Source organism: Mizuhopecten yessoensis, unplaced genomic scaffold, assembly GCF_002113885.1.
Source record: "Mizuhopecten yessoensis strain PY_sf001 unplaced genomic scaffold, ASM211388v2 scaffold9963, whole genome shotgun sequence".
In the NCBI taxonomy this organism is placed as follows: Eukaryota; Metazoa; Mollusca; class Bivalvia; order Pectinida; family Pectinidae; genus Mizuhopecten; species Mizuhopecten yessoensis.
Genome location: NW_018408310.1, coordinates 803,689 through 875,777, shown reverse-complemented (window position 1 = coordinate 875,777; position 72,089 = coordinate 803,689). Strand labels below are relative to the sequence as shown.

The 72,089-nt window shown below is 35.7% G+C and overlaps 1 protein-coding gene across 4 annotated transcripts; it reads right to left on the bottom strand.

Moving 5' to 3' along the window:
• Positions 1 to 14,927: 14,927 nt before the first annotated feature.
• Positions 14,928 to 66,046, bottom strand: LOC110459086 (tyrosine 3-monooxygenase-like). Of its 4 annotated transcripts, none has more exons than XM_021511176.1 (12): positions 65,692 to 66,046; positions 39,692 to 39,961; positions 34,835 to 35,021; positions 31,547 to 31,759; positions 29,958 to 30,046; positions 29,519 to 29,586; positions 27,731 to 27,781; positions 25,085 to 25,230; positions 24,379 to 24,514; positions 23,447 to 23,573; positions 21,515 to 21,744; positions 14,928 to 15,521 (listed from the first exon to the last, which is right to left on the bottom strand). In XM_021511176.1, exons 1-12 carry the CDS (start codon positions 65,788 to 65,790, stop codon positions 15,347 to 15,349), a joined length of 1,791 nt encoding a protein of 596 aa, XP_021366851.1. In that variant the 5' UTR covers positions 65,791 to 66,046; the 3' UTR covers positions 14,928 to 15,346. The 4 variants fall into 4 exon arrangements, with proteins under 4 accessions (XP_021366851.1, XP_021366852.1, XP_021366853.1 ...); XM_021511177.1 differs by lacking the exon at positions 65,692 to 66,046 and adding an exon at positions 55,504 to 55,619; XM_021511178.1 differs by lacking the exon at positions 65,692 to 66,046 and adding an exon at positions 54,818 to 54,903.
• Positions 66,047 to 72,089: the final 6,043 nt, after the last annotated feature.

The following is a 72,089-nucleotide window of genomic DNA, read 5'->3' as shown; positions in this document are numbered from 1 at the left end:
GCGTACCAGTAGCACATTTCTATGTTGTATGGTTTAGAAAGAGTCTACATTTAAATTAAATAATAAACTATTACCGAAAATCTTAAGAACACGTACGATTTCCTTTATTTTTCACAATTCTAAAACTAATGGTTCTTTACGAGAATTCTTTCTAATGCGCTAGTTTGACCCCTTCTTGGCCCTCACTCTACCCGATAAAGGCATCGACAGAATCTGTGAAAACGTTGACCTATTCTCAGAATATTTCGGTAAAATTTCCTAATTATGTCGACATATATTCGTATTCTCTGGGGTTTTTTCTCCGTGATCGTAAGAAGGTAACTATCGGTAACTCGGCTTTTTATCGTGTTGATGGTAAATGTGGACTCGACTTGTTTCTTACATATGTATAATAGACCGAAGGTAGTTTACCTAGAAGTTATTAAATCAACTACCACGTGAACCTTTACTTTTAGGTTAAGTATATATGCCGGCAATATTAACAAGAAGACAATGCCACATAAACACAGAAGAATTGGTATAAAAGAAATGAACGTCCGAAAAAAAATATCGGACATATTTCATAAACTATATTGATCGTGGCACGGGAGGTAGCTCGTATGCTGTATAACACCTTAACCTTTCCTAGTTTCGATAGTATATCAAGACAATATTTACTGTATTTAGTTGACAATATCTTCCTGTTAGCACAGAGTTGTATATAAAGACACTATTTACTGTATTTAATTGACAATATCTTCCTGTTAGCACAGAGTTGTATATCAAGACAATATTTACTGTATTTAATTGACAATATCTTCCTGTTAACACAGAGGTGTATATAAAGACACTATTTACTGTATTTAGTTGACAATATCTTCCTGTTAACACAGAGTTGTATATGAAGACACTATTTACTTTATTTAATTGACAATATCTTCCTGTTAGCACAGATTTGGATATAAAGACACTATTTACTGTATTTAATTGACAATATCTTCCTGTTAGCACAGATTTGTATATAAAGACACTATTTACTGTATTTAATTGACAATATCTTCCTGTTAACACAGAGTTGTATATGAAGACACTATTTACTATATTTAATTGACAATATCTTCCTGTTAGCACAGAGTTGTATATAAAGACACTATTTAATGTATTTAATTGACAATATCTTCCTGTTAGCACAGAGTTGTATATGAAGACGCTATTTACTGTATTTAATTGACAATATCTTCCTGATAGCACAGAGTTGTATATAAAAACACTATTTAATGTATTTAATTGACAATCTCTTCCTGTTAACACAGAGTTGTATATGAAGACACTATTTACTATATTTAATTGACAATATCTTCCTGTTAGCACAGAGTTGTATATGAAGACGCTATTTACTGTATTTAGTTGACAATATCCGCATGTTTACTCAGAGTTTATATAAAGACACTATTTACTGTATTTAATTGACAATATCCCCATGTTTACTCAGAGTTGTATATGAAGACACTATTTAATGTATTTAATTGACAATATCTTCCTGTTTACACAGAGTTGTATATAAAAACACTATTTACTGTATTTAATTGACAATATCTTCCTGTTAGCACAGAGTTGTATATAAAGACACTATTTATTGTATTTAATTGACAATATCTTCCTGTTAGCACAGAGTTGTATATGAAGACGCTATTTACTGTATTTAGTTGACAATATCCGCATGTTTACTCAGAGTTTATATAAAGACACTATTTACTGTATTTAATTGACAATATCCCCATGTTTACGCAGAGTTGTATATGAAGACACTATTTAATGTATTTAATTGACAATATCTTCCTGTTAACACAGAGTTGTATATAAAGACACTATTTATTGTATTTAATTGACAATATCTTCCTGTTAGCACAGCGTTGTATATGAAGACGCTATTTACTGTATTTAATTGACAATATCTTCCTGTTAACACCGAGTTGTATATAAAGACGCTATTTGCTGTATTTAATTGACAATATCCCCCTGTTTACACAGAGTTGTATATAAAGACACTATTTACTGTATTTAGTTGACATTATCTTCCTGTTAACACAGAGGTGTATATAAAGACACTATTTACTGTATTTAGTTGACATTATCTTCCTGTTAACACAGATTTGTAAATAAAGACACTATTTAATGTATTTAATTGACATTATCTTCCTGTTAACACAGAGGTGTATATAAAGACACTATTTACTGTATTTAGTTGACAATATCCCCATGTTTACTCAGAAAGATCAAATTTTATGAACATTTATAATAAGAACTTGGTTACATATAAAAACACGGAGAATTGTATTTCAGGCCTGTATGACGATATCCCGGTCGGCGACAGGCGATCGTTTCCTGTTTGCCTGATTGTATTTCACAAGTACATAGTCGTCAATCTTTAGTTTCCTCAATCTTCGCCGACCACAACAGACCAACAGGTTACATCTATATCTTCAAGTACGATAGCGGCTAGTATAGGTAAGGTGTTAATGTTTACATTAAAAGCTTATCTGGTTAATATTTACCAATTTTTGGAAATAAATAGTTCACTTTCAAAAAAAAATGTCAGGAGGAAAGATGCTTTAGTTTGATCATTTTAACATAACGAAAGATATAATCCTATTTAAAAAAAAATAGTTCATGCAAAGAAAAGTAGTAAAACTAGAGAAAAAACGTAAAACACCGACAGATAATTATAACGAGGAATTGTCGTTTCACTCCCTCCGAACAGGAACACCGTATTCCGTGCCTGTGACGTAATGACCATTATCGTTAAATGACAATATATGGTATTTATTTTTAATCCCTTGTAGTTAGTCATGTTAACATCATGCTAATTACCTTGAGAACGTTAACAAAAATCCAACACCTGAACTACACTTAATATTGGAGAGAGAGTTACAATGTAAAAAATTCCCGTATACACCGCTTTAGTTCCGGCTTTTTATATTGTACAATATACAGGTACCTAGGCTACGGCAAGCAAGATTGAAATTAATTTATAGGCAATTGCAGTTTTGTACTAAACAAGATTTTATAAAGAAATATCTATACCTTTAAAGTTTATGAAATCAATTTTGTTAATAAGAGCGAAGCTCTTTAATGGTAACGCATGCGTGCGTAAACGGAGTTGCTTTCCCTTGCTACCCATTGCTTTTAATTTTTTTCGTCCGGAAGTAACCGTCCAGTGGGAAACCGGAAGTGTATCTTTGAAGCAAAGACACTTATGTTTCAAGCATACGTTCTGAATGAAAAAAACTATATCACATAAGATGTAATACTAGCATGCATGAAACTTCTTTATCTTTTTTCGGTGCGTCAGAACTTTTTTATTTCTGGGTTTTTTTTCACAGGCCCAAAAATTAAAAATGCGGATATTTTCTGAAGAACCTTTTTGTCATCAACCATGTCCTGTTAATATTTCTTCCGGGAGATATCTTCTAGAAAATGCCGGCATTGAACCAATGGGTCTACGTGTACATTTATTTTTTCAAGAATATGAACGAAATAACTAACGCCAGAGGTTCGCAAACATCAAAAATCAAAAACTTGTATCATAAATCTAATATGAAGGGAAACGAATGACAGATCCTGGATATATATATATATATTTATACTACGAAAAGAATGTTCCCAATGGATCCTCATCGCGATCAATCATTGATACATCAATATGTAAACATATCTAATTATACTTTCATAATGTAAAATAAGATTGATTAGTATACAAACATTAAATCTGAAAGTCTGAAACAAATAAATGTTAATAATCTAATCCTATAATATAATTTAACGACATTGCTTTGCTCTATTTTCCGACATTTTCTGTAGGTTTCATTATTTTAAAGTAAAAATTCGTTCCTGGAAGATATATTATAAACACATTTATGCAAGATATCTGACGTAGAAACCTATGAATGATATATGTTCTAGTATTTTACAAGATATCGTACTGGATGTATATCTCAAAATGTTATACGAGATATCTGATATCTTTATGCAAGGCATTTCTGAAAAATAATCAACATATTGTATAAAGATATAAACAACTGTATTTTATATTATATCTTTTGTAATAAATATGATATCACATATAATTTGTATGAGAAATAGAAGCCACATAGCAAAATATTTTGCTTGCCTTATAAAGTAAACAAAGCAATGATTGAGAAACTGATTAAAAAGAAAAAGGCTTGTTTGTTACATCAGCATTTAGTAGCGTGGATATTTTAAAGTGTCAAAACCAGGACCTGTACAATAGGACATGTATTGTTTATAAAATCTGTCTCACTTCAGGATGTCGTGGAAGGATTACGTGGAAAAATCTCTCAGAGGGAATGATGGCGAAGATGGGTCGTACATGGCCGGGGTCTTCAGTCTCAATGGGGCACCTTTGGCCGTACATCCCTCTGAGTTTGTCCCTACCGATGTCCAAGTCAAGCGTTTAATTGACGTCATCGACGGAAAGGACTTAGAACAACTACAAACAAATGGATGCATATTTCATGGAATGAAATTTGCATTTCTTAAAACGGACGTGAACATGGTTTGTTTACAGCGAAAAAGAATGAAAGAGGGCGAGGAGCTCTTAGAAAACAGCAGGTGGCCTCTATGTGCGTATAAGACAAAACAATGTATTTTGATACGTATTTCCAAACTAGGTCCTGTCTCAGGAAGAGAAAATACAGGGAAAACAGGTCAAATTGGAGATTATCTTAATGCGAACTTATCTTAGGTCAAACGTTCCATTTAAAAAAAATTGAGCATCATGCATTGAACATATATCAATGGTTTTAATCATATTTAGCAGTTTTGGTGTGTAACAAATTCTTGGAAGAAGAAATACCTACTTGGGACCTTCCTAAAACGTGTTCTTGTGTAATGTGTAAGACATATTGAAACATGAAAGGTGAACTGGCGTTCTGCATTAGTATGGAGACAAATGACGTAACGTGTGTATTACGTCACAAATAGAAGAGTAATTTGTCACAAACGATATTGGAATGTATATGGAACCACTTGTACAGTTAACCACACGGATAACTCCTACTGTAAGAGGGTTAAAAACAAAATTCTTATTATTATAGTCTGTATCATATTTATAGTTTGTATAATAAGAAATGGTGTATCACATTGTGTATCATAATTGATCTATATATAGTCCGTATCATAATTTCTTCCATTTGAGAAAGTTTACTTTTAATGAAAGAAAAACTTAGTTATATTATCTTTTTAAAATGAAATGAATTATGAAATAAATTATTTCATTTTGATGTTTACTCTTCTACGAATGTGTATGAGTTGTTTTTATTGTGAACTAGATGAGGCTCTATTTTTTCTATGGATGAGCTCTGTCGCATTGGAGGTAGAACTAGAGAATCCCGTTGGAGCATACTCAAAATCTACCGTAGTCTAACGGACTGATGGACATACTATTAACAACTACAAGAATCAGAATGCACCAATATTTAACAAACGGGGATAGTAAAATTCCAAAACTTGACTTGTCAAGATTAAACCATACCATTTTGCACTCAAAATGCCAATTGATTTCTACGATGCTATATATATTGGCTTCTTTCAAAGGTTTGTGTTAGACCAAATATTGGTTAGCTATATGTACTAGCCTCTACCTCAAATGTACTGTTAGAGCGAACATTGAGACTAATGGTATACACTGTTCACATTTACCTTTTGGATGTCTGTCTAATATTTGCTGACTTAGATATAATCATTAGAAGGTCAGCCTAACTAACATGAATGGGTTCTTTTTATCAAATAATAATTTCTGTGTAATTATGAGGGTGGTCGGGTGGCGCAGTGGATAGCGCACTCGCCTTTCAACAAGACTGCCGGGGTTCGATTCCACGATCGGGCGTGAAAAGGTATGGGGTCACCTGTCCCATCACATGGGTTTTCTACAGGTACTCCGGTTTCCAAACTGTCGTAAGATAAATTAAGTTTACATTTATATATATGTTACTTCTGTAGGGAGGGGTCTAGAGAATGTGATACATCTGAAAGTTGCAATCAATGTAAAGATAAGAAAACAAAACCTAACAAATATATTTTTTAACTTTGACAGATATACTTCTGTTCTTTGTTTTAGTCTCCCTGTACCATAACGTTACCGAGCACATATAGTTTTATCATTTCAAATAAAATATCAAATGAATCAGCTAATCTTCGCCAAGATACGTGTATATAACCATCGTGATATTTATAAACGCCTTGTTTCCGTCTAATTGTTATTGTCCATTTGCCCGACCCTATCCGGTAAAGGTCTATATTTCCGTATGGACTTAAAAACAAAGTCATAGTCATCATTAATCCAAGTCTTTCCTTTCTACTTCCTGGCATTCAGTTGAGATATAAACATGTACATATAATTGTATATCTTTGACGATATACCTTCATGATTAACCCAAGTAAAGCAACAGTTATCGCTGGTTATATCCAGCCATGGGCATAGCTGTCATTTATAACTCTCCTTGTTATGAGAGTTAAATTTTATCACAAAATGAATTTGTTTTGTGAACATAATGTAGTTCTATCGTGTTGACTTAATCTTTAAATACTTTAATCTGACTGTTTTTTAAAAAAATATTTATTTCTCTGGTACGGCATTCATAAACAGACCAAAACTCCTGTCAACTTTTAATACAATATGTTTGACCTATATATTTGAAGACAACTGCCGGGATAGAATTATTTTTTCCGGGTCATAAAATCAATGATAAGTTTTCTGTGATGGGATTCAAGGAGGAAAAAAAGTGACTCGAACCCGTAGCCCTTCGGTCACGAGCTCGGCGTCCTAACACTGGACTACCGTGCCTCAGTTGATGTTTTTGGCCTGTTAACTCTAGATCTAATGATGTAACATGTCGAAACGTTGAAGGACATTCCCCATGTTTTAGCCCATATTTCCAATGCTTGAAGGTCCGAGCTGACTCCATCATTAAATCTTATCCATGACAGGTTGGCATATGTAGCATGTATTTATTCTTAACCAACTACAAAACATTCTCTCTTTTTGAAATTGTTAGGAGACACATCCTCTGTTTTTAGTTTTGAAAATGTTAATGAAACTACAAATACTAGTAATACAGGCTGTCGTTGTGCGCCAGTTTGATCTGTGACATTTAGCCAACCAGCCAGCCCCCCACCCCCACCCACTAAATTCTCTAAAGAAAGCAATGATATCAGCAAAATAATTAAGCAAACAAGTTGATGTTTGAGTTAAATTTATATTAATTTATAAGTTACTTTTCATACTAGTTCACTTCTCTATTTAGTCATTTTTGTTGTCTTTTTTTTCCGAACAAAATACACGTAAAATGTCAATTTCAAAAAGCAAGTGGAATCGATTGTACAAACACGACAGTTGCGATTTATTGCGAAAATCCTGTAATCCTGGGAATTAATTTTACGATCCCATCTCTCAATAGCCATCGGTTCCTGACATGTCTCTTTACTCCTAGGCGTTATCACGAGGTCGAATTGATGTTCAGCGTTATCACTTTTTGACTTGAAACATGTTAATGTCCGATAGATTGTCCAATATTTGTTGTTCGCCATCCTTTTATGCCCCAACTACCAATCAGTGATCTCCTCCCACTTTACTGGAATTTGGTCCTTCGGGATTACATAAGATGGTTTTACTGATGTGATGTTACATTGGTTATCGTCACAATTTAGAGAGTTCAAAGCACGTCGAGCATAAAATCGACGCCAGACCGATATAAAAAAATGTGTGCGACAATATCAACAATAGTAATAAGATTTACCACATAATTCATGCACGAACCCAACAGGTTCTGACATAATGGGTAAATACAACACAAATTTAGAAAGCTCCCTATCCTCGAAATCCCGAGGGTTACGCTCATTCACCTTCTCTACAGAAGATGATGTAGCCCCTTGAATTTTCTATAATGATTGTTCCCTTGTTTCATTAACGTTATTTTTTGTCATTTTCCATATACAAAGTATCCTTTTCTGAAAAAGCTTTCTCCATCATTGCTCTTTGCGAGTTTGAATGACTCATTTCTCAAAGGTTTCTGTGGGATTCGATTCTCTACGAAGTGTGCTCTGAAGAAATATTCTGTCAGAAAATATCCTTATCTCACGTATGTTGGGTACGAATCCTAGTGACCTGATGTTGCTGTTGATGTACTCAATAATTTGTGTATCAAGCAAGCTCTTCTACATAGATACATTCTCTCCGTTAAATTTTTGTTCCACATAAATAATTTTGCTTGATGAATAACCAGTAGACACAAACGCGATACTTTGATGGTCCCTGTGGCACCGCCATTGACGCCATCAATTTAGTAATTTTATGTATATTCTATTAAAAAGGGTCTTTCGCATGACAATTTTATTATAACTGTGTACACGTAACATGTATCTATCTTTTCTGATTTTATAAAGTGTTACAATGTGACCAATTGGTTCATTCAGACAGGTATTTTCCGTTTCTGCAGGGTTTAACGTCCTTTCAACAGCTAAGGTCATTTAAGGACGTGCCTCCAAGTGTGTTATGTATGCGTGCATGTGTTTATGTGTGCTGATGCCGGCTTTATAGTGATATCTCACTGAAACACAATGCCGAATGCACCCAGCACACCATTCCGCCCAAACACTTTATACTGACAACGATTGAACCAGTTATTGCCATTAGCCTATATTGCTGAACGTTAAGCATGGAATTACAACTTACTATTGTTAAGGACTTAGGGATGTCCTGGCCTGGGGACAGAACCCATTGCCTCCCTAACATGGGCGAACGTTCAACATTAAAGCCAAAATTGAGGCATTGCCAAGCAAGGCGCTAGAAAATATAAGGTAGAGAGAACAAGGGACAAGATAATGATCCAAGTGTTACAATAGGTGTGAAGAGAATATTTAAATATGAATCTTGAATACATGTTCACATGAACAAAATAATGTACGCTGATGTTCACATAATGCTAAAGTGCTTTAAATCGGTACTGAAGCCGAGATAAAAATAGCAACTAAAAGGAAAACTGAGATGATTGGAGAGAAAAAAAACTTTTTGGTAGCTTTTAAATTTGTAGTCCTTAATATACAAAATTAAAGCTCAAAATCAGCCCATTTTCTACTTCCGACACCCATAGGCTACCACTTCCGGTCGAAACTTCTTAACTTATGGGAAGGGAAGTAACCTTTCTTTAAATATACTGTTATTGATAGTAACACTGATTACATGTACCGTCCCTTTTGAACTGCAACATTGAACAATCAATTATTCTGTCCAAATAAATGTCGTCTCTACAGAACAATAATTTAGTCTGTGCTGTTTAAATTGGTCTATTTATGCAATGACCATAAAAATAAAATAGAAATTTAAACGCGTCGTTTCAGTCTCCTATTAGTATGACAAACGTTACCAGATAATTTTGACATGAGCACAAACCGTTGATTTGTGAGTTATTCCTGTTGGGTGCATTTCTTCTGAAAATAGTCAGCCGCGGCCACAGCTGAACAAACACGTAATTAAAAGCATGGAGTTTGTTTAAGAACATGCCTCATAAAATGCAACACAATTTTCCATTTGAAAAATATGCCAGGCGTGCCCCCTACACTCGTAAAATGGACCTATTCCATTCGATAGAAGTATATCGGTTGATACCATTCTTCGGAACAGGCAGGTTGATTCTATACAACGGCATTGCACACGGCGCGCATAATCTACGTCATGTGAACGCTTTCCAAGTAATTTGAAACCGAAACAGACACATAATTTTACTTTAATGTGATGTGTTTGCCGTTCTGTCTCGCCGGTCAACTCGGCTCCGGGGAATTCTCCGGTACGATTTAAAATTATCCATGCTCAATGGACACGAATGCCTGGACACATCGTTGTGCCTGTTTTATCGTCCGTCTCTGACATCGATACCAAAGGGGCACGACTGACGGACATGTTCGTTTATATCCCGGATTGATTTGTACGTGAGAGAGTACATATTGCACTTGTATATGTATCAACCGAATCCCAACAGCATAACGGAATATGAACTCTAATGTTACATCGGCTAAAAATAATCCTGATCTATACTGTTGCTTATTGGCCACAGATACTTGGCCACAGATACTCGCCACAGATATTGTTGTTTTCCGAACGGCACATTTTTGTTTTATAACTACGGATTTATATGTACAATGTTTTTTTAAAAGGCAGTTAAGACATTGAATAACCAGTATCGAAACGCAAGAATTAAATAACATATTGGTATTTCGCAGCGGAAAAAATGAAAAGAACGAAGGGGAAAAATCGATGTATTGAAATCACTCTTACTAGCAATATATAGTTTCGTCTTTTTATTTTAATCGCTTTGTTAATTGGAGGTGAGATGCATTTGTCTATCAGCATTAACCTTAGACTCTTACGCGAAATGTTACTGTCGATTTGATTTTCCTATTGATCGCAGTATAACGGTAATTATAATCTTTTCACATTCGCGTTTTGAAAAAAATAGCATGAAACGGCATTGTATCATCTGTCATCTACCCGTTATAAGTTATATCTGAATACGGCTATATTCCGGAATTTCGCAATGGACTGCTCTAGACATTAGTAGTATCATGCCACAGCATTCAAGAACAGTAAATGAAGCCTTCCGGATCGTGTTTTAGATTGATATCATATCTGAAATCGTTTGATTTAACTTCATTCTTGATAATTTTGACCTTCTTTTATTTCTTAAAACATGGATACCTGTTGTGTTTGAAGTCATGTAATACCAATACTGCCCCGAAAAGCCGAGACTAAGCTGTCGTCGTATCTGTACGTATAACGAATGTAGTGAATAGGACATTTTCATTACTTGAGGATTAGCGGAAAGATCTAATAAGACAAAATATGTAAGTCACTAAGAGCGGTTTCCTCAAACAATCACGTTTAATAGTTTAATAAGTAGACATTTTTAAAAGTAAAAATGGTACCCTCTCGAGAGTCCTCACTTAGGGTACAGCACAATATGTTGCTATAGTTTGTGCCTCATTCGTTTACCTATACTAGTTGTTGAGGAAATGTGCAGATATATGATTTATCTCGATTTGCTGTATCATATTAGGAAAATCAAACCGTTTTCTCTGTCTCGAGTCTGTTGTCATTCCTGCAACTGTATGAATTCATGTACGTCGTCATATGTGCATTTTCGGAAAGACATTCTTAAATTAAAATTTCCAATTACTACAAAAGTGAGGTCTTTTAACACAGTTTTTCAGAACAGCATTATCTGAACCTCATCTATCATAGAAAGCTGTAACCATTTCATACTTTTGCTAATTTGTCTGTTTAAACATTTTTTCTTAATGCAAGTACACTGGGAATTAGTGATTCTTAATGCAAGTACCCTGAAAGTTAGTGATTCTTAATGCAAGTACCCTGGGAATAAGTGATATGTTATAGTCGCCCGTTCACTTACAGTTTCAAAAAATGACTTTACAATTTTTCACAGATATATCTAATGTTTAAGAAGTGTCATTTTCACATATGATTGGTGAGTCCTTTCATTTTAGCGATGCCTTCCAAGTCAATAAGAAATATTTTAGTTCATAAATCGCCCATTCAAAATCCTAAGACTCCATTCGGAATTCTAAAACAATACTGTTTTCTCTGTTCAAAGGTAGTCTAGTGGTAGAACGCCGGGCTCGTGACCGAAGGGTTGCGGGTTCGAGTAACAGCACGGCACTGTGCTGTATCCTTGAGCAATATACTTTACTCCACTTGTTCCAGCCTACTCAGCTGTAATTGAGTACGTGGTTGGGCAGTGCTAGAAATGTTGATTGCTAGCTGTTAGCGCCGAAATGCCAGCTCCGGCTGTATGCTCCCCAGGGAGTTGAGAAAGATATTGGCTGGTTGCAAAGGCCCTATAACCACGGATACTGACTTGTGAACCGCTTTGAGACGACCTACGAACTATGTTGTGATAAAGCGGTATATAAGAACCTCGAATCATTATTATTATCATTTATCAACGTCAAGTGTTCAATGACGTCATCGTAGCTTCCATGTCGTCACGTTTACTGTCCTTATTTTGGTTTCATTATTACGCTGTTTGGTTGTTAGAGCAACAGCTAGGGACATGTTATGAAGGGTTATTATTTTGCTACTTGTGACGTATTCAAAAGTTATATCACACTTATTGTACGTGCGACAAATGTAAAACGAGAACATTCTCCTTATAAAATGGAAGAAGTGTCATAAACGATGGATCTTAAATGAATTATCGTTTCGTATTAGATTTAAGAAACAATATCTGTTTTAGGCTAAATCGAAACTGATTTTTGAGGCTTATATCATCAATTTTATATGAAATGGATCCTTTTTAGCATATTACATGTACCGAGGACAAAAACCAATATTTGCAAAAAATCGTTTTCTCTGGACATTTTCAAGTCTACATCCTCACCATTTTTACTTAGTACTTATTGTCTTCATTGCAACGTCTCTTTTATATACTTTTTTTTATACTAACGACACAATGTCACCATTTTTCAATTATGACGTCACACTGTCATAACGTCACGTCGATATGTTGTTTTTTATTATGACTTCACAATGTTATAAGGTCATGTCAAATTTGTCTAAATCTGACGTCACAGTGAATGTACTTTGGCTATTCAATTCCGTCGAACATAAATAGAAAAAAATGTTTCTTTAATTCTTAATGTATATGACCTTGGTGTACATGCTATTTATTTACCGTAGTTTTATCATCAGGGCCCGTATTCATGAAACTGTTCTCATGCTCAAGGGTAGATTTTGTGCTCAAGCTTATTTTCTGTTACCGCTTATGGATTAATAATACAATTTTATTTTGTCAATGATTTAGAAATGATTTGAAGAGATACAAAGCCAAATACTGTTTTCAATGTTTACACTAGACTTTTTGATCGTTTGACATGATTTAAGTTAGTAAACAAGAAAGCTGGTATGAGCACAGAATCTGTGCTTGAGCATGAAAACAGTTTTTTTGAAAAGGGGCCCAGTACTTAGGTATAGTCGCCACTCTTGGATAAGCTACATGTATATACGGGTCAGATACACAACACAAAACTATTCAACTTGCAATATAATTTATTTGGTGGTCGCTTAAGCTTTGACCGTATATGTACATTTACTAATAATTATAGCATACATCCACGATGTATATACGATATCCAAAACAGTTATTGTGACACTCTGATCAAACGAAGGTCAAAGGTCAGTCGTTATTACACATAATGCATGATCATGTATTATAATTAATTGACCCCATATTTCCCGTGAAAAGTCAGAGTGGTGATGCGAAACAAGATGATCTTTTTGTCGTATTGATAAGAACTAATCAGTACTGCGTATTTAAACTGAATTTTCAAATACACACCTGCTTTATATATACTTGTATATTACAAGGTACAGGTTCGTGTAATACTTAGACTAACTAAAATTAATGTTTTTGATTCCGTTTTTCGGCTCTAAAGAATTTGGTCAGATAGGTAGGTAATATGCATCGTATATTTTCAAGCGATATTTTTACAAAGGTTATATAAAGAGACAGCATTTGAGACTTCAGCAGTGCTAATTTGTGATAATAATTAGGTAGGTAGTTAGTAAAATGTACGATAGACAGGAAAAGCGAGAACGCGATTTCTTTGGACTTATTTTAAAATATACAAGCGTAATACGTTTCGCACAAGACAAAAACATTTCATTCTCCGTTGATAGCGGCTATGCTTTAAAGGGGCATAACTCGTCAATAATAGCAAAAGCTAGCGCTATCATATATTATAACCTGACATCAGAAAGAACAGGTATTTTGTTATTAGCCATCAATAGCTGACAGTAACTCTAGTGTTCCTTGCAATTGGAATTAAAAAAAAAAAAAAAAAAAAAACTTTTCTGGTCAAACGTTACAACTTCGATATTTAAATCTGTGTTACATGTAGGCCTACCTTTTCGATAAAAAAAAATAACGACCCAATATGTACTTTTGTCTGTGAAGTCATAATCCCGCGTATTAGATACAATTGTCCCGTTAATAATCAACTTGATTAGGCACTTCCACTATCCATGGTACGTATATGTAGGAATACAGAGATTTTAAGTTTAACGGTTATTACAATTTAGCGATTTTGAAGTTATGTGAAACGCGCTAAAATATGTTCAACCGTACTTTTACAACATAATAAAGCGGGGGAAATGTGAGAAATATTCCAGTCAAGTATTGTGTGGAGGGGATAGGGTATGATTTGATTCGGAAGTCGACTGTCAGCAACTTCATCCAGCAAACTTATTATCAATCGACCAAAAGAAATTGAATGAATTTCTACACCGTCACCGTAACCGGAAATCAAGTACCGAGAAATCCAGTTCCCGGAAGTCACATCAAAGAATCATATACTCTCGTTCAACCAGACTCTTGTTGCCTGCGCAAGCTACGCCGAATAGAGAGTCTGGTCAAACGCAGTGCTTTCGTTTTGTGACATCATAACGAGGCTTACCGAGATTCTGGTAAAACTTGGTCAAAGGTTGACACACCCTTTTTAACTTTTGAAGTCAGAATTTGAGTGGCCCTAAATTACATTAAACATTCTAATTCATTAAAAAATTACCTGTATATGCATTCCTGAATTATCCATGTTTTCACTATTAACGAGAAAAATGGAAGAAAATGCTTCCAAAAAAATGATTTCAGGTATTTTCATTGGATATTTTACAATAATTCATGAACTAACAAGGCTATTGATACAAGTCAATCCAGATTACCTGAGTGAGAACTTGAAGGTGTTTTGAATGGTGTACAGGTAAAATCTCATTTGCTTTGCATGCTTTTTTCATACTTCAGTCAGCCTTGTTGGCTTTGTGCTTAGCTATGATTTATTCAATGGAAATATATAGCATTATTCTGGAGGTTTGACACATTTTCTTACATTGTTCTCGATAAAAGTGAAAACACGGGTACTTCAGGAATGCATGTATAGGTAACTTTTATCATTAGTTTCATTATTCATTGAAATGTTTAATGGCGTTGACATAACGTCCGGAAACGAAAGAAGAAATACTGTCCTCTGGTGGTGATAATGTTAATGCACTGTGTTTGACCAGACTCTTGAATTACAAGTGATCAAGCGTCTGGTTGAACGAGACTAAGAATCATAGGGATCAACATAGGATACGTACAAGTCAAAACGATAATATTCAAACAATGTACTTAATTCAGAACGAGGTTCACCTCAAATCCTTTTCAGAACGTTTCCTTTCCTTTTAAACCAAAGTAACTAAGTAATATATCCGTTTGTTTATGTCCTTTATTGTGGTCCAGTTTCACGACACCTGGATACGTTCCATTCCCCTTGTGGCTTTCTGAAGACAATCGATGTCATTCCGAACGGATAACGCTATGGCGTCCACTGTTTCCCTTTTAGCTAGTTGTTGGATGGTCTGTGTGTAGGGATCGTACCTCACCTCAGATCGTCGGGAAATGCCCGCCGCATAATGTCTGGAAAATAAAAACGGTTCTTGAGAAGAGAAGTTTGACAAACTAATTGAAACTTTAAGATATACACTGTATACGATTTACATAACCAAATGACCGTAAACATGTACTTGCATTAAGGTTGTATGCTACATCACAAATAAACCAAAGTCTTTTTTATAGGAATTGTCTCCTTTTAAACTTCTTCGTAGCTCTATCCTATCATTCATATTTAGCCGTTACCAAGTAAATTTTTGCAACTTTGATATTTATCGTGCAGCAAGGATAAATATATCATTAACAATTGTATTTTACATAATTTTTAAAGTGGTACTGTTTTGAAAGTCAAACAAAGGTTAAAATTAATATACATGTGCTTCACCTCTGTCAAATTTTATTGATTTTCCAAACCAAACTGAATGGTTTATCTCTGATGTTTTTGTCTGATGATGTGCATATTAATCATAGAATATTCATGCTTTATATCTTTATCTTATATTCATGTAAAATATCCATTGTTTTGCCCATGAGCTTTCTTATAATCTTTCCTTGAAATCATCTTAACTGTAACATCAATATAAAAGTCTAGTGATGATACAAAAACACACTAATGACCAAAATTAAAACAGTGTAGATATACATGTATGTAAATCGCGAAAGGTAAGCATACACAATAGTTCATGATTAAAATGAAAAATGATGAAGAGGAAGATGAAAGGACAGGAAATACACAAAGAAGTCCTTTCCTTCCCGAGATTCAAACGTGCCTGATGCCCCATTTCCTGTTGAATGTCTAACGTTGTCACACCCGTCGCTCGTTGACAGACGTGCGTGAAATCTACATTAACTTGACTGTTAAACGTGAACTGGTGTACACGACCTTTCCAGGGATGTACCAATTTACTCAAGATAAAAAAGAATAATTTGAAAAAAAATGTCCCCTTCAAACGGAAAGTCACTAGAGAAGACACGGCCTACAAAGTCGACTTTGGAGATAGCAAATGACGATTGTTCTAGGGTCGTGTTTATCAATAGAGCATGTGAATTTATGAGTCTCCGGGTGCGATACCTTAATCATTTGTATCAAACACGTACGTAGGTGATTGCCCGATACCGCGGAGTCAGACGATCGTACAACCAACAGCACGCACTTTTTCCATGATATCGACTCACAATGGTAAACATGATTCGTCGACCGTGAAAAGGCGGAGAATATACATCAATAACGAAAAATAATCCATCGTTAAAACCATTCGACTGACAAACATTTGATAAATGCATCGACCAATTCAGATTGAACCCGTTCATGTGACTCCTGGCCGGATTATATAGCCGTCACTATTTAGTATCGAGCGGTTTGACATCGCTCAATCTATTCAATTGGTTTGAATTTTTACACAATACAGATGTTTTTATTTATGACAAAAACTATTGGCATTATCTAATTTCAATCTATTAACGGTACCTCATTTGGAATCTGACGCCAGCTTTTTATTTTCCCATCATAATTTCCCACTGTTAGACTGAATGTGACTCCTGTTTATTACATGAGAGACGTACGGCTTTCATACACCACAGAACTGTGCTGGGTAATCAAATAATTTGTATCAAAATAGTCAAGGTCAGGTTCTATTTCTGTGTGGAGATGTTGTACGATATCCAAAAATCATTCTACACCAAACCCATTACCAGGTCGTTTGTAAAACGATAGTAAATCCAGGTAATGTAATTTCAGGCTCCAAAGCTATTATTGGCAACGTGTTGTTTGATCTGGGATTTTCTTTGGGGGCAGGGGGGGGGGGGGGGGGGTTTTTTTTTTTAAATTAAAAAAAAAAATTTTTTAGTTCTATCTAATTATATTAGTTATTAGTAATTGTATAGGGAAAGTACACTCAATGTTAAACTGGTAAATAATGATATTAAAAAATCCTTACCAGACAGTTTAACTAGCGTATACGTACTGTTGGTCATGTAATGTACAACTGGTCGTACCGTGACAGATATTGTAACAATATGACACAAATTACATTATGATAATACCCATCACCAGTTATATAAATCTGCTGTGTATCCATAATGATGCAACATCTAGGTTAATGTCAGCTTCAATTTAGTCAAAACCATTTTTTTTAAACGTTCATTTTTGTTACAATTTAAACCTTGTTTTTGTTTTGAATTTGGTCTTTCATGTTTCCCTTGATTCCCTTCTTGTATCTGGTAAAATGTTTCGTTTCTCACATTCATTAAGATAATGTGTGATCTGTATCAAGGTCAGCATTATGGCGCACAACTTTATATCATCAAGCTCTTTCCTGATCTACATGTAGATGCACTTTAATTTGTTCAATGGTTTTGATGGTTTCTGGTAGAATTGTCACAGCAGCAGTTCCAAACGTGGCAGTCAAGTGATTGACAGGCTTCCAGATTAACTATAACCACAGTGAATTAAACCACTGGCCTTATAAGTAACTATATTGTATAACCACAGTTAAATAAACTACAGGCTTCCAGATTAACTTTAACCACAGTTTAGTTAACCACTGGCCTTATGAGTAGGTATAACTACAGTTCAATAAACTACAGGATTCCAGATTAACTATAACCACAGTAAATTTAACCACAGACCACAAATCTACATGTACATGTAGCTATTATCACAGAAAACTACAGAACAAGCCTCTATAGTACATGTAATTATAATCAGAGTTTAATAAAACACGGGCTTTAAGAGTATCTAAAACTAAACTATTTAATAGTAACTATACCCACAATTTGATAACACATCCCTCAAAAGGAGAGATACAGGTAAAATGACAGTGAAGAATTTCTTCATTTGTATAACGGCAGGCATATTGACCACAAAGGCTTCAATGGTAACTATTGGAACAGTCCAACAATGTACCGTCTGCAATGGTAACTATAGTTACAGTCCAACAATGTATCGTCTTCTGTGGTAACTATAGTTACTGTCCAACAATGTATCGTCTGCAATGGTACCTATAGTTGCAGTCCAACAATGTATCGTCTTCTGTGGTAACTATAGTTACAGACCAACAATGTACCGTCTTCTGTGGTAACTATAGAAACAGTCCAACAATGTATTGTCTGCAATGGTAACTATAGTTACAGTCAAACATTATATCGTTTTCAATGGTAACTTTTGGAACAGTTCAACAATGAATCGTCTGCATGGTAACTATAGTTACAGTCCAACAATGTATTGTCTGCAGTGGTAACTATAGAAACAGACCAACAATGTATCGTCTTCAATGGTAGTTATAGTTACAGTCCAACAATATATCGTCTTATGTGGTAACTATAGTTACAGACCAACAATGTACCGTCTGCAATGGTGACTATAGTTACAGTCCAACAATGTATTGTCTTCTGTGGTAACTATAGAAGCAGACCAACAATGTAACGTCTTCTGTGGTAACCATAGAAACAGACCAACAATGTATCGTCTGCAATGGTAACTATAGTTACTGTCCAACAATGTATCGTCTTCTGTGGTAACTATAGAAACAGACCAACAATGTATCGTCTGCAATGGTAACTATAGTTACAGTCCAACAATGTATCGTCTTTTGTGGTAACTATAGAAACAGACCAACAATGTACCGTCTTCTGTGGTAACTATAGGAACAGACCAACTATGTATCGTCTGCAATGGAAACTATAATTTTAGTCCAACAATATATTATCTTCCATGGTTACTATAGGAACAGTCCGTCAAGGTATCGTCCTCAATGAAAACTATAATTTTAGTCCAACAATATATCATCTTCAATGGTAATTATAGTTACAGTCCAACAATGTATCGTCCTCAATGGTAACTATAGTTACAGACCAACAATGTATCGTCCTCAATGGTAACTATAGTTACAGTCCAACAATATATCATCTTCAATGATAACTGTAGTAAAAGTCCAACAATATATCAACTTCCATAGTAACTATAGGAACACTCCGTAAATATATTGGATTAAATGGAAATTACATGAACAGTCACTTTAAATAGCTGCTTCAATATTATGTATAACGGAGGTAAATATTTCTTTTAGCCCAGAGGTGTAAAAATATATTTCCCGGTTGTCCACCAACCTGATAAATAAAATATGCATTGCGGTATGTGTCAGGCTTTATAATTATTTTCTGTTGGAGACAATGATTTATCAACATAATACTACAGCACTGTATGTTGACCTCGGTAGTAATCACACAGACAAGTATCCGATTTAGTACGGAAGAATCCCTGTCGAGTGTAAATATTAAAACAAATTTTATTATCATTGTTCACATTCAAAATTGTGATATAAATACGTAATGGCGCTTTGCAATAACCGTTCACATGTGTTATAAATGCCCTCAAACTGAAACAATCAATCCTAGATTTCGTGAAATATTCACTATTGTGTCATTGGAACGACACAAAACCTGAAACAGATTATAAAGGGTACTTTGAAAAGCGAGCCTTGTAATTATGAATTACGCTAGCCGGCTTCCATGCTGCAACCAATATTACCAGTTTACCATTAGAAACTGTGTTTTTCATTCTAACATAAAACTTTAACATGTACAAAACCGTGAAAAAATCTTTTTTAAAAAGATCTATACGTGTACTACCTTTTTATTATTATTATACTTTTTTTCACGAATTTAGTGTTCTCTGTTACAGTTTTTGTTTTAATTTGAAGCTACAACCGAAAGAAAAGGTTTTATATTATTATTTTTTTATTTTTTTTTATAAATCCCCAAGCGGCGCAGAGCGCCGCCGGGGTTTGCTCTGTAAGCACTTTGTCCGCTTCCGGTGCTTCCCCATGCGTGAAAGCCTTCTGGGAAATGGAGGCCGCATATTTATTACAAAAAAATAATATCAAATTATTATATCCGTATTTGTCACATTTTTCTTGTGAAATATCATGAATTCTCTATTTGATTAAAACATATCTTCAATGCAATGGATGCATACAAATTATAGTTTTAGTATTGTCCAATTAGAATGGTACATTCTGTTCACTGCGTGGATTTTCAGTTTCAAGTTTAGATGAAGCGACGGTAGAATAAGTGTTTGTGCGGTCCCACCTTTGCAACATACATAATGGTATTTATATAACTACACAACTTGTAACATTTTTGTTTGTAAATCTAACCAGATGATAGTAGCAAACGAACGGATTGCATTGAGAAACCCATTCAAAATGACGCTCTGTATTGTTGTCATGCGTGACGTCTTTAGAACCTGGCGTCAAAATTTACGCTACATATATACACAGATGTAGCAATATTTGTGTCGCATGACGCAAAAAGGGTAATAAATAGAAACTTTTGTGGTTTTCCCGTTGAATACGGATATATAAGGAACCCAAAAAGCGGCGTTGTGGCAAAATGTGTCTTCGTAGCAGACTCGAACGTAAAAACTTCTTTAACAATTATCCTCAACCAAATATTTACATTTTGAACATTATTCAAAGTGGTGATTTGATTGACGCTTTAATCCAAAAGACGGTTGATATTTTATTCAAAGGTACATTGCGAAAAGAAATATTTGTAAAATTCGCGGAAGATATACATGATATTTTTATGTAAATCATGTACTGTTTCTTCTCTCTCTCAGAAGTGACGTTGTTACCAAATCGTTGACATTAAAACGTGAAGTTGAAAATATACATTTGCGTGCTTTGGAAAATGTATAGAGTGACAATATCGCAACATGTAAGGATATTGAGCGTGAATGGAATATTCTGTCCGACAAAACTAATGCCGTTAGTATATTAAACTATTCGAAGAATAAATTAAATTATTAAGGATCCGTTCCCTCATGGTTGTTGGACTATCAGTAAGTTATTTTCATGTCACAAGATTTGGTGTCCAGCAGCTTTGCTGCATTTTCTTGTCTTATTTTTTTACGCTGATGAAATTTTATTGTACTCAAAAAATCAATTATAAGCATGTGGGATCCGTTAGGAAAGCTAACACTTTTCTCCTTGTCTAAGTTTAAAGGAAATATAATTTACCTCATTTTTTGCATCATGTCGTCAAAAGATTCCACGTAGTAGTATATCGGCTGGAGGTCGTCGTCTGTGTATTCCTGGACGGACGTCTTGGCAGGCTCGAACGGACGCTTTTCAGGTGCGTCCGACAGCGCGTGTTGAAGCTCGCCGTACGACGAAAGTGTTCCTGCTCCGTACGCCCGCAGTTCGCCGTCCTCCTTACACAGGCCAAACTCTACCGTAAACCAGTACATCTGTAAACAATGAATTAAAGAATATAAACAGATCTGTTCCCTGTCCTATACTTCACTTTGGATTTGTCTGAGATGCTTACAGTTTCATATTCAAGCATTCTTTGGAGGGACATTGCCTTAACTACAATTGTATTAATGTTAAGAAGCATGAACTCAACCATTAATGTTGAGAAGCATTAACTCGACCGTTAATGTTAATAGGTATCTACTAAACCATTAGTGCTAAAAGGTATTTACTCGACCATTAGTGTTAAGAGGCATTAACTCGACTATTTATGTAAAGAGACATTAACTGGACCATCAATGTTTAAGGACATTAACAAGACCATTAATGTTTAGGGACATTAACCCGACCATTACTGTTAAAAGGCATTAACTCGACCATTAATGTTATGGGACATTAACTGGATCATTAATGCTAAGGGGCATATACTCGAACATTAATGTTAAGAGGCTCGCAACCATTATTGTTACATAGTTAAGAGGCATCAAATCGACCATTGCTGTTAAAAGGCATTAACTCGACCATTAATGTTATCGGACATTAACTGGATCATTAATGCGAAGAGGCATATACTCGAACATTAATGTTAAGAGGCTCGCAACCATTATTGTTACATAGTTAAGAGGCATTAACTCGACCATTAATGTCTAGAGGTATTACCTCAAGCAACAATATTAAGAGGTATTAACTCGACCATAAATATTATTGAGCATCAATTCGACCATCAATGGTTTTAGGGACATTACTTTAACCAATAACGCTTTTATCTTGAGGTTATGCCAGTGAGCGCAAGAACAAAACGTGCGCCAGACATTGATATTTTGATCAATAAAATATCTTCAGAGCGACTTGAATCTTCAATATTCGGGCATTCATAGAGTAACAGAAAAAAATAAGGTAGTGGTTGAACCTCAGTCCTTTTTAAAAATAATTTAGAAATTTACATACCGGGTTAAGAGTAAAATTGAACTTCAAAGTGTCATGCGGATATATCGAATACAGTACTGGGATAAAGGTGCCCTCGGGCATCTATGGCCCGTTCTATAGTCTATATCAATAATAAAACCACTTGTTTAAAGTAGCCTATTTCAATCATATTATGTGACATGTATGAAATTAGTTTAAAAGCTTCCTATCTTATTTCAAAAAAATATATATAATAACTTTTTCGATTAAAAGACTTAATTTCGTGCTTTGCTAAGATATTTATAACTGAAGAGTTCGTTTGTTGGAACAAATCCTTAACAAAATCACTGTCTGTATTTTTGATTTGCTGAGTAAAGAACGTCACTGCAGTATGATACTCAAGAACAAAGAACTCAAGAGATTTTAAAGTCTTCAAGCGCCAACGTTTGATCTAAGTCCTCGAGTATGGTATCTCTTCTACGCAAGCCATCCACCTTGATGTACGGAAGATCAAAAGGAACCTAATCTAGATCAATACGTATCTAGACAATACAATAGCCATCGTGTACCTTAAACGTGTGTTATATCTAAAGCTATCCATAACTCTCCAAATATTTCCACGTCTGTGTACCTGTCTCACCTTGTGAAACGAATCTAACACTAGGACATTTCAAGTCAAAATAAACCCGATTTACCCGATTCCTTTTGTGTTGTACTTATTTTCGTGAGCCAATAACTTACGTACAAAGGGATAAAAAAATGACTTATTTTTTATTTTATTCTCGACCTTACCGTTGCGAATTTCTCAATGTCGGCATCAGAAGCTCCAAGTGTGGCGAGACCAATTTCCTGGGAAAACTGTGCAAACTTTGGGTCGGCTAACATTGGCACATGGCCTAGAATTTCATGGATGCAGTCTCTGAATGGAGCAATATCGATAAAGTAAAATATTCGTTCTGATAGTTAATTCAAACTAAGTCCGAATTTATTTTGCTAAAATTGTGTTTCATGAAAAGAACACGTGTTGCGCATGCTCATTTGGCCTATTTCAGACTATCATCTTTATATTCTAGCTGAACTTATACAATGCCAATTATTTTGATTTTGATGTACATTTATACTGTTCTTATTGAACTGGAACAATTTTAATTGCTGGAATTAAACTTGTATACTGCTTTCGTTGAACTTGAACAATGTCATGTGTTGGGCTGATTTAACTTGAATCATGCACACTATTTTGACCGAACCTGAACACCGTGCATTGTTTTTGATTGAACTTGAAAAATGCTTATTCTGTAAACAAAATCATTTAAAGGCTTCACATTTTTATCCGACATCTAGAACATTGACATTAGGGGGTGAATATACGTTTATTCAAGGTTGAGTAGCAATGCTTGACACATGACATTGCTGTTTATAGATTCGTACGTTATTTATATTTTATCAGAGTGCTGGTACCCGATTCCATTGTAGACTTACATTACCGATAAATATCAATATAAATTACCTTTGATATCCATTCACGTATCAGAAAAATCAGAATTAATGAACGAACTACATTTCTGTGCGGAAGTAGTTCCCCATATATCGTGATTAGGCTAACTATATCCTATTTTCTACATCCCTATAGGACAGATAGGGCAGTTTAATTCTCAGAGTACAAAAAGAAGATACACTACCAATAAAATTGTGGTTGTTTAGGTAGATACACATTTATGACTTACGGTTCTGGAGAGTGGTCGGGCTTTGACCCGTGACGGACATATTGAGTACATTGAAATACTCTGAAAGCAAGGCTGGCCAAGAAATCCCGTGCTGACAGAAGTCCAGAAACTGGTCGGAGTTGGAATCCGGTTCTTCCTAAGTGACCATAGTATAAGATGAATGTCAATCACTGTTATTTATAACCTTTTGTTGGGGAGCAATGCAAACAATTATTTTTACCGATAGAAAAATTGAAAGTATGAACAACTGAACGGAAGTTTTAACGTTTTGACAAATTAAGACAGTGTTTCTGATTTTCATGTATATTACTTACATAATTCGTATCCAAGATTTTTTTATACAGATATGGGGCGTTCTGATGAAATCAGGTGACCTCTAAGTAAAGGCTCAAATCACACATATTAGTTTGTCTCTCTAAACGTTTGATAGAATTTTCGTGATAAACAAAATGGCGGGTTTCAAGCAAAATGGAAAAGAAGTGAAATAACAAAAACGAAATGTTACTTAAAATCGATAGAATAGAATCGGTTTTAATGCAAATAACTGAAAAATATAGATATGTATACTGAGAATACTGTCAAAACTGAAGCAAAGCAATGGGCACTTAATCTATTTACTCCATGTGTATTGAAGAGTCTAGACTTGGAACAAGAAATAAAAGCTCAATTTAAAAGAATATTTTACATTACGTAAGCATCATCTCACTTTTCAAATAATTGGAGACGTCTTCTAGCTGTGGGATACTGGTAGGACAATATCCACATTCCTTCTCCAGACGTTCAAAGTTTTCCCGGTGTTCCCTACACGCATGTGTCGGGAAAAAATCCTGAAGACGGCTGTAAACATGGTTCCTTGAATAAAATGATAACATCCATCAGAAAAATATCGATCGATTTTCTTAACAATGAAAAACTGTAAAACTGTTACGTTTTATAACCGTCTGATGCCAAGTTTTAGACTTCATAGGTATGATAACAAAAAATGAAACAAAGGTGTTTGTGTTCTTCCTCCTTAATTGGAGCGAAATAGGGAGGCTGCAATAAAAAAAAAAAAGCGGCATTCACAACAACAACAACAAAAATCCCTGAGCTTTCGCTGTCTGACGAGAACGAAATTTCAAGGTATTCTTCTGAATCTATGTGTGTATATAAAGTCTGCAGGCATGGTTCTGATAAACACCGAACAATGGTATCGTTGTATGGAAAAGTGTTTAAGATATTGACAAGTGCCTATGTAAATAGCGTACCAGCCGATTACACTGTGCTAGACAGATTCTCCTTTTCGCGACTGTACCCTATGTAACATTGGTCAGGCAGGACACAAACTGAGAGGAAGAAATCCACTACCAGTCTGGGTAAGGGACAATACAACTGTCACTTTTAATTGAGCCGAGTTCTTTCATCATTAGCCCACATTAAAATGGAAAAAAACAGATAGATTGTATGTTGGCACAAGGCAATATATGGTTTTATCAAAAAAGATACATGCATCCTTTCATGAAAGTTGCAGACGACATTTATCAAGCTGTCTTTATTGTCAAATATTACAAGTGCTCAACATCACCTCCGCGACATCCCCGGATAGATGTGAAGTGATTTGGGCTAACAATCATGTAACGATCGGAATAGGACAATTTGATGGGCGAGATTACAGCAATGCAGACTGATAGATTCGATCCAACCCCTGCAATACAGACATTGAGCGCTATCGTCTGCTCTCAATGAATGGCGCGAAAATAAATGGACGTTTTAGTTAATGTTGTGTCAATAGTGAAATCAGACAAGTGACACTTTAATGATTTATACTTTCATCTAGAGGGGATTTAATTTTGTAACTGATAGAAATTAATAATTCAACAGATATTGTATGTTGTTTAACCGAGTTCAGACGACACTGGTTGACACACACGTTGCATGAGCCTCCCCAAGCACCACATATTTGTCTATCGATCTGAGTATTTATTTTATCTCGGTCTATTTGCTGTACCAACATCAGTTTAACAATAGCCATTTTACTAACACTGAACATATTATTCCAGATGTTTAAATACCCGAGTAGGACATTGTAGTTGTGGGTGGGTAGACGTATCGTTTAGACAGGTGGAACAATTAGATTATTTATTTGGGGTGATCGTAAAATTGCAATTTTAGAGTGTTTTAGTTGGGCTATTATGGTATCAATGACAACATGTTTGAACACATGGTCTAGTGATTGGAAATAACTTTGTATCAACCGGACAATGCCAAAGTCAATACTGCCTTTAAATCATTTAACAATTATCGAAACATTACACCAATATTTCTAGTAATTGAGCTTATTGTCGCTCATATAATTGTGTACTATGTATTTATATCCTAGTACTCGAATTTCTGATTTGTTGTTAAAATTGATTTGAAAAATATTAGCGAAAATATTCATAGATCGGGTTTTATTTTCATTTCAAGGGTATCAAAAACAAATATTTACTTTTCAGTCTCATCTTTCGACGTAGCTGCTGTCAATGTTGACAGTTAAAACATTTCCTGAAATTGCAGTATCAAATTTTTCAACTTTTTAATTATCATTAGTGTACGATTCAGACAATACAAGGCCATTTATGACTTGCGCATGGACGGTTGATAAAAGTTCCTAACAACAAAACCATCAGATAATGAAAGGGCTGATCCTAGAGATGCATTTTCGGGACCATGTGTACGACTTTTTACATGGCACAGAGGAAGAACAGTGGCGATGTAGAATAATTGATGTTATAATTTTTTTTAAAACGATTCACAATTGAAGTTCTATGGACGGGATTTTAACAAAAATCAGATTCAACCACATGCTAAGTTAATTATATAAAGGTATTGATATTTTCATTCTAAACGACCTTTTAAGGTTGTCAAAACTACTGATGCGTTGTCTACAAAACAAGCAATGCCCTTGAGATTTGTGTTTGAAAGGTAAAATTCTAGCAATAGCATAGAAATCATATAAAGGTCAAATAAAAGATGGCCATGTACACCGTTTGTTTCCAAAGGAAACAAAAATATCCCATTCTTCATAAGTGTGTATCCCGTTGCAACTGAAAAAACACCTAGGGGATATAGCCACGTACAGGTATGCGTCATAATGGCCTAAACAATGACGTTGCGTCATTACACATTAGAAAAGTACAATAAGATAACATCACGGAAGGAGAGAACATGTACAACTAAAAGGGAAGGAAAACAGGTTATACATTATTTAAGATCTTGATTATGATACGACGGCATGCTAAATTACTAGTATGAAGCATACAAGATGTCGCGACATGATTTTCCATAACTTAGATTTTTCTACTTATCAAGAATGAATTTGATAACACCATACCATGTTCGTGTTTCCTCTTCGTTGTACTCTACTCGCGGGATAGGTTGTCCACTGAAACACCAAGAACACATATTTTATGTCTTTCTCATCTACCGCTACTCTTTACCAACTAAGTCTAAATTATTAAGACAGTTTTGTTTTGTATTTCAAACGGCAATTCTTTTCCTTAAAACATTGACTTTAAGTGAGATAAACAGTAAGTGACATATACGTCAACAAGGCTCAAATGTATATTATTTGTTATATGAATTATCATGTCTGTTAAGTAAAGAACATGGAGTAAACAACCCCTGAAGAACTCGGTTGTCTCTTTCCTACATCAAGTCTGAAGAAATATGTCCAATTTGCATATATAAACATTCATTAAGATATCACTGTCTCAAATGCTTAGTCAGACTACCTGTTACTTACATTAAATTTCATCTCATTTATTTCCATCTTAAGTTATTTCATAAAACATCATTGGCTGGCATTACATTACAGGACTGCAGAGGACATGAAATTACAACATCGTATAACAAAAGGGATACAATACATTGAATTACAAATTTATTGTTTCAGATGAGAGTATCAACATTGTATAAAACATGAAAATGACAACATTGTGTTGCAACAAGAGGTACTATACATTGTATTACTGTGTTTTCACATGTAAGTATTTACATTGTATAAAACATGAAAATAACAACATTGAATTGCAACAAGAGTAGAAAAAATAACCAACTTTGATCCTTTTGTTATAAATCCCTACTTACGCTACAAATCAGTCTTCTGGTATTCAGTATAAATCTATCAAAAGACATGCATCCTACCCTACATTCGTAAACTGGCACACATATCAGATTCCTGTACATAACTTTATAGATTAAAAACAGATTTAGACAAATTCACATGTCATACAAATACAACAGATCTTTTTCGCATTTGAAATATTGGCCTCGTACATGTTAATGTTATCAAAACATAGCATAAGGAATGCATGAGAATAATTCAGTTTAAAAATATTGAAACCATAAGAAAAAAAGGGAAGAAAATGTTAAACTTTTTATTAAGCCTACCAATACCATCCTCGATATCCAGGAGTTACGCTCACTTTTACTCTCTACACCCCTGGATATGTCATAGCAAAATCGAAGGCTCGGTGTGCACCACCTTGTGCCTTTGATGTGCATCAACAGGATATCGCGGTCACGTGACGATAAAACTTTTTGGCTTTGAACTTGGACATCGCTCCTCTGTAATCGTCAAAGGACAAGTATCAGCCTAGTGATTGGTCAGGCTTTTTTACATGACACCAATCAAATTGCTAGTCGCGTGCCTTCAATTTTGCTATGACATTTTCCAGGGGTGCAGAGAGCGAAAGTGAGCGTCATTTCTGGATATCGAGGATATCCAATACAATCAAGATGAAGTTCCCTTCAAACTGAAGAAAAGTAGACAGAAACAAAGCGGAAATACGACGATACAGACAGTCGTGGAGCAATGTTCGTAAATTTGTTTCAAAGAGCTCGCTCAAACGAATGATGCATTGATTTCCATTAATGCATTCTTACAACACTAGTAGTGGACTATAGTTTGTTGACCTTTGCCCTGTAACCTTCAGGTAACAACATCAAACCTAGTCATACGTTTTATCTATTTTCTAACAATAACTTCAAAGTGATATTTTTTATACCGATGCTTTAACGAATGACAACTAAAGAGCGTAAATAAAAACTACCAGCCATTTACTGAGCGCGTGCTCTATTGTCTGATAGATTTATTCATAGTGCTTTTAAGTTTACATACTTTCTGTATTCAAATGCAATGTCGGCGATCTCCTTCCTCCTTTCACGGTACTTCATGTCCGTAAATCCCTGCAAAAGACCAGAGTCGGAAGTTGCGATAACTCTACTACCATTAGCTAACTACAGCAGCATTAATTAAACTATAAACTACTTCCGGCGCTTGATAGAGCCAAGATTTATTTTCGAATCTTAAAACATTTCAGGACAATTATCTACATATATACAAATAATATAGGAGTCTTTATGACCCTCCCCGACAAGGAAAATGGCCCTTTACACTAGCGCTAGGAGTTATCAATGATGTATAGGGTAGTATAAGGGTCGTTTCTCTAGCGTTAACGATGAGACTCCCAATCGATAAGGTCTGAAAGCCAATGAGATGCGGGATAATTCGACAACTGATTGTAAGTGTCCGAGAAAATAAATCATTCGTCACTTACCGGGTGATCATGATCCAGATCGGGTTCGAACTTAGTAACAAGGTGGGTACAATTGTCTAAATCCGAAATATGGTGAGGATACCAATCATCTGAAAAGGGTAATAAGACTTCTAAAACACATGTTCAAGAACATACATTTTTAGCTATAATTAAAGTTACACAGGGTATGTTGTCTGTGATTTTTTGCAAAATGTAAAAATTCATTAATACAAAATGTCACAATGTACTTAAATCTATGTCGTCACAGTGCGTTAAAGTATATGACATGGAGTAAGTCAAGTGTATTATGTGTCGTCATAGCAACAGATTATTAGGACAGATTCACACAACGCTATGTGGTCATATGCTCAGGGCATGTCTGCAGTATCACAATAGATGTCACAACGTCCTCATAACAGGGGTATATTTTCACTAGATATGTCGTCATGGCAACGGCACACGATACACTTTCACATAATATATGCTATGACATCAACAGGGACATTGAAATAGTATCACAAAGTCTACAGAGCAAGTGCACAGTCTCTCGTAATCTGTTGTCACGACATCAGGATATTGATATAGTATCACAAGGTCTACAGAGCAAGGACACAGTCTCTCGTAATCTGTTGTCACATCAACGGGGGATTTATATAGTATCACAAAATATACAGAGCAAGGACACAGTCTCTCGTAATCTGTTGTCACATCAACAGTGTATTTATATAGTATCACAAGGTCTAATGAGCAAGGACACAGTCTCTCGTAATCTGTTGTCACATCAACGGGGTATTTATATAGTATCACAAGGTCTACAGAGCAAGGCCACAGTCTCATATAATCTGTTGTCACATGATAAAGTATGACAAAGTCTACAGAGCAAGGTCACAGTCTCTCGTATTTTTTTGTTTTGGCACAGTTGTTAAAAGAATGGTTTGCTCTGCAAAAATGCATGATAGAGTAGCTAGTGATAATAGTCAAAAAATTAAAGCACTTTTTTCACACCCCCATTTTTAAGGTTTATTTATTTAAAAGGTGCAGTTACCTGAGTTTATACCTATATTCAGATACTTCAGGAATTGGCGTAATTAGCCATACCAGTTAAAAATAACAGGTAACGTTAGGTCGTAATCACCTTTGTAGCCAGTGTATTGTTTATAATCAATATAAAATATTTTTCTACACTTTCTTTTCGGCTTTGCCTACGTAAGCACATGTTAACATATGCCTTAGGTTGTTGTGAGGACAGAGTAAACCCCAACCAAACAAACTACATCTTTTGTTCTTTGACACAGGAGAGAGATAGTTCCAAATAGGAACGAGTGCAGCAGGGAAAGATGGCAACATATCAAAATATTGGCTATTACCTTTTTTCTTAAATTAAAACATACATGACGCAATGTATTGCTTAAATAATAGATACATTTAAGACATTTGTTACGACAATGAAGGCAAGTGATAGTAAAATATTAAAATCGTTATTAATATTTATGCAGGACGTCAAAAGAAGGAAACTGCAAGCCTTTTTTTATATATTACAAAAACAGAAAAGGCATTTTAGATGCTATAATGTCTGGCATGCTACAAAACAGTTCTAAATCTGAATATACCTCGTTCTATAGAAGTGTGCTCGCCTAATGGGTCAATCTCCAACTGAGAAGTTCCGTTTAGTTTTCGGGAAGTGCCACGAAGCTTTTTCGAGACTAATTTTCTTGCTTTGCCTAAAGCTGGGAAAACAAAACTTGCGGATGCTGCGAGTACTAAAGATAATCTTGTCCATTGAGAACCAAAGCAGGAATGAGGGATGGGCTCAGGTGTTGCCACTGAAATAAGTGGACGATAAATGTGTAACAGCTCCTGATTCTACATTTTCATCTTATAAAGAGTTATCAAACATTCCGCGAAAAAGATAACGTACACATATCTGATGTTTTGATGGTTAATTTTGATAATGATGTTAAAAAGCTATAGTTGGTGAGTATTTGGACACCCTTTAGCTGTATAAAAGCCATGTCGCGGGAATTCGATAAATGGTCAATTATTCAGCTAGTTTGATCCAAAATCTATTCGGGATTTGTTCGAGTGTAATGTTTGGAGTTAAATATAACAACAACGTCTATGAAAAAAGAAATGTTTCAGCTCTGTAGGCAGTATAAATGTAGTACAAGACGTCATACCATTAAAACCGAACTACTCTATCAGAACTTCATAAATCTCTGGGGACGTTACTGTAAGGATAACACATAATCACGTGATAACCAGAACAAAGCCAACCCCGTCATCACGTGAACTTTGGTGAACAAAGCTTAATCACCGATCAAAGGGGCATGCCTGTCAAACATAAATGACCCGGAGAAAACCTTAATTACTTCAAATGATATAGGTATTTGTGTTAACTTTCGAAGACTACGTCAAAAATGACATACTAAATAAACAGAGACTTCATTTATAGACTTCCAATTTTGAGTCCCATGGAAATTATTTCTTAACAAAATGTCGTTGCCCAGCTCAATATGATCAAAATGTAGAGATCTAGCTAGGTGTTGCCAGTTTTTAACATTATTTGATTAAATTTCACAAATAGAAACTAACCCAAAATTATTTTAATAACAAGTGTACAGGTGGGTAAGAGTTATGTAACCATGCGCTGCATACGTTATAATGCAATATCCGGTATCATACACTGAGACATCGTGGAGCTTTTTCAGTTTGCCATAGATAAGACAGAAAAGCGAGGCTTTAAAATAATGAAATTCAACCTACATTATGTCAAAGCAATAGCTCCGGTATTTATTCTACCTCCTAAGAGCCTGTTAAAACTTGTACATGTATTTCAAAATGCACGAGCTTCGGTAAGTTACAAGGTTGACCTTTGATAAGTAGGAACTCAAACAACATAGTGTTGCTGAAATATTTTGCTGTACAACTTTGTAACAAAGGTGAACCTGCTCCAGTCTTCTGATGTACACATATCAATAACAATAATAATATTAATAATAATTCGAGGTTCTGATATACCGCTTTATCACAACCTAGTTCGTAGGTCGTCTCAAAGCGGTTCACAAATTATTATCCGTGGTTATAGGGCTTTTGCAACCAGCTAGTATCTCTCTCAACTCCCTGAGGAGCATACAGTGCTGCCATCTCGGCGCTTACAGCTGGCATTTTACAATTTTAGCATTGCCCAACCACGTACTCATGAGCAGCTGAGTAGACTGAAACAAGCGGAGTAAAGTATCTTGATCAAGGATACAACACAGTGCCGTGCCGTGACTCTAACCCGCAACCCTTCGGTCACGAGCCCGGCGTCCTACCACTAGACTACCGTGTCTCCTATTGTTCAGCAATGTGACTACTAGCCAGCATTATGCTAGAAGCATGAGAATCTGATGAAATTAGTTCATCAGTGTCCCTGTTAAATGCGTTTGTATAAAGAGGATTGTGAAGAAATCAAAAGCATAACGGTACACCCACTCCTTTGTTAGTCCCGAAGGGTTTGATGCACGATCTAAGCTGAAAGGCATTACACTCATTGACAATTTGAACTCGGCTGACAGCGTGACGTTTACCATTTAGAATGAGTTTGATGAGTCGTAAGTAGTCCTCGTCGACACCAATACGAGCACATTAGAAGATGACGCCATCAAAACTACAGAGTTTTGTTTGTTTTCCTTTCAAAAGGACCGATATATTAACTTTACAAGCAACTACAACATGGATGTGAAAAACAATTCCATCTATCAAAGAACGTGATATCAAACCCTCAGTTATCCACATTCGGCCTATCAAATAGGAACATCGCGCAAGAGAACTATCGGTCTCGTGAACAGGTTACTGAGAACACACACACATCAAACCAATGCTGCCACAGGTACTGAGAGGAACACTAGATGTGCAGTCCTTCCTAACATCAAATAGATTTCAGAGCTTTCTAACATATTAAAAACAATACCACAACATTTTCTGATAAAATATCATGTTTAAGGAAATCCCAAAGGACTGATAGAAACATCTAAAAATTTCTGTGCAGTTCCCTACAAATTGAGACAAAATAAGCTGGGTCAACGTCAAGGATAATGCAGGTTTAGATGCAGAAGTAACGAGCTAAATCATTGGCAACAGGGCCGACATGTATTAGGGTTAAGGAGAAATAACATTAACAGCAGCATTCCCTAGCTGTTCTTCAACGGCGACAGGGTTGGTGTACGATCTTCATGATTCAGTGACAGACAGTGTACGTGGTACGTCAGAATTAATCTACTAGATCAAACGATATTCCAGTCGTTTAACAAGGTTTCGGTGAGATCAAATCGCCAGATGTCTGGAACATGTTTTAATATAATTTAACACTATCAAACAAACATGGAGTATAAATCTGAAACAATACCTTAACCGCGCACAAACTATGTGGAAACTATATTAACGAATTTTTTGAAAGGTAGAACATTTTGAAATCAAATCAAGAAATCATAAAGTATAAAATTGCTTTTGACTATCATTTCAGGTACTGGCCTAGGTCGGTGGGTTCTTCTCCGGGAGCTCCAGCTTTCCTTCACCACCAAAACCTGGCACATCCTTAAATGACCATATCTGTTAATAGGACTTAAAACACAAACAAACCAAACCAAACTATCATTTCACATGTTTCATTTGACATGCTAGACGTGCGGGTGGTCAGGATCTTCCAAGATGTTTTATAGCTTTAAAGTATTAGTTATGAATTAACATAAAAAAGTGTGAAGATGTAAAAATCAATAATGAAACATTACTATGAAAAACATTTACAGTTTATGTGCAGTTTATTAAATAGATGTGAAACATATGTACAACAGCTGTCAAAAAGGTGTTACACTTGGAGAATGGATAAAAGACAGAACCAAATTAATAGTCTTCTTTACCTTTCTCTGCTGGTCGGGGTTGCTCATTTAGTATCAAGATGTCATTAACTTGTGGGCTCTGACGTAATAAATTTGTCACTGGCGTCCACCGCTCACACGTGCTAACCGCTTGCAAGAGAATCTCGTACTGACAGTCAGGTTTCTTGGATTTCCTTGATTCGATATGGTCGATGGTTACTTTGGTGTTCTGCAAAGAAAACGAGTCGTGTAGAAATATGTTTTCAGTTTAGTATTCTTATTCCTAAAGAAAGATAGACAGCAGGTTCCGGATCTGAAATCCCTGTTACCATCTTTCCGACGTTATTAACCCCCTATTGTTTAGGGCTAGGAAAGCCTGAAAGCCATACCGTAGGCAAAGCAAATGTATTAGCCAAATCTCAGGCAAAGAACACACAAAAACGTAGCCTAAGACAAAATACATATAAAATCTTCAGCTTACACAATCTGCACCTTAAAGGCTAGCCTTAAAAGGTTTTTAACAAAGACAAAGACTCGTGTTTGATAGTATTTATGAATTATATTATTCATAAGTATGCTTATTTGGATATAATTTATCGAGTATATAACACTTTTATCTAGGTGATAAAACATTTTCCTCTTTGCAGATCAATTGTGTATCGAAGACACAAATCAGGTTGCTTCAAATGTATGCAAAACGTTATGAGGTACAATAAAAGATTGATGTTTTCAATATTTAAAGAAGTGTTATCGTCTTGTATATTACCACAAACAGACTTCCCGCTTGTAACTTTTAATGTATTCAATGTAACATTATACATATACAGTAGGTAATATCAAACTAATTTTAATAATTCCTCGTGTTTATCAGCAACTTATTTAATAAGAAAAAAAATGAAACGCATTTTTATTAGTACATCTTTATTATTTACGAGTGAGGGTGAGACCATTGAAAAACCTGTCCTAAAAAATTACTTCAAATCAACATCATATCGGTCCAGACTGAAATTCAAAAAAAAACAAAATCGAGTCATATATTGACTTTATTAATACTGGTTCTAGCGCAGGTTTTGTCTTGCATACGAGATTGATCATACGTTTAGTATATTAAAAATAATGTTTTACTAAAACAGATGCTGCTTTGCTTGTCGCTAAGGTAAGGTTTATTGTATGGATTAAGAGACAACTTACTAACATATTTAGACATGCAAGCCTAAAAGAACAATGCCTGGTCAGGCAAATAAAACGATTTTTTTTTGTTTGTACAATTAATTTGCTTGACGTCAGAAAAAAATCCACTATCAATTCAGAAGCCATGCAGACAGGGTTAATTCGTGTAAAACAATTAGTTCATGAACCGCGACGGACTCTTAACGCACTCAGTATGTACATCAATAATTAAATAAAAACTGTTAACATGTATCATCGGTAGAGTACAGATGACATGGCCAGTTAATGAGAAAATCTTTACAGAACGACGCTGCAGTATATAAAATAATTACGCCAGTCCTGTTTCAACATCTAAAGATGCGGAAAATACCAACAGTATATTTATTGTAGGTATTTATAACATTAACAACGTCAAGGATGCCAATACACCGAGCTGAGAACTATCTACAAAACGATCGGCGGAATAACAGGTAAAGCAGAGGAGGATGTTTGCTTACAGTATCCAATTTGTCTTGCGTTTTCCCCGTTTCTGACCGGTCGCGATATTTACTCGCCCGTCGATGACGTGTCCACACCGTATACGTACTGAGTTCGTTTTCAATCTTGTAGAAAAATATCATTTATTTGTTTCATTTTTGCCCCTATTTCATGAATTTCCAGTTCGAATAACGGTTATTGGTTGTATCAGTTCTAAAACTTCGCTTTGTTAACTGGTTAAATCGAACATGACTTAAGAACAATGAAAGGGCGCAAATCTTGAGTTTTTTCTCTCTTTTGAACTGTTGCAATTTATAGAGGATATTATAAATTTCCTGATGAGAAAAAATCATTATTTCACGAGTGGGATAAAACGGTTTTTTTGTTTTATAGTTTTTCTTTATCAAAGATGGGTTTCCGTGAATAAATAGTAAAGTATTCTCGCAAAATAATGTTGAGACAATGGATGTTGCAGTGTTATGTCACCATCTTGACATATTTTTTTCACTAAAAACTGCTTTCTGGTTAATACTTAAAAATTACAAAAGCCTTAATTCTCACAGTAGAAATAGTTCAACTTTATTTTGAAACTAAAACCTACTTGTTTCTCAAGTAATAACCAAGTTTTTATGGTGAAAACAAAACATATAACTCTTGCAAATCTCGTGCCAGTTTTCTTCACAGAATAATTCATATTTTCATAAATACTCAGTTTATTTAAACTCATGAGAGGAACATTTTACATGGATTTAAAAGTACGAAGAAGAAATCACTACATTCGATGCAATAGAACTGTTTTGATAAAAGAAGGAAATGCTTTCGAAGAATATAACTACCAGGAAAATACTTTTCAATTAAACCAATCGCTTTTTTATGCTTTTTGTCCAGTTTAAATAAGTTAAATTCTACAATGCGTTAGAACGTATCACAGGAAACCCCGATTCGCTCTAAAAAAAATCCATCCGACGTGTATCAAAATGCTGTATGTCATCCTGAAAAGTTCAAGGGATTTACTTTCATTTCAGTGAAATCTGTTTACGCCTCTTGTTTTTCGAGAATGATAAATAGTTCATACACGAACTTAATCTTTTAAAACGATATTGGATTCAAGTCAAATAGATGTTTTCTTTGAGATTATTTTTATGAATGCATTGATCTATATATCGGTGGTATCCTGACGTCAATGGAGTTTATGTAACGTCATGTGAAATGAGCTGTGTAAACAGTAGACATCCATAGACATGTATCGCCATAACACTTACCCTTATATCTAGATTGAATGTTCCATTTGGAACAATATCGCACTACTATTGATGAGCTCAGTATATTGCAGTCTCACAATCTCACTAAATGATTACGATATATATTTTCTACAGTATTTCAATAGGTTTACTGTATCATATTATATTTACTACCATATTACAATAAACACTGCCGTATTTCATATTAAGTACCTTATTACAATAGATGAAATCGACAGAATATAGATATTTTTACCGTTTTACACAATTGATGAAGGTGATGTAGATTTGCTCCCATATGACAATAGATGACAGCTACATTGTATATAATGCAGATTAACTGCTGTATTACAATAAATGAAATATTACATACTAACTGCTGTATTACAATAAATGAAATATTACATATTAACTGCTGTATTACAACAAACAAAACAGATATAGTACATGTTTACTGTTGTGATATTATAAATGAAATATTACATATTCGCTGCTGTATTACATAAAATAAATAAAGGAGATATAATACATATTTACTGCTGTACTACAATATATGATCTCGACTTATTATCGTTTCATGTCGACTATTGGACAACAATTGCGAAAAAATATGTTCAGTCGAAACAGAAACTGAACTGGAGTTGTTGATGACCAGAAGAAACAGTCAAGGTTCATGTATGCCCTATCTATTAAAGGTTGAAAGCATAAAAAAACATATTACTGATTTTGAATTATTATATTTTAACGGAAGAATCCCTTCTGGAATCGTTAACTGCGTCTTTTACACGTTAATAGAATTATGAATACTATTTCTATGTTATATTTGTATTTGGAAATCCTTATGAAATACTCCGTGAGTGTCGTACAAAGCGAGTGACGTCATGCACACGGGTGTGAACAACGGACGCTCAGACAGTTCAATAAAAGTGCTTTACAGTGTCCTATTAGTGACTTACGTACATACTTGTGTCCACTGGATGTGTAATGTTCCTATTTTTAGAGTCAACATATGTCCATTCATGAATTTGACAAGACGCCTTCTCAAGACTAATCAATGTAAGAGTGGTTCATTCAAACAAGCCATTATTAACGTTGATAGAGGCGATTCTTTATTCCTGTCGGTGTAAGCGGCCCAATATTGACGCACATATATAAGCGACAATTTATTGACAATGATGCATTAATCTGCGTATTTTCAGCAACAACAAGACTAGACAGTTTTACACTAATACCAGATTGACACGTTCGACAAGTGTTTCTCTGATTGAATTCATCCTCTCAATTCTAATTGGAAATCGTTTGCTCTGACAAAATGAATAACAGTGGTTTTCACAAAACCATACTGACTTGTTTCCTATTATCGAAAACAGGATTTAATTCTGATACGTGTAGATCACTGACACTATCTAGTCAGCTGTTGTTTCCATGATGGATCTTGGCTATTGTAGAAAGGACAAGATTAAATTTCAACTCGGCTGTATTCACGTTTTTAGCTTGCTGTATAATACATGTATGTACATATTTTTCTTTTATTATTCTTGTAAGAAAATGGAAAAAAAAAAAATACGTTGTAAACTACTTTTTATCTATGCAAGAGATAAATTGACATGTTAGTTCGCAAAGTTTAGTCTCCCCAAATATTAATACCATTGCTAATTACTATTAATAATGAATCACATTCACCTTATCGCTCATACATGTACAAGTAGTCGCTAAAATAACCTACAGGTATATTCGTGAAATAGAGTACAAACGAACATCACTCGATTTGAAGTATTCCACGCTAGTTAAGCTAATGCAGAGCGATACAACAGATACGTTTCTTGTTTATAAAGGAATTATACTCATAGTATTTAACCCGTAACACACATTGTAGATAAAAAGCTTTCCTTCTGTAAAAAATCCTTATGATAAAGTAGGACACAAAAATATTGCATATGTGTGCTCTACAAAGAAATCAAAGAAAGAAAAAATAAAAATAGCGTGGAGCCGGAAAACTTTTCTAACTTACCTCAAATACTCTGAGAATTTTGGCGAGAGAACTTATCCCATCATTCAATGTGATGACGATCGTAATATTCACAAGATTTCCGGTTTCCACAGGGGACGGTCCATCCCCATTCTGAACGAAAACCTCTTCCTCCTCACTGATCGATCCTGTCGTATTTACGGATTTCTCTTTGACACTCAAGTGTTTCTCCCGTTTGTTAAATTCTTTGTTTGTTACACTCTCAAACTTGGCATCTTCGATTAAACTCCTGCGACGCCAGGACCCACCGTGCTACAACGAAATGAATTGTAAACAAATTATAAATAAACGGTTGGCTGAAAATATTATTCAAAAAGACTGTTAGGTTAATTAACCTGGAATATCCAACAACAAAAACAGTTTTCAAACTATACAACATCACATCAACGGCAATGACATTAAATCACATCAACGGCAAAGTGAAATTATAACACAAGACAGATACGTTCATTCATCATTATGTAGTAGTAGTAGTAGTAGTAGTAGTAGTAGTAGTAGTCATGTTCTAAAGTAAATTATTTCTAAAAACCTTTGTTAGGAAGGAAACGATGCCTTTGATAGTCACCCCTTTAACCGCCATCGGGTGAACGTGTTGTTCTAAAAACGTGTAGACAGCTCCAAGTTTGAGTAACTATATCGTAAGAACAAATGAATCTAGCAAGCGAGGCAGTTTGTTACAGAAACAACCCGTTCTTGTTGCCAAGTCTTAGCTCTGCCGTCATCTCGATGAATTACTGGTGATTCCGAGATGTCACTTCTTATTCATCATTCAGGGCCGAACGCAAAGACAACATAGCATGTCCAACTGATTGGCACCAATTGTCCTACTACTTCGATTTAAGGGAGGAAACTGAAATGCGTGAACAGTTTGGACAATTATATTTTCAAAAGAAATTATGAGAATAAAAACTTCTATCAACAGAGGACAAATGAAAAACAGAAAAGTTCAAATTCGTGTGAAAATCACATTACAGCCACGAATTGGAAATTGCTGGAAATCTATTTCATTTATTCAAATCATATTATAAAGTTGAAATTATAGTTATCAATCCTCGCAATGACATCATGTCCGCCTATCCCACTGACGGAATATCCTGTATCAATTGGTTTATCCTAAACACTCCAGGCTTGAACGCGTATGTCCAGTAAAATTAAAATACACGAAATTAGACTTTGCAGGGAGACGGGAATACTAGATTTCGTATAAGACAGAAAAGGAATCTAAAAATGTACAATCCAATTAGATGCAAACCGGCGTATCGGGAAAATGAATCTTATTTGCTAGTCTTATCTAACTATTTTAAAAAGAATTTATATTTGTCATAAGGATCAAAAAATTCCCTTCCTCAGAATTATAGGTCCTGCCTTTAGCCACGCTGCATCGAAATTTAAAGCAGATCCCTAGAAATGCTGTCGTTTTATCGGGTGCTAGTGTCAACAGAAATTCCAGGCTTTTAGTCAGGAGAATAAACAGTTGGTTTGTCTCCATTTATAGCTTAAGGAATCGTTTGAAGAGCAGAAAATGAAGCTTTATATAGAACAAACAGGAAGTGAAAGTCGTAAACGAATCAACGTCAGCGAAGCGTTTAAACTTGTAGACCGATTAGTACACAAGCAATCCTTTTTAGTACACGGATTTGTGTGAAGATAATAACTAAGAAGGGATGTTATCGCCATAGAAACTAGTCAGAGACATTAACCTGGACAAGTAAAACATGGTTTATGATGTACATCAGTGATAAGTGCCTCGATATACTTTACATACAATTACATTGATATATATGTACTGAATATGCACATTACACAACAACACATTGCAGTATATTATACTGAATACATACATTGTGCAACAACACGAGAAAGAAGGTTATAATAGAAACATTGAAAATGGACTCATTGGTGGCGTCTTATTGGAATTCACAATATTTAAAAAAAAAAATGATAAATTTAGGGGTTTTAAACAAAACAGCAACGCACAAACTGTTAATCAGCGTAGCGGAATGTTTTAAAAGTTTTTTTATAAGAGAGAGATGAAGGTTGATATATACCAATATATGTGTAAGTTTTATGGTCGTCGTGATGACCTCACTGAGATTTATTTTTATTTTCTTGTGTGATATGAAAATTAATGATTTTGGTCATGATCCGAATTGTGTCTTGTTGTTTCGATAGCATTACCCCGGTCCCCGCTTTGAGGACGTCACATTGTCTGGATTTTGCCTAGGGCTAGGGTATTCCGTCTTTGCGTATTGCAGAGTTATCTTCTCTTGAGAACAGGTATTGATTGTTACGTCATTGGTTTGTGTGAGAAAATTACGTCATTTTCTCAAAAATTGATGACGTTACTCTCACAAACCAATGACGAAACAATCAATACCTGTTCTTAAGAGAAGATAACTCGGCAATACGCAAAGACGGAATAGACTATTATTCGGTTGTTTTGCATTATCTTTTTATTTTTGAGTTCCAAATGCAACTAACAGCCTTGCTTACGTTAAAAATTGTCTTCGTATAGCGTTTGCAGTATGTTGTCTTTTGGTTCCGATAGGCATAATTTAAAATGTTTATTTATAACTTTGTCTGAGATATTTGAGAATTTGATATGAATGATAAAGGTCTTATTTCATGTCGTTTTTTAATTAATGAAGACAGTTTGGTAAGTTAATGTGTTTCTCTACTGGTGTAACAGTCCCGAGTCATTTATAAAAGCACACATATCTAAGATTTGTTTATACATGTACTAATATTGAAATACTTTATTCACAATGATTGAGCGTGGAAGTGAAATATTACATGATCAGCTAATGACAACTGTTTATCTCTATATTAAGGTGACAAGTGTAATAAACATATGCATAAATCAACAAGATATGTATACTCTTAAATGCGAAATGGGTAATGAGAGGCTATCACATTTCCATATCCTACTCCGTATCAACCATAGAATCCCATATCAGCCCGAGGGCTGACGGGTCGAGGGCTGATACGGGACAGGATATGGAAATTGTCACATGATAACCGTCTTATCATATACTACTCTTTAGCCTCAACATTATACAGCAATAACATATATAATACACAGGGAAATAATTAAAAAATACAATGAACAGCATAACAAATACAAATGAATGTCCGTGGGGTACACTACGACTTCTTTAAAAGCTGCCCGAAGATTGAGGCATGACTTTTGTCGAAAATTGTTGAAACGAAAGTTAAAAGCATATGGCGCGTGCCGGGTGGATATGGCGCGCGCGTGACGGGTGGATATGGCGCGTGCCGGGAAAATATGGATTGGTACGGGATATAGCCTACATGTATGCACAGCATACTCACACATGCAAAACAAGCGATTTACAAGTATATGACAAATATGCATTTCTATATTATGATGGTCGTTACATAATATAACACAGACATGTCCCGATAGTGCTTGTTTATTTGTAAAGCGGATGTTGTTAATTAAGAAAGGGACGCAACTCCTTTCTAGTTTCCTATGAACAAATTGGCACGAAAAAGTGATACTGTATTAACACCGAAATCGTTGATAATAAAGAGTAAATTCTTTAAAATATCAAAAGCATAAAAGGGGTAATGTATACATACAAATGAATATGAATATATTCAATAACTACACAAAAATTTAAATATAACAATGGAAAAGAATTGCTCACCAGTTAACCTATGTATAATGGACACTGCCTGGTAAATTAACGAACTTCTTTATTGGTGTGGTAACTTCAAGTGACTAGCTCATAAGCTGGACACGTAACTGGTAATTTACTTATATAAGGTGTGCCTATTTATGTGAGGTTCCAGGAGGGTAATTTATGTCAAAAACTATAGTGAAGTAAGTGTGATTTTCCTTTGAAGGGCCCCGTAAAAAACATGGATCCGATCAGACTTTGTCGTTGAGTGGTCATATCTTAGTGTGAGCTCATTCAAAGGACTAAGTGGGAAAAAAACAGATTTAGCAGAATGGTTACGTAAGACTAAACCACGAGTAAAAGATAAGGTCAGTTTAATTTACATGAAAAAAGGGATCGTAAGAATCTTACAGAGTAGACGAATTAAAAAGAAATAAAGAAAACGTTGGAAATGTAAATCATGTTTGTCAACCCTATATTGTATTTAGCGCTCAATTGACGTAGCTATGTACAGCGTTATTGGATTTAGGCATTTTCGTACTTAAGACATTTTTTACAAAAATCCTCCAAACAGTAATAAATGTTTGGTTTGTTTGGGGTTTTCTTTTTTGCAATAAACAAGTTTATGAAAAAAAAAATATGTAAAAAACAAAAAGATAAAAAAATTTATTAGTATGAAAGTCTTACGGCTAACAATGAAGGTTTTAATGATAAAACAACATTCCCTGATTGACTCGTGTCTATAGTACCTAGTTGACAGTTCATGTCATCATATCGAGGCGTGATCTGATTCAATGTCACGTTTGTATCCCTTAATGAATAGGATAATCGGAGCCTTGTCCTCTACGACAAAGATCACACACACGGAAGTGTACTAGGTATAAGTGGTATGGACGTAGGCTACCACCGTGTCCGTGGACCTATATTCACCAATAAAAAATCGTATTTGTCAGCACTGAGATTCAATCAATACCGATACCGTGACCAAACTCATCAACGCTATCTTGCCTTATTGAGTTAAACACGAATCCCGTCCCCTCACAGTCATCACTCGTATATATAGGTAGATAAAGTCTGTTTATTTTTAGTCGGTAGATGCTACTGATAGCTGTTATCATAAGAAGTCTTAAAAGCCTATCCCTAGATTGCATTTAATGTGATTGAATGGTGAATCGCACTAAAGAGCGGTTAAATCGATATTCAAATACATGTATATACATTGCTATCTAAACATTCAATATGGATCAGAGCACATCGATATTTTGTGATGAAAAGAATTTCATGATTTTAATACCTTCGAATTAACCGTTTCAATTTCGCGCTGGTTAAATTAGATTAATCAGATCATTAATTAATTAATTAAATACCCTAGTCATACCGGATCAAAGTCTCAACATTTCCTAGGGTCGGTTTAACGCGCAGCTTGCCTGAATTCAATTTGCTCTGCAAACGCGGCCAAAACGTCGCTTAGCCTTTATCGCCGATGTTAATCAAAACCAATAATCCCGGAATCATTGCTCCAGACCGATTTTCTTTTTAGCTAGGCTTAACAGCATTATCATTACACGATTTTGCTCTTTAACTTGTAAAGCAAGTAGCGGAAATGGCGACCTTTCGAACGCGCCGAGGCACGAGAAAACACGGTATTTGCAATGCATTGCCTTACCGATGTCTCTCTATCAGCAAGGTAGTTAACACGGGGTCACGTGTTGTTTATCGTTGTTTATTGTAACTGTTTAAGCATTAGAATAAACCTGATAACATTTGCAAACTAAATAGGATGTATCGCTACCTTTTATAAATATCCAAGATGGCGCGTTAGATACACTATTGTGCAAAGATTATTTAATGTTCGAAACAGCGCGCTGGGAGTTTTGTCGTCAGAAAGTGCAACTTGAGCAAAATATGTTTGATAAACAGAGTTGATGAGAAGATCTACTGATAGAGATATGTTCCCATTTTCACTGCTTAATTTTGTTGGGTATTCCATAGATGGTATCACACATTACCATAACTTTTTGTCGCTAACATCACTTCTAATACAAGTAGTAACCCGAAACAACAGCAGATTCAAAGCGCATGTTCACAACCATTATTATCTAAAGGTTGTATCGATAACAGATCATAGCTGTATCGTATTACAACATTACCTGTCCTAGTAGTAGATTAAAACAACCCACTCCACGTGTCACATTGTAGAATATTGACAGGATCCTGATTATCGTTCGCCGGATACAATAAACAAAAATCTTGACACCAGAAACAATATGGTGACATACAGCAAAACGCAGGCAATGCTCACAAGGGGATGGTAAGGGGCTCACAAAGAGAAGGTAAATGGCTTATAAGGGGATAATATAAGTCACACAACAGGATGAAATGAGATCACTATGGGATGTTTAATGGCTCATAAGCGGTATTATAGGGCTCACAAAGGGGGATGGTATAAGGCTTTCACGGGGATGATGTAGGGTTCATGAGTAAACGGTTAAGGTTCACAAAGGGATTGCATAGGGCTCTCAATGACATGATAAAGGGTTCATAAGGGAATTGGAAAGGGTTAACAAAGAGATGGTATAGGCTGAATAGTGTTTACAAAAGGATGATAAAGGGTTCGCAATGGAACGGTGAAGGACTTATAAAAGGATGGGGCTCACAAGGGGATAATAAAGGGTTATCAAGGGATAGTATAATTTTCGAAAGGGGGTAGGTTTAGCTGTGGCTCACAAGGAACTTTATATTTCTGAAAAGGGGATTGGTATGGCTGAAAAAAGGATCGTATATGGTTCACAAGGATCGAGCTTAAGTCTTACAATTTAATGATATTTGGCTCACAAGGAGATGATCGCAAGGAGTTGATATACGGCTCACGTCGGGATGGTATAGGACACTTAGAACTGTAGGGTACTCACAAGGGAGCGGTATAGGACTCCACATGTATTTAACACTCTTACTTGCCCGGATGGAAGATTGCAGGGGGTTTTCATGCGGGAGCAAACTGGAATACCCGGTGAAAACCCGTGAGGTCGGGCAGGTGACAGGAGATATTTTCACGTATGGTGAAAAGCTAGTTCTCTACTTAGGATAGTATAAGGGCCTACATGGGTCATATAGGGTTCGCGAGGGAATGATATTGAGGGTTATAAAAGGGAAATACAGGATATAAAAGAGGATGGTATAGGACTCACACGGAGTTATAAAGGGGATGGTAATGAGGTTAATGGAGTAAAGTACAGGGTTTTAAATGAAGCGGGTTAGAGCTGTGTTGTTAAGTGGACACATTTTCCTCAATTTTGTTTTCCCCTAATAGACTTAAGGAAAAATTATACACAAACATTTCCTTCGAGAAAGTATTGATTATATTGACTGGAATCGCTTATTTGTTTGTTGGTTCTAGATCTATGTGTGTGCCTGTGGAAATGTCATGCAATGAAAAAGACACAATTCGTTTAAACAAAACACTCTATAGCTTTGCTATTTCTATAAGACGTAGAATTCTTTAATGCCCAATGTTCTCATGCAAGAATACGTTTTGATAAAAGATAAAGTGTAAAGTCCATTCTCGTGTTGACCAAAAACTATATAATGCCATGTAAGATTAAGCCAATGAAATATTTGTGTCATATATATTATGTAAACCTTACTTTTAACATAAAACGATATCTGTCAGTCCCGATATTAGTCCCTTGTCATTTAAACTTGCAAACGTAATATTGCTATTGTTAACGTTCCTTTCCTCAGTACTTACCAACCAGTCTCCACTGCACTTTATTTTACATGTCACAAGTCTTCGCTACATTTTAGCCTATATCAGGTGTTTCTGGAACAACACATCATTAACCAAACGTCTACTTAGCCAGGTCTGTATATTTAATGATCCTCAATCTTAGCAAGGTCTTTATATTAGACAACCTTCGATCTTAGCCAGGTCTTTATATTGGACAACCTTTGATCTTAGCCAGGTCTTTATATTGGACAACCATCGATCTTAGCCAGATCTTTATATTGGACAACCATCGATCTTAGCCTCGTCTTTATATTGGACAACCTTCGATCTTAGCCAGGTCTTTATATTGGACAACCTTCGATCTTAGCCCGGTCTTTATATTAGACAACCATCGATCTTAGCCAGGTCTTTAAATTGGACAACCATCGATTTTAGCCAAGTCTTTATATTGGACAACCTTCGATCTTAGCCAGGTCTTTATATTGAACAACCTTCGATCTTAGCCAGGTCTTTATATTGGACAACCTTTGATCTTAGCCAGGTTTTTATATTGGACAACCTTCGATCTTAGTCCGGATATGTTTTCTTATCGATTTGTTTCGAATTTGAGCAATTTTAGAATAGTTCAAGGCTGATGAGATCAAAAGGTTGTTAATATTTAAAACCAAAAACAACCAAGAGTCTTATTTTGTGGTTTTGCGAGTGATGATAGTTATTACAGATAATGTCACTAGGTTTCCGAAACGGAACTGTGATATTGTTTAGTTGTCATACCCTAACAATTGATATTGAATGTATGTGGATGATTAGTCTGCCCCAATGATAAGGGAGAACAGACGAAGGCTTACTCCTCTACCGGTACTTTTATCAGCCCTTTCTATCAAGTGAACATTTCCGTTTATCCGGTAGTCAATCTTTCATTAACTTAAAAGCTCTTAAATTCGGATTTAACAACATATGTTGAATTTCTAATTCTGTAAGACTATACAAGCCAAGTGTAGTGAGCACACTGTCATGTAGTCTGGTAATAAGCATTCGCAAAACCAAAAACAAACAGGAAGAATGGTTGTACAATAGCTCAACCATTATAGAGGAACGCGTTTCCCGGTATTGTTTGATTACGTTCAATATAAATCAAACTTGCGTCGCATGGGCCTCCAATCTCGCGAGATTTATTATGAAAACCAAAATAGTTATGAGATCGATCAATGCCCCTAATGCGAATGAAAAATGCAGCGAGCACTGTTAACATGTTAATATATGTATATCATGTTGATATGATAACGACTGTATTGTAGGTTCGGCATTGTTCTTGTAATAGTGTTCGGGTTATGCTTCAACATACACGAGAGTTTGCATCCCATGACACGATCTAACCAATTATTCCAAACTCTCAACTCATTTGTAACACAAACACAGCACAATTCTAAAACAAACACTTTCCCCTTTATCAGTACCGCGGAGGGATGAGGAGCGCCCCTCGATAATATACAGGATTGGAAGCTTTGTATCTCAAGTACCCTGGAGTGCACGAGACTAAATTCGTACGGCGCAGGCGCATTGGAACTGCGGTGTCATTGTTATGGGATAATTAGTTTGAGTTTTGTTTTTCTGTGTCATCACTACAAGATCAAACCGTTTACGAATGTCAATTACTATTGATTGTTTAGTGAATTGCAGGACAGAATAAATACTACGAGACATCAGCTGACCGCATGTAAGTCCCAGAAGGCAGCAGAAACAACATTCTACACGGGATTAATGAAACTCGTCTGCTTTATAATTTTGTACTAAATACAAACCAACGACAAGGAAATTTGAGTAAAACACGAGATAGAGGTATCTGCGTAATGAACGAGTTGACAATTATGTTACAGGAGTGTAATGGCGTAATGGCGCTGATATGTGTGTCGTATCTGCTGTAATGGACACAGGAATAATAATATTAGGACGTGCTGTCTGCCGTATTGGATGCATGTATTGTAAAACAAAAAGATCACGGTCGCCGGGAGGCCGGAGTTATTAATTATTTAAATCAAGTTCATATGTTCATATCTAAGTAATATATTCCACCACATTATGCTCACAGCAGTAAAATATTTCTGTTCAACCACGTCAAAACACTTTTATACAAAGGAAGGATCATTTTGACTGTTCTATTGCAAGTCCTTATTTGAAATCGGTAATTGTTTTCATTAAATATATTGCAACAGGAGATGGTCAAAGTGTTGTTTTTTGTGAGTTTGTTTTTGTAATTTACAGAAGTGATCTTTACTTTTCCATGTAGTTCATTGCGCTTCCCCCATTAAGTTGGTATCCGGGGGAATTGAAGCACCGTCATGCATGGTTCAATATATGATACAATGTCTTGTTTATGTCTCTTTAGATGATTGCATTTATTAAAAACAAATTTTATAGAATATACATAATTTACACTTTTCATCTCCATGTGGTGTCACATTGTAAAGCACGTATTTAAAATGATTTTGCACACTCATGATACGTAGTACGTATTATCAATAATAGAAATTTTAATTTAAGTTCCCGACGAAAATGAATTATCAATATTGTTAAACCCTTGGTGTTGCTTCAATCGCCTGCAATGTGAATGAAATATTTCTAAATTAAACATTCTTTATGATTACTCTCCAAGCTAGCAAAGGTCTTCAAGCAGAGATAAACTGCTTCAAGCGGCTTTTTTGTATTTTAATTATTGTTTGTTGTCACTTGCAATAGAAATCTGTATTTTCTGACAGTTAATCCGCCCTTACAGGCAATGCCCCCATCAACCTACAGCATACAAACTACAACATAAAATACAACCCCAGAAATGTATGGCTGAATTAAGATAAAATCAAAACGTAACAAAATCACATTTGTGTTTATTGCTTGGCGTGTGAGAATAGCATGGATCAACAACATGGCGGCTGTTACCATGGTGAAGCGGAAGTAGAATTATGTAGAGCTATTCGCAAGTATTGTTCGTAATTCACAAAACTGCAATTTATGGTCCGGATTCTCATAAAAAAAAAGCGAGTAACAACAGTTCATGAAAAGTAATCAATTGTTTTTCCTTTATCAGGATAAATGATGCAAGACGAAAACAAAGTGATTAACTGGCTGTCTGTGAACAACCTCGTCAAATGATTATATTAGATACAATGTATCTTGATATTTAAGCTGATAGTTAAAACATCGATGTAATTTGCGTGGGATCATACCGACGCCACACATATTGATTAGATGCATCTTTTAAATGTGTAAATAGTATATATACACGCAATATCCAAATCATATGTCTGTCCTTATGTTAAACTTACTCTAGTATCGCCATGACAAGCGGTCATACTTCCTCAATTTCACACACTAAGTTGGTGTCTTATACACTTTTCTCGTTTTGTTGACAATGTATTACACCAGAAACATAACTGAGGAACACTAATGACCTTGAGTGACAAGGCTGACCTTGAATAACACGACTGACCTTGAGTATCAATACTGGTCTTGAGTGACACTACTGACTTCGAGTAACACTTCTGACTATGGGTATCACTTCTGACTTTGAGTATCACTACTAATGGCCTTGAGTAACACATCTGACCTTGAGTGACACGACTGACCTTGTTTGACTTGACTGACCTTGAGTAACACTGCTGAGTAACAATGTTGATTTTGACTGCACAACTTGAGTAATACTTCTGATTTTGAGTAACACCGCTGACCTACCGTAACATTGCTGAACTTGGCTAACACTAGTGACCTTGATTTACACTGCTGACTTTGACTACACGACTGGCCTTAGCTAACACTAGTGACCTTGATTTACACTGCCGACTACACGACTAATCTTATGTAACCGTTCTTACCCTGAACAACATAACTGACATTTAATAAAACTAATGACATCGATAAACCCTACCGACCATTAGTGACACACGTGACCTTGAGTAATACAACTGACCTTGATTAAAAGTACTGACCTTGGGTAACTCACCTGGCCATCGTTTAGCTGTCAGTGTTGTAAGACGAATGTGAATCAAACAACATTGCACCACACTTTGTAATTTGATATCAGTTTTAAAAATTCGAACTGCTGGACAATCCGTTGTCAAACAGTCGTTCACTGTTTTTGTAGTAATCTGCGCGTACGTGTAGGAAACTGTGTATGTAAGTAAGGAGACTACCGAGTGCCAATATGCATTTATGATTTCAAGAAGACCATGAATAAACAGTCAGTGTTTTTTTACCAATCCTTTAAATATTACTGATGATCGTTATTTTCAAATTGTATGAATTAAGATGCCCTTACCATTAGTAAGATGTTTTAAAGTTCAGAACGATCCGAGGTCCTTTGCTAGCACATCATGCTTAATCTAAATTCACACACACACAAAATGAAATGTATTCCATTTGTCTGTGAGCAGGCCATGCCCAGTTTGTCAAACACATGATTTTATCGAACCAGCATAACCTGTCGAAATATATTTTAATTATGACACTTAATATTGCATTGTCTGCTCAGAGTGAAACGTTTCAGAGTGAATTATGCCAACAATTTGTTATTGAAATTTTGAGGTCGTCTGCGTTCAATATTTTGTACAAAAATATTATTTCAGAATAAAACTAAAATCTGAGAATAATCTCTAATAACTGTCAAGCGTCCTTCTTTCTTATTCGTGTTTGTCAGACGGTGTTCCTTCTTAATGAAAAATCAATCCACGTTAAAGAAAACAGCTTGGCCTTTATGCACAACGGACGGACAGACAAGGTAGAGGTCGCCCCTCAAAACACGCGGAGAGCGCCAAGTCTCAATAGGCCGCAGACTCTAGCGAGATTGCGACTCTTTAGGGTAAATTTCCGGTATTTCGACTAGCGGAGAATGACAGCCATACTGCGGTTTAGTCACATCCAATATTGATAAGGTCGGTAACTGAATTTACAGGACAAAGCCGCAATTTCCTCCGAATCATTTAATCTTTTTTTTTCTTGCCTCTTCCTAAGGATTGGGACACCACCTGACAACATTACAGGGAACAGAACGAGCTCCTACTTCAGCATAATTGACATAAATAGACGAAGTCATCATCTAGCAACAATTACGGTTAGATAGTAGTCTCTGTGTTACCACACTACGAACGTAGTATACAGCTAATGCTGTAAATTTTGGTAATTTTGAGTATACTTTAATGCTGTATATTGGTATTTAACGAGTATACAGCTAATGCTGTAACTATTGGTAATTTTGAGTATACTTTAATGTTGTATATTGGTATTTAAAGAGTATACAGCTAATGCTGTAAATTTTGGTAACTTGTAGTATACAGCTAATGCTGTAAATTGATATTTAACGAGTATACAGCTAATGCTGTAAATTTTCGTACTTGACGACTATATTACCAATGCTATAAATTTTGGTTGTTAACGAGTATACCACTGATAACATAAATTTTGATTCTGAAGAATAAACTGTTTATGTTTTATATTTTGGTAATTGGGAGTATGCTGTAAATAAATGTATATTTTAGTTTTGAGAGTAAAAGCAATAGGTTGTTATTGATGCATATTATGATAATCAACTGAATTGGTTATGTATAACATTGAACCACTATATGAAACGATCTATGCACCGGCTTGTATCCTAACAAAAATTACGTGTTATAGCATATACAAACGAACACAGTGGTACTAACATGACACCTCTAACACATGGACTTTGGATCATTATCTAGCTGGTATCTTTGTTCCCTTACATAGCTGTATTGACATTATTGTAATGACGTTTGTAGCTATAACCTGTCGGAGTTGTGTGTTTGATAGGCTTGATAGCTGAACTTCCAATTTATAGAAATAAAGGGATGACCAGTTTCAGTGATAAGAATCGACTGTTTTATTCAGATCGGTTCTGATAGGATGTATAAAATAAAATAATAGTAAGGTTAGAAAACGCCATGCCGTCCTGAAACATTGTTTATTTATGATAAAATTGTCCTTGAAATGGATATTTTTGTTTGAATATGGAAATTCTCTGTGAAATATGAGGCATTCTGTAGACAATAGTTGGCGTCAAGTATCATTAAAAAGTCAGTTTATCTTTTTACATAGATATATAATGTTAAGTCATATAAATCATCATTACATTCCGTCATAAATTTTTAAAGAAGATATTGAAAATTTATCCATGAAATAGGAAATAAAAGGCGTTCTTTTGAAATGGACACTTTTTACAATGGAATATATTCTTTTATGTCCATTACAACACGTGATATGAACACAATATAATGATTATTGAATATTGAGTCGTGTATGATGAGAGTTGATATAATCACAAACGACATGTAGGTCCCACTAGCGCTCCAGTGATGCATGGACAATATGGCTTCAGTAATGCTGGGACCTATGCCACCCATGAATGTCAAATGAAAGTGACTCAACGATGTTTATCAATTGCGAGTTCTTTTTATAACAAATATTACAAATCAAGTTTGAAGCTGGTACGATTATCACGTGATACAATGTTAACAGTGATGACGTAGACAAAGGTGACGATGCTCCTATTCCGCGGGTTATTATTGAATTCCTATATAATTTATATAATAACAGACATGCCGTGAAGCCTTTAGTGTTGTAATACGTGTTAGCAATGTTTTACGTTCTTAAATACTATTAACAGTACAGTTACATTATGATGAATATGATATAGATATTTCTATTATAAAATACTAGATATATAATTGTATGGTTCCATGAAAGCTTGTAATGAATTTTAAAATTTGTCCTTACGCGGCACTTTGATTCAACTTCGTTGTTTCGCTGGAGTTTATAATGGTATCCCTTTGTTTAGTTTATATATCTTTTTATTTCCTTTTTTGCACATTATACATACTTCAAAACATTATATACAGAGGATTCGAAAACAAGCTAAAAGCTTATACTAATTACTCCTCTTGTTGTGTTGTTTTCTACTCATTACCTTATAACATTCTGTACCGATTTCGAGTTCGGATTCTATGATTTTGTATAGACGGTGTAGTATTTTTTATCATGTTTTTTTTTAACAAACATATCTATCAATTTTCGTTAATGGAAATTTAGACAAACTCAAAAGCAAGTTGCTGGCCAGGGGAGAAAAGCATTGTTTGCATTATTAAATGTTTGTAAGAAAAATCATTTTAATATAGAAACACAATTGTCTGTTTTTGATACTTATGTAAATAGTGTTTTAAGTTATGGAGCAGAAGTTTGGGGCTTCCATGCCTACCAGATATCGAAAAATTACGTATATTCAAATATTGGATAAAATTGAGAAATGTAGGAAATTGTATTTTAAGGTTATGCTATGATGATATGCTTTGTAATAATGACATTTGGTTAATGAGTGTAAACAAGAATTATACAGAATTATGTTTTGGAAAAAAATCAATCTTCTCCTAAAGGAGCATTGTATCAAAATGAGGGTAGTTTTGGTCACCAGTATTATCTATCAAAACATGTAAACATAAATTACTTAAAACAAATATGTAAAATTCGAATGTCTGCACATAAGTTTAATATTGAGTGTGGTAGATATACTAGAACTTAAAGACAAAACAGATTGTGTACAGTATGTGACCCGAATGATGTCGAGGATGAGTTCCATTTTATTTTAAAATGTCCTTGCTATATTGATATAAGGTTGAAACTAATCAAGAAATATTATGTAAGACATACAAGTATGTATAAATTAGTGCAACTACTTACTTGTGAGAATGTATCCGACATTAGAAATCTTGGCAAGTATTTAATACAAGCAAACAAAAGGAGATCTGAGCTGATTGCTGGTTAGTGTTCACTCTCCAAAGTGTGTGTGTGTGTGAGTGTGTGTGTGTTGTGTGTGTGTGTGTGTATCATATTGTACGCAACTTGATATGCATTCATGCGTTTAAAATGACACCCCTCATAGTGAGGGTATAGAAGACGATCACCTCATCAAATATTAAATATCATGATTAATTAGAATAGGGATTGTTTACTAGTTAAAGTATTAATACAATCAAATATATATTTGAATATTATTCTGAAACCTGTTTTACAATCTACATTTAGCGGACTTATAGAGTATACTTCATCAGGTACAGGCAATAATTTTGAATTCAATTCAAAAGAAATTAATTTATTCCAGAGATATATTGCTTAATTTTCCTTAAGTGAATCCATTAATTTTCAAATAATACGAAATCAAACGTTTGTGAGACTAAACTTAGATATAACAAAATTATTTATAGAATAAAATTGCCAATTTCCTCTGAAACAGCTGGTATTGGACGTCGCAATTATTTTAATTTATTTTATATAAAGCGTTTCGACGAATCTAATGAAGCAATGTTAATCTGACAATATAATTAAATGGTGTAGAAATGAATAATAAACTTGTGTTGCACACTTACCCTATATACAACAACTGCAACTTTCCCAACTTCACACATGTTCGCTAAAAATATTTATATCTATCACATAATTACCCTGTTCTCAATGTAGTATCGTCCATGTTATAAATTGCGTTATGGATACAACCTAGCGGAGCTTTGACAGGATGTATTGCACCGTAAGAGCGTTATATGGCGTTTGTAAAATGTTAATAATTTTCGCCAAGTTGTTTAGATTCTACTGGGAGCGGGGATGGTTACACATACACATTAAGGGAGCAGAAATGTTACTATCAAGAAAGGGAAAGCTGAAGATTGAAAAAAAATAATCTAAAACGTCACGCTTATCGTACAGCTTAGTATACAGGTGTCCATGTTTTTAAGTAAAGACTGAGGAAAGCGGATGTTGTGTAAGAGTTCAGGAATGTATAACAACACTTGTGTGGGGTGTTGTTATCACCAGTTAATCCTGTTACGTAATATAGTTAAGTTGAAAGATATATGGTATAAGATTGACTAAGTAAATGCATGAGTTAATCTGACAACAATGACACATGTCGACTTTAAAGGACATGCTTCATAAATATAACTTATCTAAATTGACACAAGTTAAGGAGAAACAATTTACACAAATAGTTCCAGGATATTCATTATATTTATGTCACACGATGGAATAAATTGAATGAAAGTTTGTAGTTTAAAATACGCTAAATAACGAATATAATGAGATATTAAATTAAAGTTCAAATTTAGCACTTTTATCATAAAATTATTTTTGATAACTGTATACATGCGTTCGACGTTGTCAAGAAATTTGTTTTTATTTATAGATAGCACATCGTCGATATACTTAACGAAATGGTTGACTCTGCTGGTGGACTTTAAGGTTTGTCCTTAAATGCATATCCCCGTTGCCACTAACTACACATCCTAAGTTTTCGACATGACAAAATGCAGCCCGTGTACAGCAAAGACTACTATATCACTTCCCCATACAAGCGGATGTTACGAGCTGACGGTACATATTAGATCGAAGCACCGCACGGGAATTCTTGACATACTAATAAGTTATCACGTGACTTTGTAATTGACTGTTGGACTGTGAACACAGAAAAATCAGTGAAGCTGGTAAACCATTGTATTCGGTAACGAGTATGTGTAACCATCCTCGCTCCCATGGGAATCAAAACAACTTTGCGAAAATTATAAACGTTTTACAAACGTCATATAAATCGTCATTAGGCCCCAGATTAGAGTGACGCTATTGTAGCACGCGAGTATCTGTTTCATCAAGATCGTTACAACCAGGCTTTTCTACAAAAGCCTATCAATGAACTATGCAGAATGACATTTAGCAGAAATATGCAGAAGAGTCATAAAATGTAACGCAGTGACGGCAAATTAATACTTAATAAACGCATATCCTGTTTCTAGGGGTTATTGTTGTCCGTATCGGTAACACATCGCCTAGTATGCTGTTACGTGTTTTTATCGGTAACACATGGCTTAGTATAACGTTACGTGTGAACATGGTTGTTTACAGTGTAATCAGCACCAAAGTAGTTAGTCCTACTGATCGACGAGCACGCGGCTTCACGTTCATGCACGTGTCCTAGCGCGTTCGTGAGGTGCATTATGTCATTCTTTAGATTATAACTCTAACATAAATGATGTAGACTTTAATATTGAATAAGCAATTATGAAACTGAACGTATCAGGCAATTTGTTGACGTGCCGTGATTTACGAATACGAAGAACTATTTTGTTCGGGTGGTCGGGTGGTCTGGTGGAGCAATGAATATCCGAGATTCGATTCCTCGATCGGACGTGAAAATGTATGGGGTCACTAGCCCGACCACGTGGGCCCTCTCCATGTACTACGGTTCCAGATCACCGCGCTTACATCCAGACGAACAAGAGTGATTATATAAGTTGAAATAACTAGTTTCATGATTGTTGTAAAATATATAAAGATTATTTGATAAAATAAAAGAATACGGAATTTGAAAATAAATATGCTACCATTTGTAATCCCGCAGACATATATCTGCGTTAATTCAAAGAAAAATATTGAGAAACATCCCCTGATAAAAGAATGGTATCTTCAGTAGAGAATATGACGAGGATGACTGTTCTCTGAACAACCTACCTTGTGGAATTATGACACATTGATTTAATTCTGTGTTATAGATAGTCTGCTTAAAATTTGATATGTTTCCTGGGAGTTCATTTTTTTCCACAGGACACCGGATCAAAATATATCCATTATCAAAATGTCATTTTTCTAATGTATCGTCGAATTTCGAGGAAGCATTGCGCTTCGTACCCATTATTACCGCAATAAAAATACCTTCTGCCACATTTACCCATATACGACATAAAATGAATGTATCCCACAGGGTGGAACACACCCATGTAGAATCAGTCAGCTCTGGACGACGTGGACAGAGAAATTCCGGCCTTCGGGAAGAGATGTTTGAGGATCAGCTCTCGGTATGCCGCATCTAATGAGTGATTGACTGTTATTCTCTAATACTTTCCTTCTAAGATAAGTTATTCTAAGTTGCAGTCTTGCTCCCAATGCACACCGAAATCATATTTAACGCTAGTTTTTTTTACTTGATTCATCACATCAACGAAAATGAAAAAGATTCTTTTGACGAAAACAAAATATTCAATTGAAAGAAATTCAAGAACTTACCATAACTTATTTTATATTATATATTTTGTTCGACAATTCCTGACTTTGATGATAATTGTTTATTTAAGGCATTTATGAAGAAAAGATGTAACTTTGACAATCGACCATAACTTCAGAACACGTATCTCTGCATTCTAGTCCATATTTGTGAATAAACACATTCGCTAGTATCTGCTGAATAATTTGGTACACATGAAGTTATTGTGAAAATAAGATTTTTTTTAAATATATAATAGTATTTACCTCCATTAATTTGTAATTCATTGATTGTTCAAACGTCATACAACTGTCAATCACTGAGCAATACGTATTTAGCAGCATAATGTACAAAGTTTCCCGGAATGCCCAGTCATATAAGGACAAAGTATAAAATTAAAAAAATGATGGTATGTCGGTATGTGTTAGATAGTCTGTATCCTACAGCTTCCTGTTACATGATTCATTGTTATACGATAGGTTGTAACCCTATATGGACATTTCTAGTACTAAATGGCTTTGACTGTAGCATGCCCCACTAACTCAAAACAGAACGGGTTTCAGGCCCGGAAATGGTATTGGCCTGGTCTGAATTTCCTGATATCAGGTATCAAAATTGCACATGTCAATTGTCTTCCGGAATAAAAACTCAAAATTACGTTTTTAGCTCTGTTCTAATGAAGGTGAAAAAATAGAAGAATTGTAGGACCTTTATGCTTTTGATATCATTAACTGCCACAATCACAGGGGAGCAGGCACGAATCTCTAAGAGAAAAGAATGCGTAGCCTCGTGATCGGCAATCAACAGTTTGACATTCGGGAGGAAATGCACGACAACTTTGATGTTTAATTGTGTGGAATGCTTTTTAAATGACACAGGTTTGATTACCGAACCAACACGGAGTAACCAGTGGCATGCTCATCCTTGTTAATTTAATAGCGACATTAATCGTCGTTCATGAACAATAAATTCTTTCATTTTGGCCGAATCACCAGAGAATCATGATACACAAAATGAGTTGTAATGCGTTCTCTGTTATAAATGCACATCGGTTGCCATGGTATTGCGTTATGCACAAGGGAATTGCTTTTTTTAGTTTCATGATTTTAGGAACTTGTTGCACAACTATAGCGATCATGAGAGAGAAACAATTAATACACAATATCACTTGATACAAAGCTAAAGTCAGTGTTCCAAAAACGGACACTTGTGGGAAAGCGACCGTTGAAATCGATTGGAGTATTTGTATGTATACGCAATTCTCATTTCAAAATTCTTTTCTAGTTAACAAAATCGCATTGTGTGGCACAGCCGACATAATTATCAACAAAAACGCGTGTTTATTTTAACCAACACGATGAACTTTCAAAGCGATCATATCGGTAAACACAATATTAAATATATAAATATCAATCAATTTGAACGAGCTGTTGACACTAACATCATTCGCCATGTTCAAGCTAATTGTCTTTATCGAACAGTCTGGTGTTACGTGTATAAACGAACGCGCAAAATAAAGTCGAAAAAGTGCAAGGTAATGCAAACAAGTGACAGGAGGTTACAGGAGAGTCCCTAGAGAAAAGGGATTTTTTTTCACCCTGTATTTTGAAAAACAGTTTTGGTTCATTTTCGACAATGACGCTGATTCGTTAACTTGATTGTATAGAAAGTAAATTAAAGGTCATTCACATTTGAAATAATAGGAAAAGTCATAATACTTTAAAATGAAATTGTTTATATAGAGAAATTTGTTTAAAAAAGAGAAACAGAAAAGAAGGGTTTTATTAACGAAAAACGCATACACACACTTAGTTACCAACATCAAATAAATACAATTCATATTTGGACATATTTGAGAGGAGCATGAAAGCGTATTGTATACCGGAGGTATACTTTAAGATCATGCTGCACAGCAAGTTTGTTTATGGATCGTTTCTGGTCAGATGCCGAGTTTCTTTTGGCGAAGCATAGTCTTTTGCTAACCGAACGTCCAGTTAGTGGCATCATATTGAAATGACGTTTCGTTTCATTACTTCAGCCGGTATGATACTTAACATTTTAAAACATATATTTTATGCGTTCCCGCGTCAGGATTCAAATATGAATAAGCAAAGTAATTACTTAAAACTTAAATAATTAAATGAATAAATAAGAAGAAAAAAAGAAGCTCTGAATAGGTGCACCTTTATTGGATGAGTTATTATACACTAGTGTTCCACATCGGACGTATTTAACTTCCCTACGCAGTGCTTAGAGAACACATTAATACCGACATTTCCTTATTGATACAAAAACATTGTTTCTGTTAACACATTTCGACGTTTCACCGTGGGTATGGTTTTCATTCCGTCTTTCCTGTTGCTAGAAGTTACAGTTCAACGGTAAATGTATTTGGATCTTGTTTATGTTGATGTCAAATAAATTTCAACGTTAGATTTATTACAACAGAATACTGCATGTTGTATCTCCTAATCTATATACGATATTGTGGTGTTCTACTCCTAAATAAATGGATTCCTAATATGTCAGCGATTCGCATTCCCATGTTAAATATATTCGCCGCTTGCAGTATTGATATAATTTCATTGCTATCCCTATTGTTACAAAATGCATAGCGTTTAATAGGATATTATGAAACTTGTGTACTTATACAAAATCAAAGGACCTTTTTAAGTTTGTCACCATAACGGGTACTTAATGTAGCTACGTGTAACTTGGTGTAATATTTACTTCCCGTAGTTTAATAGGCAATGAATGCGCATACATGTATGTGTTACAAACACACGAAAGCAATGTATTTGGAATCACTTAACCTAAAATTGGGTTTCACAAATAAAGATACTGCGTCTTTCTTCTTTAGCATGTCAGAATCACAGGTAATCTAGGCTCCTACAATGTACCTACCTGTGTCATAAATACAGGTGATGTATGTATCAACCAGGTGCGTAGTGAACAGTTAATTAATATATCTATACAGGTCTGAAACAAATACAGGTACCTTATGTCATCAATGTACAAACACACGTGTGTCACACATTCAGGTTAACTAAATTCATACAATAAAACCTCGATATAATGCCCCTAGTCTCATTTTCCATCTCGTTTACTGCGAACAAATTCCAATGTCCCTTTTCCTCGTTTTCGAAAGAATTCCTTTCAACATTTCCCTCAATTTATGGCCAAGCCCCTTATTAACGCCGACAGTTCTCTGGACACATGGTGGCAGTATAACGAGGCTTTACCGTTCGCAGTTGTGTCCCATAACCAGGTTTTCATACCGGTGTCACATATACAGGTAATGTATATACATATGTACGTGTGTCACATATACAGGTAATGTATATAATATGTACGTGTGTCACATATACAGGGAATGTATGTACATATGTACGTGTGTCACATATACAGCTAATCTACATACATATGTACGTGTGTCACATATACAGTTAATGTATATAATATGTACGTGTGTCACATATACAGGTAACGTATATACATATGTACGTGTGTCACATATAGAGGTAATGTATATAATATGTACGTGTGTCACATATACAGGTAATCTATATACATATGTACCTGTGTCACATTTACAGGTAATGTATATACATATGTACGTGCGTCACATATACAGGTAATGTATATAATATGTACGTGCGTCACATATACAGGTAATGTATGTACATAGGTTCATGTGTCACATATACAGGTAATGTATTTACATATGTACGTGTGTCAATACAGGAAATGGGTATACATATGTACGTGTGTCAATACAGGTAATGCATATACATATGTACGTTTGTCAAATATACAGATAATGTATCTACATATGTACGTGTGTCACATATACAGGAAATGTATGTACATATGTACGTGTGTCACATATACAGCTAATCTACATACATATGTACGTGTGTCACATATACAGTTAATGTATATAATATGTACGTGTGTCACATATACAGGTAATCTATATACATATGTACGTGTGTCACATTTACAGGTAATGTATATACAAATGTACGTGTGTCACACATAGAGGTAATGTATATACATATGTACGTGTGTCACATATACAGGTAATGTATGTACATAGGTTCATGTGTCACATATACAGGTAATGTATTTACATATGTACGTGTGTCAATACAGGAAATGCATATACATATGTACGTGTGCCAATATACAGATAATGTATCTACATATGTACGTGTGTCACATATACAGGTAATGTATATAATATGTACGTGTGTCACATATCCAGGTAATGTATGTACATATGTACGTGTGTCACCTATACAGGTAATGTATATAATATGTACGTGTGTCACATATCCAGGTAATGTATGTACATATGTACGTGTGTCACCTATACAGGTAATGTATATAATATGTACGTGTGTCACATATCCAGGTAATGTATGTACATATGTACGTGTGTCACATATAAAGGTAAAGAATATAATATGTACGTGTGTCACATATACAGGTAATCTATATACATATGTACCTGTGTCACATTTACAGGTAATGTATATACAAATGTACGTGTGTCACACATAGAGGTAATGTATATACATATGTACGTGTGTCAATACAGGTAATGCATATACATATGTACGTGTGTCAAATATACAGATAATGTATCTACATATGTACGTGTGTCACATATACAGGTAATGTATATACATATGTACGTGTGTCACACATAGAGGTAATGTATGTACATATGTACGTATGTCACATATACCGGTAATGTACATCTTGTATATACAAATGTACGTGTGTCAACATACATATGTACGTGTGTCACACATAGAGGTAATGTATGTACATATGTACGTGTGTCACATATACCGGTAATGTACATCTTGTATATACAAATGTACGTGTGTCAACATACATATGTACGTGTGTCAACATACATATGTACGTGTGTCAATACAGGTAATCTACATACATATGTACGTGTGTCACATATACAGGTAATCTACATACATATGTACGCGTGTCACATATACAGGTAATGAATATACATATGTACATGTGTCAATACAGGTGATCTACATACATATGTACGTGTGTCACATAACAGTTAATCTACATACATATGTACGTGTGTCACATATACAGGTAATGTATATACATATGTACGTGTGTCACATATACAGGTAATGTATGTTCATATGTACGTGTGTCACATATACAGGTTATGTACATACATATGTACGTGTGTCACACATACAGGTAATGCATATCTTCTTCCTTGTATTTGCCTTCTTCAACTGGTTGAAGATACTGCAAAGTTTTGGAGTGTGCAGTACACGTGAGGACAGGTTAAACATACATATATATGTTTGTCACACATACAGATACTGTATATACATATGTATGTGTGTCACATATACATTGTATATACAACATATTACCTGAAATGTCTGCAGCAAAATGTACGTTTAAAAAAATATCATTTTGAGATGCAACATTGTACATCTACGTAAACAAACATCTTACAATTTGTATGGTCTCTTACTGAATTAAAATATACGATACATAATTATAAAGCCATCCTACAAACCTACTTCAGGAAATTAAAATGTTTAACTTCAATCAAGTACACAATTTATACTAACATGTGAAGACTCTTCAAAAGTTTATGATACTCTTATCATTTGCTGGTGGGTTTTTATCTAATCATTATTCCCGGTTGAACTAATGACGAAGAACGATGGCAGTAAAGTAAAGCAGACTTGTTGGCTGCTATACACAAAACAAAACAGACTTGTATGCTGTAATACACTGACGGATAAAACAGATTAGAGTGCTGTAATGCACACATTCGGGTAAAACACATTGTATACTGTAATACACACACGGGTAAAACAGATTTGCATGCTGTAATACACAGACGGGGAAAAAAAATGTGTATGCTGTAATACACGGACGGGTAAACAGATTTGAATGCTGTAATACACGGACGGGTAAAACAAAGTTGTATGCTGTAATACACAGACGGGTAAAACGAACTTGTATGCTGTAATACACAGACAGGTGAAACAGATTTGTATGCTGTAATACACAGACGGGTAAAACGGATTTGTATGCTGTAATACACAGACGGGTAAACAATATTTGTATGCTGTAATACACAGACGGGCAAAACAGATTTGTATGCTGTAATACACGGACGCGTAAAAATAAATTTGTTTGCTGTAATACAGTGACGGGTAAAACAGACATGTAAGCTGTAATACACTGACGGGTAAAGCAGATTTGGATGCTGTAATAAACAGACGGTTAAAGCAGATTTCGATGCTGCAATACACAGACGGGTAAAACGAACTTGTATCCTTTGATACACAGACGGGTAAAACAGACTGTTATGCTGTAATACACTGACGGGTAATACTGATTTGTATACTGTAATACACAGACGCGTAAAACTGATTTATATACTGTAATACACAGACGGGTAAACAGACTTGTATGCTGTAATACACAGACAGGTAAAACAGATTTGTATGTTGTAATACAGTGACGGGTAAAACAGACTGTTATGCTGTAATACACTGACGGGTAATACTGATTTGTATACTGTAATACACAGACGGGTAAAACATACATGTATGCCGTATTACACAGACGGGTAAAACTGATTTGTATACTGTAATACACGGACGAGTAAAACATACTTGTTTGCCGTATTACACAGACGGGTAAAACTGATTTGTATACTGTAATACAGTTACGGGTAAAACAGACTTGTGTGCTGTTATACACTGACGGGTAAAACCGATTTGTATGCTATAATACACTGACGGGTAAAACATATTTGAATTTTGTAATACGCAAACATAAGAAAATGTGTATGCTGCAATATTCAGACGGTGTAAAGTGGACTTGTTTGGTGTAATAGATAAACTAAATGTGCATGCCGTGATAGACAAAGTAAATCAGATTTGCATGCTGTAATACTCAGACGGGATACAACAGACTTGTATGCTGTAAATCATAGACAAAGTATATCTGATTTGTATGCTGTAATGGACAAAGAAGAGTAGACTTGTGTCCTGTAAAACACAAACTGATCATGACAATGTATACATTGCTGTAAATTATTGGATGTTGCTGTAAAGCAATCTCAGACATTTTAACATTTTTTTTTTTTTACGAATGATAAAGAGTCGATGTTTCGTTTTATGCTGCGTCGATATAGTACTGAAATTATAACACAAAAACGTCATCAAGAACACAAAATGTCTTTGAATATTAAACACTCCAATTTAGGGGTGAATCTTCCTCGTCATGCTACAGGGACCAAACATTCTGTAGATCAAGATCAGATACAATTCTAACCGTCGGTATTGGACTTGAAGTTCTTCATAAAAATGTGTAAAAACGGAACATACAAATATTATAACAGAATTGTCCTACACATTGTCTTAGACTAGATATAGACTTACTTAATTTCACGTCACGCTGGAATAGTCAGCGTCCAAGCTGCAATGGTCAATTACATTGTACTTACTTCTTGGCTGTAGCTCTTTTGGAAGGCCAGTCTCCGCTTGACCGTTTCCGTGTCCGCAGGCATTGGTTTGGTCACCGAATTGTACACACTCGTGGACATACTGATATTGAATAAATATCTCAAAACAATAGATTAATACTATTTGAAATTTGCAGAGTTCTTTTTAGTCGGATCAAAAAGTTAACAAACTTTCACCAGAAATTGTCAAATTAATGGTATGATTAACACACTGGGTTGTTCTGTGTTCACAGTAAAGTGAGTGCTGCTGTAAACGGTCCGGCATTTAAACGTTATTGGGAGAGTAAAAACCTCGCGGTTGTTTCTCATAAATTATTCTGAATCGATATGATATTATCGTATGTTAAAACATGTTGAAAGGGGTAGGAATAGCGAGATAGCGGCCTGGTCTTCTGTCTCTCTCCAGTATTGTTCTGGAGCATTGATTGCTTTGTAGAGAGTTTTAGGACACTCAGCTGTGACTCGAAACCAAAATCTATAAACCCTGATGTCAAATACTACTTTTAAAGTGCAATATAGGTAAACGGTACGGGCTAGGTAGCTAAGCCTGTCTACTGAATGGTGTTGGGCTCTGTTATTGAGTTAGCTGCTGATAACGGAGACCTGTGCCAGTATCTCACAGAGCACGTCAAACCAACGTTCTGGGTACTGTCTGGGTAGTTGTCTCTCCAATACCTCATACATGGTCTCTCATAGCTTGTCTCAAAGGGCATGTCAGACCAATGTTCGGGGCAAGGTTTTTTATAACTTGTCTCATAGGGCATGTCAGACCAATGTTCGGGGCAAGGTATCTCATAGCTTGTCTCATAGGGCATGTCAGACCAATGTTCGGCGCAAGATATCTCATAGCTTGTCTCATAGGGCATGTCAGACCAATGTACGGTGCAAGATATCTCATAGCTTTTCTCATAAGGCATGTCAGACCAATGTTCGGGGCATGGTATCTCATAGCTTGTCTCATTGGGCATGTCAGACCAATGTTCGGGGCAAGGTATCTCATAGATTGTCACAAAGGGCATGTCAGACCAAAGTTCGGGGCAAGGTATCTCATAGCTTGTCTCAAAGGGCATGTCAGACCAAAGTTCGGGGCAAGGTCTCTCATAGCTTGTCTCATAGGGCATGTCAGACCAATGTTCGGGGCAAGGTATCTCATAGCTTGTCTCAAAGGGCATGTCAGACCAATGTTCGGGGCAAGGTATCTCATAGTTTGTCTCATAGAGCATGTCAGACCGATGTTCGGGGCAATGTATCTCATAGCTTGTCTCAAAGGGCATGTCAGACCAATGTTCGGGGCAAGGTATCTCATAGCTTGTCTCAAAGGGCATGTCAGACCAATGTTTGGGGCAAGGTCCCTCATAGCTTGTCTCACAGGTCATGTCAGCCAAATTCGGGGTATTGTCTCTCATAGCTTGTCTCACAGGGCATATCAGACCGACGTTCGGGGCACGGTCTCTCATAGCTTGTCTCACAGGTTATGTCAGACCGATGTTCGGGGTACGGTCTCTCATAGCTTGTCTCACATGGCATGTCAGACCGATGTTTAGGGCACGGTCTCTCATAGCTTGTCTCACATGGCATGTCAGACCGATGTTTAGGGCACGGTCTCTCATAGCTTGTCTCACATGGCATGTCAGACAAATTCGGGGCATGGTATCGCATAGCTTGTCTCACATGGCATGTCAGACATTTTCGGGGCATGGTATCTCATAGCTTGTCACAAAGTCATGTCAGACTGATGTTCAGGACAAGGTCTCTCATAGCTTGTAACAATGTCATGTCAGACCGATGTTCAGGGCAATGTCTCCCATAGCTTGTCCCACATGGCATGTCAGACCGATGTTCAGTGCAAGGTCTCTCATAGCTTGTCCCACATGGCATGTCAGACCGATGTTCAGTGCAAGGTCTCTCATAGCTTGTCCCACATGGCATGTCAGGCCGATGTTCAGGGCACGGTCTCTCATAGCTTGGCCTACATGGCATGTCAGACCGTTCTTCGGGGCACGGTATCTCATAGCTTGTCTCACATGGCATGTCAGACCGATGTTCGGGGAACGGTCTCTCATAGCTTGTCTCACATGGCATGTCAGACAAATTCGGGGCATGGTATCTCATAGCTTGTCACAAAGTCATGTCAGACTGATGTTCAGGGCAATGTCTCTCATAGCTTGTCACAATGTCATGTCAGACCGATGTTCAGGGCAATGTCTCTCATAGCTTGTCCCACATGGCATGTCAGACCGATGTTTAGGGCACGGTCTCTCATAGCTTGTCCCACATGGCATGTCAGACCGATGTTCAGGGAACGGTCTCTCATAGCTGGTCCCACATGGCATGTCAGACCGATGTTCAGGGCACGGTCTCTCATAGCTTGTCCTACATGGCATGTCAGACCGATGTTCAGGGCACGGTATCTCATAGCTTGTCTCACATGGAATTTCAGTCCAATGTTCGGGGCATGGTATCTCATAGCTTGTCTCAAAGGGCATGTCAGACCAATGTTCGGGGCACGGTCTCTCATAGCTTGTCTCAAAGGGCATGTCAGACCAATGTTCTGGGCACGGTCTCTCATAGATAGTCTCACATGGCATGTCAGTCCAATGCTCGGGGCATGGTATCTCATAGCTTGTCTCACATGACATGTCAGTCCAATTTTCGGGGCATGGTATCTCATAGCTTGTCTCACAGGTCATGTCAGTCCAAAGTTCTTGGCACGTCTCTCATAGCTTGTCTCACAGGTCATGTCAGTCCAAAGTTCTTGGCACGTCTCTCATAGCTTGTCTCACAAGGCATGTCAGTCCAATGTTCGGGGCTTGGTATCTCATAGCTTGTCTCACAGGTCATGTCAGTCCAAAGTTCTTGGCACGTCTCTCATAGCTTGTCTCACAGGTCATGTCAGTCCAAAGTTCTTGGCACGTCTCTCATAGCTTGTCTCACAAGGCATGTCAGTCCAATGTTCGGGGCTTGGTATCTCATAGCTTGTCTCACAGGTCATGTCAGTCCAAAGTTCTTGGCACGTCTCTCATAGCTTGTCTCACAGGTCATGTCAGTCCAAAGTTCTTGGCACGTCTCTCATAGCTTGTCTCACAAGGCATGTCAGTCCAATGTTCGGGGCTTGGTATCTCATAGCTTGTCTCACAGGTCATGTCAGTCCAAAGTTCGGGGCACGGTCTCTCATAGCTTGTCCCACATGGCATGTCAGTCCAATGTTCGGGGCATGGTATCTCATAGCTTGTCTCACAGGTCATGTCAGTCCAAAGTTCGGGGCACGGTCTCTCATAGCTTGTCTCACATAGCATGTCAGTCCAATGATCGGGGCACGGTCTCTCATAGCTTGTCTCACATGGCATGTCAGTCCAATGATCGGGGCACGGTCTCTCATAGCTTGTCTCACATGGCATGTCAGACCGATGTTCGGGGCACGGTCTCTCATAGCTTGTCTCACATGGCATGTCAGTCCAAAGTTTTGGGCACGGTCTCTCATAGCTTGTCTCATAGAGCATGTCAGACCGATGTTTTGGGCACGGTCTCTCATAGCTTGTCCCTCAGGGCATGTCAGTCCAATGTTCGGGGCACGGTCTCTCATAGCTTGTCCCACAGAGCATGTCCGACCGATGTTTTGGGCACGGTCTCTCATAGCTTGTCCCACAGGGCATGTCAGTCCAATGTTCGGGGCACGGTCTCTCATAGCTTGTCCCACAGAGCATGTCAGACCGATGTTTTGGGCACGGTCTCTCATAGCTTGTCCCACAGGGCATGTCAGTCCAAAGTTCTGGGCACGGTCTCTGAAACCTTGTCTTAACAATGCTTCAAGAAACAAGTTACACTACTGTTTTAGACAAGATATATCATAGCTTGTATCACCAATGTCTCACAGAGGTTGTCACACCGATTAGTTTTATGTGAACATGCCAATCGGCCTTGTATGGTTTTAATAAATGTCTTCATGATATCATGGTAAAATGTGGAACACTTAACAATGTGTATATACATTATAATCCGCGAACTTCGTAATACACGAAATGGTCAGCTTCATTTCTTGTATATGGAACCGAATTTAAAGGTTTAATTCTGGCACAGAATCCAACGTGTATGAACCAGTTCATGTTTATTTCTCATTACTATTCGCGAGATAAATGTAGGATCCAGTCTCTATTTACGACTCCAGAGTCTATTCTAAGTATCAAGATTTCCAAGGTAGATGTGTCCTACTCACCACTAAATAACCTAACTGGTAACTTCTATTGAAAAGCTCAAACATATGCTAAAGGTATAGTGCGGCCGATATCACGACAATTGTGGTCAATGACATTTACAATGGTTGGATGAAAACTGTTTTCTTTTATGCAAACGCCTTTTTTTATATACATTCTGATCATTGAAAACTTATTCAGCTTCCATAGTTACATTGCATAGTCATCCGACCTTTAGCCCTGTATAAATTCCCAGTAAACATATTTCAAGAGTCTGTCGAAGGTATTCTACAAACAATTTCGTGTTTATGAATATTGCTATGGATGAAAATGATAGGTATGTGGCTTTAGAACCAATCACGGACCGCATGTCGGCCAATCACATTTCTTGTTTTCAGTTTCTCGTCGCCAGGATCAGAATCAATTGAACGTTTGTAAAATTACTGAAAATACTTCTGGCGCTACTTTTTAATGCAACGACATATACAACGATTCACTTCCATGATAGCTTTTCCACTTCCAAAGTGACAAAAAAAAATATTTTAATACATATATATATATCTTCTTTTTTTATATATATAGATATCTTGCACTTTTTTAACACAAGTGTAAACTCGTTCAATTCTGCAACAAATCCCGGTTCGATATCAGTTCAGCGTCTATTGTCATCAATCAATGCTTGACATCAACAGGACATCCCCGCTTGTTATTCTTCGCTTCAGGATAAAACAAAATCTGTTTTAATTTCTTCCTCTTCTTGAAAGGTTATATTCTCTTGACACTACATGTTTATCCTTTTGTGTACGTTTTGATGTTGTTTGTCTAAATTGATTGACACTGAGTGACATTTGATTTACATTGGTTTAATAAAATACCTGCAGGTTTAATCAAACTTGATATTATCATGAATACAAACACAGAGTCTATATAGTTGATCAAACGATGAGTAACGTTCAGTTAGTTCAAAGTTGTAGTTTCGTTAAAACAGTTGTTGTCTTATATTTGTGTCACTGTAAACATTCTAGTTCAGTCTAGGACAAATACATTTACAAGTCGCGGGATTGATACGACTAAGAGCATTGTTTTAGGTGTAATATAATATAATATAATATTGGAGATCGCTACTGTAAATAGTTTCTTTTTCGCGGTAGATTGAGTTTCAAGGGAGACACTTAAGCAAATTTAAATCTTATAAAAAAAATCTTTATAAGATAACGTTTTAATTGGTCAATACCACAAGTGATATTTCACACCGCGTCAGATGTCACTTTTTATATCTGTAACAGTTTAAATGACATCAGTTTTATCAAAACGACTGAATTCAAATATGCAATAAATATAAACATATAAATTGAATATTTTTTTACATAATTTTTGTATCTATCAGTGAAATGATTATTTTAATAAAAATGAATTAAATCTGAATTTTCGATTTTTTTCTCTAGAAGAATTTAATTTCAAATATTTTAATCTGAACATATCTCCTGATATGAAGAAATAAACACATTATATTATTTGTAAGGTCGTGTGTTGATGCCGTTACAACACAGATCATTAGGTAACAGCAGAGACCCGCTGATGGCGTATTCTCACGGGAGGGACACCCAATCAGGGGGACGCACACAGTTCTACGTTTTCTCGATGAATCTGTTGTCAATGTAATTACAGCTTAAACATCGGCTAGGAAACTCCACACATGACTGCGGGTATTAATCGGATATTACACTTGTAATAAACTGCTCTCTTTCTCAGCGTTATTGTACAACACATAATGTTTAAATTATCTCGTAAATAATTCAATTATTTCGTAAATAGATGGAATAAACGCCACTTCAAATTCAATATCGATCGACCATGTAAGAGACTGCGGGAGGCTGATTGAGGAAATAAGTCAGCTAAAAGTCCTGATAATTCTATGGTTCATTTTTGATGTTTGACAGAAAATGTTCATTGGGAAATGTGCGGTGAATGAATGATCATCAAACATAGATTTTTACGGCGATGTATATGTTTCTTTACGCCATAGGATAGCTTAAGTTAAGACATTGTATGGATGGTGACGTAAATGATAAGTCCTTTATGAATGAGTATCCCACTTTTAAGTCCACTATGGTCAAAAGTAGATTAGATGCATACATAATTCACGATAAACAATAATAAAAATCGTCAGCATTGATTGGTTTTTGACTT

Excerpts from the sequence above, each read along its gene's own strand:
- LOC110459086 (XM_021511176.1), bottom strand. The coding sequence starts at position 65,790 with ATGTCCACGAGTGTGTACAATTCGGTGACCAAACCAATGCCTGCGGAC. Across the intron at positions 30,047-31,546 it reads GCACACTTCTATAGAACGAG|ATGATTGGTATCCTCACCAT; the intron begins GTATATTCAGAT and ends TACCCTTTTCAG. Across the intron at positions 25,231-27,730 it reads GAAGAGGAAACACGAACATG|GAACCATGTTTACAGCCGTC; the intron begins GTATGGTGTTAT and ends ATTTTATTCAAG.